This window comes from Quercus robur, chromosome 4 (genome assembly GCF_932294415.1).
Source record: "Quercus robur chromosome 4, dhQueRobu3.1, whole genome shotgun sequence".
Taxonomy (NCBI): Eukaryota; Viridiplantae; Streptophyta; class Magnoliopsida; order Fagales; family Fagaceae; genus Quercus; species Quercus robur.
Genome location: NC_065537.1, coordinates 61,004,718 through 61,076,806, shown reverse-complemented (window position 1 = coordinate 61,076,806; position 72,089 = coordinate 61,004,718). Strand labels below are relative to the sequence as shown.

Genomic DNA, 72,089 nt, shown 5'->3' with positions numbered 1-72,089 from the left:
AAGGGATTCTCAAGATTCAGACTCACCTGCACCTCTAAGAACATGGAGAGGAAAAACCTCTTTGCCTGAACGTGAAGAATTTATGCCCGATGTCATCACATTTAAGGGAAGTGGGGATTCATTTGAGGAAGGTGGTTCTAGTTCTTTTTCTGGGGCTAGTCATCCCCCTGAACCTGTTGATACAGATCTAATGAGAACGGTTTATGTTCCAATAGGTCAAAACAAATCTGAGGGAGGATGCTTAATGAAGAGCTTGTCCATGAAGGGTCCCTTTCTAGAAGATCTTTCAATTCGGGTTCCTGCTAAAAAACCAGGCCCAGCTGTTCTTTCCCCTGCAGAAAGTTTGGTTGAAGAACTAAATGATGTTGGTGCTTTGTGTTCACCATTTTCAGTTCCTCGTGGATCACAAAATACAGAAAACTCCCTCCACCCAGATTCTGATGACAAGGAATGTGTGTGGGATGCTTCTTTGCCTCCAAGTCCACATAGTAGCATTGACAGTACTGGTGTTGTTACAGCTATGAGTGTTGTCAATAGCTGTGCCAGTACATATCGGAGCGATGCAATCACAAGTGATGGAATGCTAAGTGTGGAGAGGAACTTTGAGTATATAAAAGGGAGTGTTAGAGGGGATTCACTTGAGAGTGCAAAAACTAGTGTTAGTCGAGCAAGTGATAGTAGTGGCCTTAGTGATGATAGTAATTGGAGCAACATTACTGGAAGTGCTAATAAGCCTCACAAAGGAAATGATCCTAGGTGGAAGGCTATTCTTGCCATCCGAGCTAGGGATGGAATTTTGGGAATGAGTCATTTTAGATTGCTCAAGCGGCTTGGTTGTGGTGACATTGGCAGTGTGTATCTCTCAGAGTTGAGTGGGACTCGTTGCTTTTTTGCAATGAAAGTAATGGACAAGGCATCCCTTGCTAGCAGGAAGAAATTGAGTAGGGCTCAGACAGAGAGGGAGATTTTGCAGCTGCTGGACCATCCATTTCTCCCAACTTTATATACACATTTTGAGACTGACAGATTCTCCTGCTTGGTCATGGAATATTGTCCAGGGGGTGATCTTCACACTTTAAGGCAACGGCAACCTGGGAAACATTTCTCTGAGTATGCTGCACGGTATGTTATATGGTGTAGAAGCATTCTCTTATCTGTCTAGATCATTTTTTTTCCCATTAAGCCTTCACTCTCATACTTAAATCAGTGTTCTTTCTTTAAGCAGTCATTTTTTTATCCATTTGAGTCATATGTCATTATGTGTGCTCATGATCTTGCCATCTCAAGAGTTTTTGAATACCATAAATGTTACAATCATAGATATATGCATTACAGATGCTTTATTTGCAATGCATTTATGGTTATCTTCTAGTTTCATGTGATTTGTCTATCCATGCAAACTTCCACTTATTCATGATATTATCTTACACACACACACACATGCTAGATGTACAGAGTTGCTTTCTGATTCTCCCGTAGCATCATTATAAAATGGCTCCTTCCTATAGGTAAAGCCTTAGCAATATATGAACTCAATAATGAATCTAAATCTTGGCTTTTAATATGCCTTTTGCTGCACTTTATTTGTGTAATACATAACATTTTAGCTTTGAACTATAAGATTGAACTGTTGAATATTTTTTAAAAGCTGACTCATAAAGTATTAAAGAACATATATGATGTAATTTAGGCATATAATATTCCAAGAGAATAACATACAGGGTTAGTGGTTAGTTCCAGTGTATTAAAAACCAGACTGGATGGTTCAACTTTCAATGGCTTCTATACCAGTTCATTTGGCACCCTATAACTGGTGATTTTAAAAAACTAGTGAAAATAGGACCCAGCTCTTCAACCATGAGATTTGGGATCTGGGACCGATTTTACCAGTTTTTGCGGGTCTTGAAGACTGCAATTCTGATTTTTATCAATTTATGATGGAGGTATAGGTATTGCCATCCCATTCATGACACAGTGGGATCATGGGGGTTTCCCTATGTTTCAATATAGTAGGATCAGTCTTTTCAGATTCCTTTATTCCATTGATATTGCTGCCTTTGATATAAAAGGATGCTCTGTTGAACTTGATGAACATCTCTGAGGCTTTATCTCAGTGATGTAACCAGAGTTGTTTTACAATTCTGGTGATCTTAGTCCACTTGAATACCTCTTCTGTGGTCTGTTTACTGTTCAAGCTCCTATGAAGAGATCAAAACAGAACTCTGAAATTGTTTTAGTGCCTTGTATTGATGATAAGAAGTAACAGTATCAACAAGATAAGCATATTAAATGCTTACATTGACCAGTTGCATCCACCTTAACCGTTTTAAATGCTCTACTTACTGTCTGAAATATTAAAATCTTGGGTGTTCAACTGTCACTGAATAACGTTTAGCATGTTTGAGAAGTTGTTTTTATCTGCTTTTGTCAATAGTAACATGGCAGTGCTGTGTTGTTATCATGCTGTCCATGCAGATGCTTTTCCACTTTGTTAGTATTTTCCAGCGGACAGAAATATAATTGCTCTTTTCCTTTATGCGTGCAGGTTTTATGCGGCAGAGGTTCTGTTGGCCCTTGAGTATCTTCACATGCTTGGAGTTGTGTATAGGGACTTAAAACCTGAAAATGTTTTGGTTCGTGATGATGGACACATAATGCTTTCAGACTTTGACCTTTCCCTCAGATGTACTGTTTCCCCGACCTTGATAAAAACCTCCTTGTTGGATTCTGACCCTTCAAAACGGGCAGCTGGTGGTGCATTCTGCGTCCAACCTGCCTGTATTGAGCCTTCTTCAGTATGCATCCAGCCTGCCTGTTTTATTCCCCGGATATTCCCTCAAAAAGGCAAGAAGAAGACCCGAAAAACTAGAGTTGAGCTTGGGTTGCCAGCCAGTACACTTCCAGAGCTTGTTGCAGAGCCTACTGCAGCCCGATCTATGTCATTTGTTGGAACCCATGAATACCTAGCCCCAGAAATTATCAAGGGAGAAGGCCATGGCAGTGCAGTTGATTGGTGGACATTTGGCATTTTCTTGCATGAGTTACTGTATGGTAAAACCCCATTCAAAGGCTCAGGAAACCGCGCAACACTATTCAATGTAGTAGGGCAGCAACTCAGATTCCCAGAGTCACCAGCAACTAATTATGCAAGTCGGGATCTGATCAAAGGCTTGCTGGTGAAGGAGCCACAGCACCGACTTGGGGTGAAGAGGGGTGCAACCGAGATCAAGCAGCACCCCTTCTTTGAGGGCGTAAATTGGGCTCTAATACGTTGCAGCACGCCACCAGAAGTGCCTAGACCAGTGGAGGCTGAGTTTCCCGGGAAGTTTGGGCCACCAGTTGACATGGTTGGGGTTGGTAGTGGCAGTAAAAGGATGGTAGGAGGAGGAATAGGAGGAGGAGGTGGAGGAGGAGGAGGAGTAGTAGGAGGAGGAGGGACAGACATGAGGCCTGGGGGTAAATATCTGGACTTTGAGTTCTTTTAGTTTTGGGAATACAGGATTGTTGTGCTATGTTGTATTAGTTTCATTAGTTGATCCTACAAAGAGTTTTTCCTTCATTACTGTCTACTAGTGGTGATCTTTACCTTTAAAAAAAAAAAAAAAAAAAAAAATTCCACTCCATTTGGAAAATTGGCACCTCAAGTTCACAGAGTATGTGAATTAAGCCTGTTGGGTTGTAAACATGGCCTGACATCAAAATCAGATTAGATAATCTCAAACGTAGTATTATATGTAGAAAACTCATTTTTCTTAATTACAGCTAATGTTTCATTTTAATTAAGTTATTGGAACAAATATTACCAGTTGCAATTCATAAAGATTTCTTGGGTCTGTATCCTCTTCGGCTGTTTTTCCATGCTGTTCATCATTTTATATTCTTGCAATGTAATTAGGTTTAATATGGTGCATGGTCGCCAAAAGCCTTGTTGCCTAATTGGCATTCCCCTATATTTCCAACAGGAACGGTTAGATTCAAATCACTTACCCCCAACTATGAAATTATATAACATTTTTCTGTTTGAGCAAATATTTTAATGAAACTCTAATTTTGTTAAAATGAATTTTGTTCATGAACTTATAAAATTATAATCACCATTCATCACATCAATCATATATTGTTAAAAACTATGTATATATTTGTCTGCAAATTATACTATTTACATCATCAATAATTTACAATTAATAATTTGATAACTTATGAACTTATTTATAAATTTACACAATCCAATTTTAAATCTACATAAGTGATTATCACTTATGTTCATATATATATATATATATATATATATATATATATTATTTTTTGAATTTGACTCAATTTAATACTGAAGCCTTAAACTTTGACACATTTCTTAAATAAATGAATATAAATAAGTTTTTTCTCGTAATGAATCCAACCTATTCATTACACATATTTTAATTCATCTTTCACTTTACTCCTTTCTCTTCAGAGAAAATTATACAATTTTGCATATAAATTCACATACAGAAAATTAAAGTATAGAATCTTGCATCTTTTTATATTTTCAAGAACCTCCAATTTTACTAAGAATCCCTATTCCCCAATTGGATCATCACAATTTTTTCAAGAATCAGGCAGTAACTCTTTCTTTATTTTATTCAAATTTATGAAATTCAAATTATAAGACAAAAACAAGATAAAACAAAATAATATAATGTAGATCAATAGTAATTTTCTTTTGTTAAGTAAATTTAGAAGGAGAAAATTGATGAAAACCATTGGCAGGGCTCATTTTTATCTTTTTGTTTCATACCTTTTTTTTTTCTCCGATTGCATTCAATAAAAAAAATGATATTGCATTTCATATGGGCTGGATCAGGAGACATGTTTAGGCTCGGTTTCAAATACAACTAAATTGGCTCTAACGCACAATCTTTGTTTAGACCTAGGCCCATCCATACACAATCCTACCCAGATGTTTTTAAATAAAATATTAGTTTGTACCTATGTTTAATATTACCAATTGTATCATTAAAAAATATTACCGACACTTTTTTTTTAACTTGTCAACTTTAAAAAAAAAAAAAAAAAATACAATAATTTCATTAGATAGAGTATGCAAAATTGTTATTTCTTGATACGTCTATAATAACAATATAAAATAAGGTACTTTGTTGCCTGATTTATATACTTAGTTTTTACTTCTTAATATAATTTTTTTTAATTGTTATATGTTGAATTTTGTTAGTATTTATTATATTCAAATATTATATAAAAATTCACTTATTATGAAAATTAATTGAAAAGACACAAGTTTTCGGAACATGGTTAATATTTTGTTGTTAAAGTTTATACTTGAGGGTTGAGGTAATGAATAAGTCTTTTGAGAAGAGAATTTGGGTTACTTTCAAATGGGTTGGCAACTTGGCAAAGTCCTAAATGGGCTTGAAGTTGTTTCTAATAGGTCTAAATGGGCTTGAAGTAGTTCCTTATAGGTCTAAACTTAAATAGGCTTTTTTCTTTTTCTTTTTTTTGTTGGGTGAAAAATGGGCTTTTTCCTGGGAGAATTTAAATGGGCTTAAAGTTGTTTTAAATAGTCCATAAGTTTTTCAATAGGCTTAAAGTAATTCTAGAACACTGGGCATATAATTATAGTTGATTTAAAATCCAATTTAAGAGACTAGGCACAAATTATAGTAGAATAGCTTAATCCTTGGTGAGCTTCCACCTAAATATATAGCATAGATATAGATCGGTTTTTAAACTTTGTAAAATTCAATTTTGTCCCCAAACTGTAAGATTACATCAATTTAGCTCTTAACATTTTGAAAATGATTCAATTGCATATAAATTACTCAATTTCGAAATAAGAAATGAAGATAGGAGTAAACACTGAATTGTATTCAAAACTTTAGGCTGGTAAAACCAGTAGTTCATGGGCAAATTGAACTCCAACGCACTAGATTTATGATTTTCCCTAAATTATTTTATATAAAATCACCTCTAATCTACAAACCCCAACCAAACGCTAGAACAGAAATGCCAAAATTTCGTAATGTGTCCAATGCAAAAAAGTACTAGACACAAGTCGTATCCATTATTATAAATAATAAACCAATAAATGATTTTAACATATTATGAATAAATGTCCTTTGTCTCATCTCAGGTGTTATATATATTATAGACCAAGTGATCAAAGTTCCAAACTAATTGTAGGCTCAAGTACTTGTAGAACAAACAAATTAATCCTAAATTAGTTTATAATTAGTCTAGTGAAATATAATATCAATATATGCAACCCCTCAAGGGCTTTCACATCGTAAATATAAGCTGTGAGACCGACCCATATAAACTTTCACGTACTCTGTTTTTCATATGTCGACTCATTATTTAATCATCATCCAAAATGGGGCAACAATTTTAACATTGAGTATTTCATTTTGTCTTCCACCAACCCTTACTATTTACTACGTAATGAAAATGCAATGAACCCGGGCGGGCCCAACCATATAATTACAAGTTGGACTGTTCTACAATTCTATTAGCTTTTGGCAGTCTTTCTTGGTACAAAGTTTCTTACATGTTTTCTTGTTCTCTTCAACGTAAAATATGATGGGTTTGGCTGAAAACTTTTTAATGGATTTGAAGATCCAATGCGTATTAGCAAATGAACGTAATAAGCCATTTGTGGGTTGCTCATTCAAGAGGTTATTGGATTCTCTGATTTTACATTTGAAGGTGTTCAAAAAGGATTTATTCAAACTTCAATGTATTTGTTGATAATATGAATATAAGATGGGTTTTACCGTCTGTTTTTGAAATTTAATTATTTGCATAGTGTTTATCAAAAAATTTGATGGCCTTTTATTTTAAATGTGTTACAAAAAATTTAAAACTAGTTTATTTATAAATAAAAAAAAATTTAAAAATTAAAAAAAAAAAACTAGAAGTTAGATTATTTGCTGAAAAACTAACGTAAAAAAGCAAATGAATACGTTGGTTGGCCTATTGGTAAGGGCTTGGGCTAACATGCCTTACGATATGGATTTGAGTCCCTCCACTAGCAGCATGTAGCGACTCTTTATACCCTACTTGCAGATTGTTTACCTAATTCATCAGTAACTATGATGTGGGGTCTTAGTGTAAAAGTGATTAAAAGTTCAAGTAAGAAAGCCACACTGATCGTCCTTTCTAAAAAAATTTTAATCTACCAAAAAAAAAAAAAAAAACAAGTATGATATCCCCATATTACAGCGTAAATTTGTGAATTAAATAAAAGTGACAAAACCTGTCACAATCTTTTTTTTTTTTTTTTTTTTTTGCAGGAGCACCAAACTCGTCACATTCACAATTTCACGAAAACGCGTAAAGCAACCACGAGTACAATGTGCACTATGTGCGTGACAGTGTGCGATGTCTAATTTTTTTTTGCCATTGACGGTAAATGGCATGCCCGGAAATTAAGGCTTCTTACTTTATATAAGGAAAAGACCAAACTCAAATTTCTTTAGTGCAATGATTTTATTAAATGGACTCGTCTACCAACTTCATCATTTTTCTTTAGATGCAATGAACAAATGCTTGAAATGTATTGTAGGGCACTTAAAAGTAGTGAGGAAGCCATAGGGTGCGAGTTGGAAGAACATAACAAAATCCATAGGGTCTACTCCAAATAAATATCATAATTAATAATGACTTTAAGAAAATGCATAAATTATTATCAATTTTATTACAAAAGGTTGATAAAGGAATGTGTTAAATGAAAGTAAAACATAATAAATAAATATTTGAATTACTTTTGTAATACAACAGTTTGTAAGGCTTTTATAATAAAATTTGTAATTTTTTAACATCACTTGTTTTGTTGATAAATATCGACTTTATTAACTGACAAAAGTAGCAAGATCATTCCTCAATTGATCAACAATAGGAGGAGAAAGTGAGTGCTTATTACAAGAACCAAAATTCTGAAGCAAATTTAGTAAGGGCATGAGTAGCTAGCACAATTAGCATCTCTCCTAACCAAGCTAAATACATACCAAAAACCACAACTATTTCTAGCACATTACTCTTCAATAGAGTGGATATACTCAACAAAAACAAACCTAAGTTTAGCCCATCAACACAAACTTTAACGGGTGAAGCTTGTGTCTAGTGTATATGTGCATTGGACACTATAAGATATGGACATGTGTTTGTATCATATCATGTTCGCATCATATCGTGTTCAATGCAGCATTGACGCACTGGACACAAGTTTCATAAGCCCTATCCTAATTTAGCATCACCCTTCACAATAATTTTTTGCATTGGACACAAGTCATATCCTAATTTAGCATCACTCTCCACAATAATTTTCTGCAGCACTTCAGCATGTGTGGCAAAGCTCAAAAGGAAATTTGCTGCCACCGTCCACAATGATGATCTTAGCATCACTTTAACTTAATCAATCATCTTCTATGTATTGACATTGGAAAGTACTGCCACAACAATATTGAGAGCCCAAGCCAAGGATAGTCCGTAGGGAAAGGATCTAGTGAAGTGACAAATCCTAAAATGATAACCCTTTAATTGGAATTCCAAACAAAAAAAGCTGTTAGCAATAGCATGATGAAAAAGAATTTATAGGCCCACAATAGTTATAGCTCTCTTTTGCTTTATTTTCATAGGCCCACAATAGTTCTTGGCCCCCTACCCTCTTCACCACCACTATACACAAAGATCATATATAGTTACATGCATGTGGAAGCTGCACCTTCTTGTGTAGTCTTTTCGGCCTCGTTGTTGTGCGTAACAGCTTATACTAGTCTTGACTCTTTGAGTCATGAACTATCTATATTCCAATTCTTTAGACATAAAATTGTACATGTGAAAACCACCATATGGTTATGACTCTGAAAGGCCAAATCACACCTGAAACTCGTGCGTTTGTCAGAATAGATAGCCTCTGAAACCCCCCAAAGAATCATACTATGCCTATGTACATTTTAAATAAAAAAGAAAATGTAACTTATTACTGTCTTTTTCTTTTTCATTTGTGGTCAGTTAAAGTAGGGTAGAAAGCTTTGGCAAGTACTTCAAGTTAACACGGTCAAAATATCCAGTTTCAATGCTGTTTTTTCATACAAAATGAGTTCATCTTGTAATCATAGAAATGGCAAAGCAGAAATGTAACTTAAAGTTTGTTAGCTGTATTAGAGATTGTAAAAAATATATATCTAATCTTGCAGAATTGGGAGCCTTGTGTACCGGGTACAATTTCCTTATTATTATTTTTTAACCCACCATGCTTTTTTTTTTTTTCTTTTTTCTAAAAACAGGAAAAAGTTCTATACAATGTACTCAATAAACTTGTGTTCAATGATAATGAATTAACAAAGTATACTCTTTTATGATTGTAATTCAAGCACTCAATCAAGTTGATATTGTAATTGGATTCAAAAAAAGAAGAAGAAGTTGATATTGTAATTAATAAACTATAAAGCAATGGTTTGTGTCATAATGTAAGTGTCAACTAATAAGGATTTGTTAGTACATTTTAAATTAAATATGTTAAAACTCAAAATAACTGAAGATGAATAAAAAGATGAGTTATAATAAAAGTTGTTAAAGAAAGAGTTACTTGTATGTAAGTTAGATTAAATAAATTAAGAGAAGTTTTCTAAATTAATAAATAACATGTAGGTTATGTGAAGGGTTGGAAGACTATATATACGGCTATGCTATGGACTAATTTCATATCAAGAGTGAATGAAGAAAATAATTAAAAGCAAAGTGTATTGTGTGAGAGAGTGAATTCTATAATATTCCTAAATACTTAAGAAATTTCGGGCCAAAGAAAGGTGTTCTTCTGGTGGAGCTTTGGGCTTGAACACTTTGTGCAGAAGTTGTTCTAGTCATACAACATTTGTTAGGCTATTGTATCCTGGGGAAGACAGGTCAGAGAAGGTCTGCACCGGTTACAAAGTTTAGCCAACCAAGGGCTTGAATCTCCTTAAAGAGAGCGAGTGTCACGCCTCAGTCCAAATAGTGTTGTGTAATTTTTCTCATTGAATTAATAATATTCAAAAGTACTATTCAGTTTCTCTTTGTGTGTTATTTCCATTATTATTGTGTTTGCACCAACAGGATTCAATCATTATCTTTACCTAACGTGAGAGGTGAGTACAAGAAGCTCAGGATGTCCCAACTCCAAACACCCCCGAATACCCTAAAAAAATTGTGAAGTGCAAAAGTTTTTTGATCCTGTTCAAATGATATTGTCAAAACACCCCTGCATAACTTTAAATATTAAATCTTCTCAAGTATTAGAATTAGATGAATGTGGCCCAATATTCTTCAACAACACATTAACTATATATATGGCAAATGTTAACAAGCACTGTAACCATAAGGTATTTTTTAAGAATGAGTTATTATGGGATTCAACTAATAAAAAATTAGTAGGAATTGATGAGACAGACTTAAAATATAGTTAAAGTGATAAATGAAACTCAAAAATTGAATCCGTTGGTTATAAATCCTGTAAAACCGGTCAAAATCTAACATAAAACAATTTCTTAACAAGTAACTAGTCTTGTTAAATAACCCAACACACACACACACACATATATATATATATATATACATACATATATATAAAGACTTGGGTCTACAATTTTAACCAATTATATTTTCATTACAAGTTTGACAAAAGAGACAAAGGGACAAACCTCCGTTACCCCTTTTTTCTTGGATAAAAGTATCTATGTTGATCCTTGTTTAAAGCATATTCCTCTCAGGATTCCTCTTATATTTTTTTCAAAATATAATACTTATCGATTGGCAGGATTTTATATAAGTGTGAACAATGCTATAATTTAAGAACGTGAGGCATCAGATCCAAGAAGACTCATAGACTAATAAGGTGAATCTTGGAAGATAACACTTTTTTTCTATTTTTTTTGGGGCAAAAGGTTGAATTTCATTTGAAATGATTAGTCACTTACATTGGCTTTTAGCACGCAATGTCAGTGCAACTGCAAATCCTAACTTGTAGCTGGTTAAGTCAGCTGTGAGGAAGGGTTACAGTCCGAATGTCTTGCCTAACCTTAGTTAGTTAATGTGAGCGTTTGGATTCAGTGTTTCGTCTCACGTTTTTTTTTTTTTTTTTTTTTTTTTTTGCTTTCACGCATTTAAGGGAGCAAAATTTATTGTTCATGAGACAAATTTTACTGTTTACATACTGTTCCGTCACTGTTTATCACTGTAGCAGCACTGTTTATACATTAAAAATAGGTCCCACGGCACTATTCACACATTTAAAAATTATTTTGTTACAGTGTTTTCAGTTTCAGTTTCAGCAACAATAAGGGTCTATTTGAATAGAACTTATTTTGCTAAAACTGAAAACTGAAAACTGAAAATACTGTAGCAAAATAATTTTTAAATGTGTGAATAGTGCTGTAGGACCCATTTTTAATGAAAAAGTTGATAAAAAGTGGAGTTTGTGGGACTCGTGAACAGTGCACAAGTACACTGTTCACAGCAAACCGTCAACAGTTGCGGCTGGGGAGAATAAAAAAAATAAAAAAATAAAAAACGCAGAAGAGGAAATGTAGACGGGCAAAACGCCCTATCCAAATTGCACCTAAGTTTAATCCAAACGGACCCATTAATATAATCAAATGTTGTCTTTGATTAATAATACAAATGTTTTTTGAGATTTTTGTTTTCTTTTATCAATAGTTGGGAGGGAATGAGTTAATTTGAATTTTCAACATAACATCACCTGTAAATTGAGTTATAAGGCTTTTGAAGATAATTAATAGTAGAATAATTAACAAACAAAATAAATAAATAATGTAGTGCAAATCATTGTTATTAAATCCTCAAAATCGTTGTTATTTAAGAAAATCAAAAATCAAAATCATTGTTATTTAAGGATGAATAGTGATTTAAAATGATAATATATAAGGTTCTAAGTTACATGATTTTATCTTACACTTACCATTTTCTTTTATTTTGGGGGGATTTTTTTGAGAAAAAATGGAAGAAGAAAAAATTCGGTTATTTGTATCAGTTCGTGCAAAAATTCATTTATATTTCAAAATAAGAAAGAGAATGGAGGCAGTTGTTGTGTGTAAAAAAAAAAAAAACCAATTTTAAAAAACAAGAAAAAATAATATTTTAATAAAATATAGTGTAAAACTATGAATAAATTGTTTTAAAAAGTAAGTATATAAAATAGAAAAAAATTGATTCTTACGCTAAAATAAACACAAATTTTTGTATGAACTAATGCAAATACTACAAAACACAAATTTTTGTATGAACTAATGCAAATACTACAAAGAAACATGAGAGATATTATCAATAAAATATGTTTTTTTTTTTAATTACGTTAAAGAAGTCATGTCATGCAATTTGAATGGAATAATTGTTCATAACGCAGGAGAGAGAGAGGATGAGGTTGAATGGTTGCTACTAAGCTATATAGAGACACTATAGAGTCAAGTTGCACGCATGCACATTATGCGCTGCATGTTTCCCAACGCTTTATCAATCATTCACGTGAAGCTACGTAATTGTCCTGATTAGCTGTCTGCCTTCTTTTCTTTTCTTTTTTTCATACCTCAACATAACCCATTTGCACCGAAAGAAAACAAAGGGACATTAGCATTGTTCTCAGTCACCACAGCTAAAAGCACTTAAAAAGATCAACAGGACATTTGAGCCCACATCAAATAATGGATTATATGGGTCCATAAATAATGTTAAGGTGTCCAATGTTAAATTACCGATCATCCTAAGAGTTTAAGTTATTAAAAAATAATAAATTTAGTTACTTAATCATAATTTTAACACTTCTACTCAAACTCCCTTTTAATAGAAAAGGCTCAAACTCAAAATCTCTTGTTTTAATACCATGTTAAATTACATATTCTCCTAAAAACTTAAGCTCTTAAGAAATTGTGAATTTAGTCACTTAAAAATAATTCTAACACCCAAATCCTCAACTCTAAATACTGATGGTTATGCCAAAAGCTTGGAGCTTAATTGGCATATTCCTATATACAAAGTGCTTGGAAGTCTAGAAAAAAAAAGGTTTTGAGTTGCTAGGTTTGAAGCATATTGTAACTATGTCCAAAAAAAAGAAATTAGTGATATTTATATATATTCATCTGCTGAATCTGGGTGTGTGAGAGAGAGAGAGAGTAGAAGGTGTATATTTATTCATCTCCTCAATTTGTGAACATCTGATACAACAATCCAAAGAAATTTCCTGTACAGATACATTTTTCCTTGCCATCAAAAGAGGAATGATAAAATCACAAAATTGAAAATTCCTCATATTTACATTGTCAAAAGAACCCCAAAACTAAAAACACTAATGCATAAAAAGAGCCTTCCGTCAAAAAATCCCAGCCCTTACCAATTCCATATTACCTCAGAAACCCAAGTAGAATAATTTTATGTAAATCTATTTGATAGCATAGGAACGGTTGCATACTGTCTCGAGAGCCTCTGTAAATAAGGCAGAGAAACTGGTTAATGCCCCAAAAACGCCTGGCAAGCCTGTCTGAAGATTATTTAGCGTCATTGCTCTTGTCACCTCTACAGCCTTTGAATGCCTCAGCATCTCGTCTTCCACCCGCCTTTGGCAGGCTGCAAGCTCTGATTTCTTCTCGGCAAGAGGGTCCCGGGCATCCAATGCCTGCCCATTGTCAGGCCCCGCATCAGGAAGCCCAATACCTACCATAGAGTATGAATGGTAGAACTTCTTTTCTATAGTTCTAAGAGATGAAGCCTTTTTCTCAAGCTCCTTTGATGCAGTTTCGGTACGTTTTCTGATCTTGAACTCTTCACTTTGTTTTATGGTTATTACATGGACAACATTGACAAAGCTCTTGATAGCTTCAGAAGCAACTGTGTCTGGAACACGATCAAGGGCAAGCTTCCACTCATCACAGAAGGCATATACATCAGAGGTTTCCCTGTTGGCATTGACGTTGTCATTGTCAACCGGTAGAAGGGTGAGCTTGAACCACCCATGGAGGGACCGGATGAAATCCCGTTGAAACCTTATAAGTCGGCAGAAACTGGAGTGCCAGGCAGAGACAGCTGATTCAAGGTCACGAGTTGCCTGCCGATGTAACTCAGAAGTTGAATCACCCTTGGTTGACCGATTCACAAGGCCCCGGACTTGCTGCACAATACCATTTTGAACTTCATGGTACTGGTGCATTGAATGCCACATGTACATGAACCTGCACACAGTATGACATAACACATGAATACATGGATTAATTCAGGAGTCCCAAACTCCTTCATGGTCGGCTCATTACCTACTCACAATATCAAGATATGGTCATTATTATAATGCAGATCCATGAATGCTGGTGAATATACCACATCTACTCACTTTCTACTCAATGTTAGCTGTGAACTTATCAAAACAGAGGGCAATGACTATGGTCACCTCAAGATCGGGGGAACTAATCAGCAAGGGCAGCAAACTATGCTCTCTCCAGTGAAATTCCATTCCAAAAAAAATAATATTTTCTTTATTTTCCCACCCCATTTGTTTTAGAACCAGGTCAGAAAGTTTAATTTCCTAAATCGTTCTTATTACAGCTTATGTCTACCAAGAAGTTCCCACTTGTACAGCATATATACATGTTAAGAGGATGAAATTACAAAATTACAGAGACCTTCAGAAGCTTTGAAGCAAACTTGTCAGGCAATGCATTCAAGCTCTGAAGGACTTTCTAGTAGCCAGAAGCTACCACACTGAATGGACGCACAGGTGACAAAAAAGGGACCTCATGATAAAGCATCAACCCACAATCATTATGCTGTTTACTTTGGTTTCTATGCTTTATTATAATGCCACCATGTCGGCCCTACTAAATGGTTTGGAGTAATTACAATAATGATCATGTTCGTGATCATGATGATAATAACAATAATGATAATTTCTTGAATTAGTTAATCAACATCTGAGCAACCAGTCCATTCACCTAGAAACAGACAAACTGTGGGTCATATTACAGTAAGTCTTATGTACTCACTTCTACCCATTAATTACCTTTGGCCCCAAAAGGCCCGCAGATCAAAGGAAACATACCATCAGAGAGGTGGAGTTATGGGCCCCTGTCAAATTTAAAGATGCAGCCAGCAATTGAATAGTCCAGTACAATAAAGCACATGTAGCTACAGAGGGTCTGAAGCAAGTGGCACAGCAGAGCAGTGGTTCACAATGCTTCAACCACCAATTCAAAATGCCAGTGATCAGAACTAGCATGTTTTACATGAATTTTTCAAGTCATGATTCATTACTTAAATATGAAAGGTGCTCATCCTGACACCATAGATTATGTACTATAATAAAGTGAGAAATGTACAACCATACTACATTAACATTGGAGAGGCATACAAGTGATATATTTTTAGATCACACAAACTAGTGATCAAACTGAAGATAGAGAATATACCTAAATTTGAAAAAATTGGTAAGAATCCAATTAAATTTGGTATCAATTATAAAAGTCAACTTTTCCATTAGGCTCAAAATTTGAAATACTTTAGGCATGTCAAAGTGGTTATTATTTTTAATAAATTCAGAAATTCAATCCAGCTATATTAACAAGTATTTAAAACGAGACAAATTTTGGTGAAGAGAAATATCCTTTTAGTTCAAAACTTAAACATCACTCTAAATTGATTTTAAGGATTTACCTTAATTATGTTTAAGGCAGCATTATGACTCATGACCATGGTTTTAAAAACCGGACCTTCAACCGGTCCAGTAAAAACTGTAAAATCTGGGAACTGGACACTTTTTCTGTTCTTTGACCGTTCCCGTTTTTAAAACCATGCTCATGAGTGATCTTATTGCCACATCCCAAGGATGTTTTAACTGTATTTGCATCATCCCATAATCTATGCACATCATTAGAAGATATAAAAAGAGAAGAGACATACCCATGACAAAGTTCAACAAGCTGAGGAACAAGATCAGAGTCTCTTAGACCGATGATAGCAGTTGAGGTGGTAGAGACAGCCTGGGATGTGACAATCCTTAGTGACTTCAGCTTATTTATTGAAGCCTTGGTCTTGTCTAACTTGGTTTCATCCTCTCCTTTGTACTCCTGACTCTGGAGAGCGGATAACTTCTTTTCACACTCAATCTTCACACCTTCTCTAGCCTAAAATTCATAAACAGATTGTTACCTGCATCAGCACTTAGCAATTTGAAACCATATAGTTTCAATATAAATTAAATGTGACAGCACAAATACATCTTAACCTCCACCTAGCACTTACAAAGGGAGGAGGTGTCAGTTACGTTAGAGCTCTTTGGCAAATATTTTTCATCTATATAAATATAGCCACTAACTGAAAGCTCTTTCACCCATCAAATAGAACCTATAATGCCAAGAACGTTGAAACATAGTGGCATGGCCTATTCTCCTTTATTAGGAGAACCAGACAACCAGGGTTTGAATCGCTCTCCCATTACTGTAATTATTGAATTATAAAAAAAAAGAATAACTTGTAATGGCCAAAAAATTATAAGACCATAGATGTGCTGAAAAATATTGTTCCAACTTCACAAAATTGTCCTAAAACAATTACATAGCCTCCTTCATGTTACATGCAAAAAAAAAAAAAAAAAACCTCTTCGAATACTAGCCCAAAAAATTATAATAATAAAAACTTATTTGCCACGAGCACAAGAGGATTGTCTTTCTGGGTAGTTAATTTAAGTACAATCCTTGAAAGATGTCAAGGTGTAGGAGAAAAGAGTGTGGCTTATGTGCAGTGTCCTGTAACACTAGACCCATTGCGATCATGACACCTATTCATTTACAGACACGTGTTTGCGATCATGACACCTATTCATTTACAGACACGTGTAATTATCGCAGCAAGTCCAGTGTACTGGAGGCACTGGACAGAAGCCACGCCTAGGAGAAAATCCATGGTATATAGGGCATATGCAAGTGTGGGACCCGCTTCCTATGTGAGAGGGTGGTTAAATACGTCAATATACTATCCACTATCTCGAGGTGTATAGGCTGAGCTTATTTTCATTAATTTATTTTGTTTAAAAAACCATAAACCGTGTAAATGTACTGTTGTACTCAGAAAAAAGACAGTTTTAAACTGTTAAACCCAATAAAATAAATACTAGAAAAATAAACTGAAACAAAGGTCCCTAAGTTAGTTAACTCAACCAACCCACAAGCATAGGTTGTCAATATCAACCTGACAGTTTGTCGAGGGCATTATTGTCATTATCCCAAATGCTTATTAAACCAAATATCAAGAGATTTACACCAAAAGATTCATATTATTAAGAAAGTAGTGCCTCAGTCATACTATTTCAGTATCACTCACGTCTAATTGATATATGAGTCATCGGTGTATGGTGTATAAAACCCATGTCTTAGTGAGACATAAGTCTCATGAGACCGGCGTATATAAGATTTTTTCCTACCCATGACACCTTGAAAACTCTATAGACCATAGCATGGTAGATTGAACTTAAGACATTTAGATTTATATTACGTCTCAAATCAATGAGCTCACGACTCCTGATTCCCCCACTCGGATAATTTTCTAATGTACCAACAAAAAAAGGTTTATTTTTTCCTATCATATGATCCCCCACCATCTAGTAGGGTCATTTTCGTCAATCTCACCCAAAAAAAAAAAAAAAAAAACACCATGACAATGTAATTACGTTACACTGCTAGTCAAATAGTCAAACTTTTAACTTCTTCAGTCAAAAAAAAAAAAAATACTAGTCAAACTTTGCGGTGGAGAGAATTGAGAATTTACCTTGACTTCTCCATAGAGCTTCTTCTCCCAAGCTAAGAGCCGGTCCAGAGTGCAGCAGAGGCTTTTTGAACCGCCCGGTTCATCTAGAGAACCGGCGTCGAGCCGGTACTTAACCGCCAGAGGCGGTTTTGAAGTCCAACTCGAGCTCAAGTTACTCAACATACTATTTGAATGATACACAGTCTCTGCAATAAAAATAATTATTTAAAAAATTAATTTAAAAACATTTTCCTACATTTTCGAGGTAAACAAACAAGTTTTTTCAAGTGGAAAGCAGAAAATGAAGGAACTCAGTGACTCACTCTTGAGCTGTCTGAAACTCCGATCGAGTTGAGCTCGACCGACCTCGAGCATCTCCGAGACCTGGTCTCCGGCGGCGGCTTCTTTATCGAAATACTCCTTGATCGCCTCCGCGATCTCCTTCAAGTCCTTGTGCCTCACCACCATCCTCCGGTCCGACATCTCTCCGGCCGTGTAGCTCATCCCCGCCGACGACGACGCCGCGGCGTCCTCCAAATTCTCCGATCTCGTCGGATACGTCCGCGGCAACTCCGACCTCACCGACTCCGCTCTCACCGACGAGCCGAAATTCGACCTCGCACCGATCTCCGATCTCAAATCCCTATCATCCTCATCACCGCGTCCACGCGCTCCTCCTTCTCCTTCTTCGTCCTCCTCTTCCTCTTCCTCATCAGACGAACTCGTCGTCGTGCTGTAATGGTCATCCCACTCGCTACACTCCACCTCTTCCCTCTGCTCCGTCGTCGTCGCTTCCGGAATTTTCCGATTATTCTCAACCTTCTTCTCAAAGAAATCGTACTCCGATTTCTCCGTTTCGTGTCCGTCGTGCACTTCACCTTCGTGTTCGTCGTCGTCGTAGTCAGGATCCAAGTGGTGGCTCCGGTGAGGAACGTCGAGAGACTGAGCTCGCTGGTGGAAGAATTCAGAGTCAGGCGGCGAAGGCGGGTAGAAATTCTCCCAGTTCCAAACCGACGAAGCTTGAGACTGCGAAGGCGTGCTCGAATACGTCGAGCCCGCCTGGTAAGCCGTCGGTCCATAATTACCGAAATGCCCAAAGCTCTCGCTCCTCGGCGTCGAGGAAGCCAAGCTCGATTCCGATAATATGTGAGGCAGCTTCGGCTGCCGTCGTTTCGCGACTTTCGGCGCCGTTTTGACGCGACGCGGAGTCGTTGAGGCGGAGAGTATGTGAGGGAGCTTGGAGGTTTGGATGGTAGGAGACGGCGAAGGAGAGAAACGAGGTTGAGGTTGTTGCTGCGGCTGTGATTGTTGCGGTTGCGGTGGAGGTGGAGATTGGGAAGGGACACGTGGCGGGATGTGATTGGAGGGGGAGTGGAGGAGGACGGCGGGGGTTTGGTGAGAGACGGAGAGGTGTTCGCCCTGGGCGAAGGTGAAGAGAGAGGAGCCGGTGAGGCGGAGGGACCTGATGTAATCGGCGTGCGCCGCCGCCAAGTGGTGGCGAGCGTGGACGGCTTGTTTCATTAGGCTGCGCCGCTCCTTGCACCGCCGGACCGTGTCCTCGTTGTCCAGCTTCGACGCCGTGCAACCCATTTTTAAAAATTTATAATTTTGGGTTTGAGGAGTGTTGGTTGGTTAGAAATGGAGAGTGAGATTGGAGTGAGAGGGAGGGGAGTGTGAGAAAGGGAAAGAGGGTTGTAGTCTGTAGTGTAAAAATAGAATAGGTGGACTTATAGGACTACTGTGTTGAACAAGTGTGGGTGTCTTTTCTTTCCTTTTTTTTTTTTCTCTTTCTTTTTCTTTTTGGTTGGCTTTTTTATATTTGAAAATTTTCCCTTTTTTTTGAACTTTCTCTTTCTAATTTCTATGTTTGAAAGTAACTTGAATAGGAATAAATTAGTTGAGGGGAGTTTGGCCATAATTTTTTTTTTTTTTTCTTTTAGAAATAGTTTCTCTATTATTTTTATAGTGTTTATAATTGTTGTTTATCATTAGATCAAGATACTAAATTTTTTTTAGTAAAGAATAATATTTATTAGAACACATTCGTGTATGTTCTAATAAGTATTATTATTTACTAAAAAAATAGGGATATTTATCTCATATTAGTTGTATATGTCTAGTGTCTGTTATTTATAACCTTAGTTTATAACTACAAAGGTTAAGCAATTTTGTAGTTGTACTCTGATTATATAATGTATTATAAACCTTGTTTAAAACACTAATATTACTATTTTTGTGCGTGTTCTAATAAGTATTATTATTTACTCAAAAAGAAAAAAAGATCAAGATACTAATTGAATTTTTGGTGTATGATAATTGCTATTTATCATCCATTCAAGACATCAATTGGTTTTTTGGTGTAAATGGGGACGACAAGAGACTTTAACAGTTGAGCTAAGGCATGGATTGAACCCTAAATCTCCATTCAACAATAAGAGACTTTATTAGTTAAGCTAATTAGAACCTAAAGTTTAGGCATAAATCTAGTGGATAATGATGTTTTTTTAAAGTGAGTGTTCTATAGTTTTCTTGATAGTGGGGGGAAGAGATTTGAATCTTAAGTATGTCATTTGGAACAACCGAAAGATGCTGACGAAGCTTTTGTCTTGGCATTCTATGTTTGATTAAGGATTAATAATGGCTGTCGATTTTGTTAGTTAAATATGATCATCAGATGTCTATCGAAAATTGACTACATGACTAATATGAAAACAACTTCAAGTTTAAAAGGTCCAAAATCTACTGTAATCTTGAAAAGTGACTAGATTGGGCAATAATCTTAATGGGAAATGATGTGGTTTTTAAGTGGGCTCTATATTTAACTATGTATGATCTTTTTTTTTTTTTTTTTTTTGAGAAATTCTATGTTTGATCAAATAGTTAATAATGTGTGTTGGTTTTGATTAATTAAATATGGGTTGCAAAGAGATTGCTTTTTGTTTTCGTTGGTGATGTCCTGGGATGGGGATAAGGGGAAAGGATCTTCACACAAATTGTGTAGGGCCTATTGGCTGTTGGGGTTTGATTATTGAGTTTATAAGATTAGACTACTCTAGTCTCTAGCTAGTGTACTACTGGATTTTGTTTTCTTTAGAATTAGGTCTAGCTGTATAGGGTTGATTTTCCCTTTTTTTTTTAATTATTTTTTCACGGCTGGAATTTGTTACATTTTAGTGTTGGGTGTTAATAAAATGAAGAAAGATAGAACGATGTTGATGTTTTAATTCTGTGCACAAGATGGAATCTCAGTTTGTCCTAACCTTCCTACATATTTTTTTATTAGTTAATCTGATTATTATGCTTAGAGCATCTACACAGTAGTAGAATTATATTTTTAATTATTTGGCATCATAAAAAGTTATTTTATCTATTTTACTTACTCAGTACTCACATGTTATAACAATAGATCTATTTTAGCTTTCAACACAATAAAATAATATATCTATTACAATAAAATAATACATTCTACTACCAAAAAAAAAAACACTACAAATATTCTAACCAGCAGTGTGAACACAAAATAAAATAATTTTTTTTTTTACCTTTGAGCTACATTGTACAGCTATTTTTAGCTGTGCACTGTAGCTAAGAAGCCAAATTTTTTGGCTATAGCTCCACTGCTATAGCTCCTAATAGCTTTATAGTTTTTTAGCACTATTGCTGCAAGTGCTTTTATTAGATCCTCAATTTCATTTGTTTTAATTCAATAATAAAATATTTGCACCTCGAGTTTTTGTAGAAAACATTAAAAACTACTAGTTAGATTATAAAGTTCTTGACTTCATTATCAATTTTTAATGGAGTATCTTTATACTAATTTTCCAAATTCTATCTACTTGTCTAAAAAGAATCCCAATTCTATGCTTAATTATATATGTTTTATATTTTTATACTTAATTACCATATAAATGTTACGTTTTCTTGTATAATAGATAACTAAATAAAAATTACAAATCAAAGCTTATAAATAACAAAAAGTATATATATGAACACACATTTTGCCACATACATTACCACAAGGTGAATATTATATATTGTAAAAAGGAATATGATATAATATTTATATTGTTAATAATAGATATTAGCTGTTCAAATAATAAATTTATAAAGCCTTCAGTATTTTTTTTTTAAAATAAAGCATGAAAGTAGACCATTCTTTTTTGGAACCAATAAACAAACACACAATTTATTACACATTTTATTCCAACCTGTACATATGTCAAACTTATGATTAGATTACATTATTTACACATGAGAGGATGTGACTACACCAGTACTTTGGTAAAAAGCAATCCAAACACAGTTTTACATATTTACAGGTTGTTGTAATGTGTGCCCATAGATTTTTTGTTATACCTCATGTCCTCACCTAAGTTTCCCACCTTCATTATTGGTACAATTGTATTGTGCAAAGGCTATATATTGTACAACTCTACGCTTCTTGCTCTAGTATCTGAAATTTGTTCATTGAAAGTATGAATGGCGTTCTCAAAGTGTACTTTGAAATTTGAACTCATGAATTAGCAAGAAACACTTGTGTAGTTTGAACATGGTTCTAAAGATAAGAAAGATTTTCTGACCGAGCATGTGAAAAATTGGACTACAGCTAGACCATCCTGTACCTGCATAACCTTTACCCTCTGTAAATCTAAGTAGGTGGGGTATATGTATATCTAGCTCCATCACTTTGTGACTTTGTCTATCATTACCATGCATATAATTATAAGAAATGTTAATTATGTTGCTCATATTAGTCATATTTAATACAAAAATATTCTCAGTATAAGATTGCTGACACACAAAGATGAGACATTGTGTGTTGTTTTACTTAATATTGTATTCATGTAATTATAAGTTTGAACATTTTGAAAGAATATATATATATATTTGGCAAAGGACATTTTGATCTTAAACAATAGAAATATTACATGTGAAATCAATTTTACCAATAGAAAGTAGAACATTTTATAATTCATGAAAAAGTATGACATTCTATAGTACCTTGTCAAAAGGGGATGGGCGACTAATGAAGGCACAATGAATGTTCCACAAGATTATATGATCTGAACAAGTGTCTGCTGTGGAATTACTATCTGCTTCTGCAACAATCATTTATAAGGATCTTTTTCATGTCCATTTGAGAAAAAGTCCAAGGAAGATAGCGGATCTCAAGAATTTGATGTTTTTAACTTTTTATAATGAAGCATTTGATGCCACTGGTATCTCAAGGATTCTTTTTCAAATCTTGAACTATCTATGTATAAAACTATAAATTGATACAAAATAAGAAAACAAGTTCACCAAAGGTCCAAGGATATACAAATTACTTGTTAAATTTTTAATTCAAGAGTTAATTACCTTAATGTTGATTTGATGCATTAGTAATTTGCTTTTGAGATAGTAATAAATACCCGCAAAATTAGGTTTTATTCATATCTCTCATAAATTTCACTTTAAAAAGCCTCAACTTAATTGAGAAATCAATTATCAGCACAAATTCAAGCTAAATAAGCAAGACAGAAAATTTATTGAAAGTGAGACATAGGTGAGCTGAAATCAAAGTTTCCTACCTTTGGTTCTTTATTGCTTGTGTCCAATGCACAAATGCAATGGACGCGGTCCCAACCCCTTATAAATGCAATAGAGTACTATACTACTACAATAGTCATTAAGTTATGATGATTTGAAATTATTTGGAATTGAAATTATACTATCAATTTTTTTTTTTTTTTTGATAATTAGATAATTACAACAAGGAGAGAAAATTTGAATACTAAATGTCTTTGTTGGAAATGTTATGAGGTTCTAGTTAAGGTAGAAGACTCTTGGTAATTATACTATCATTTATAAATTAAGAAAAACAAAGATATAAAAAAATTGCTTTTATCCTCCCTTTTAGTGTTGCAAGGGATAAAATTCCCTTCAATTGAATGCTCCAAGTCTCTCCAATTTTTATTTAGATGTAAGACATATGACACTTAAAAATCAAATAAATATTATATACATTCGACTAAAAAAGAGAGGAAATTAGAGGATTCAATTAGAGGGTGTCCTTTCTCTGGTCGGAAAAAAAGTTCTAATCTCATCAACCATCTTATATAAAGTTAAATTGCACCCAAGGCTATTATTCACTCCATCCATGCTATTGTAAATGTCTTGTAACCATTTTGGCAAACTGGTCAAATTCAAGAACCCTTTTCAAATGCAACCCATCAATATATTTTATATGGGTTATTCCTAAGGCCTAACAGCCTCAAAAATCTTCAAATGGAATCATTGTTTTTACTTTCCTTTCTGTAGTGTTTTTAAACTTTACTCTTCTTTATTCTTGATGTGTCTTACAAATGGTTTTGCACTTGCAAAAATGCAAGCAAGCAAGCAAGCATAAAAAGGCACATAAGCATAGACTAGATATTCCACAATAAGTGGATCCTTTAGAGAAAAAGCAAATGAAGAAAAAGAGGAAGAGGGGTGGTGAGTGAAAGGAGGAGATTGAAAATAGTGAAAGGCAATTATTTTTTCCTCCCAAGCTTTCCATTCCACAGTCACAGTCTCCCACTGGACCCAATTATCCATACAACCACATGCACACACAAACCCTTTTTCCCTCACACTACTTTTTCTCTTTATTTAATTTTTAACCAAAAGTTTAATTTTGGGCTTTCACCGTTAAAATGGACAGAAAACCTAACGGTGTTAAAGGACCATTCTTGTCTGGCCCTCTCCAAAAAAAAAATTTGACAAATTCTACCCTACCTTTTTATTTATTTATTTAATATTATTGGCCAAATTCTAGTGAGTATCTGATTCTTCAGGAATTTACAGAAATGTTCCTATCAATAAAAATTCTTCAACTTTTTCTTCTTCTTTTTTTTGTCCCTATAAAGCTAAAGCATATTGTACACATAATTATAGTACTATAAGCTCTTTTAAACATTTTAGATTAGGAGAAGAGGGAAAAGGTTAAAAAAAGAAGAAGAAGAAAACCACTGAGCAAAAAGTAATAAATTTATTTAGGCAAACTACCCTCTAAATTGACTTAAACCCTAAAAATAAAAAAAATAAAAAATAAAAACCCATAAAATTTCCTACTTTTCTTAAAGTTCCAATAAAATGACTACTAGTTTCTTCATTCTTGTATAATCCAAAATAGTAATGATCTTGACCAAGGGCCAATGATAAGGACAACTCTCTCTCTCTCAAATACTATCCCTATTTATTCCAATAAGAGATAATGTCTATCCCAAGAAAATTAAAATAATAAGTGTTTTTTTTTTATAAATGAATGTGAAATGACATTTGAGGTTTTTAGGTTTTAAAAACGTACTTTTAAACTCCCAAATCTTTAACCAAAAAAAATAATAATAAATAAAAAAATCCCAAATCATCAAACCAAATGGATTTTAATATAGAGTAACTCTAGGAACATAAGCACTGTTTGTTTGTATTTTTTTTTTTAAGTAGTAGTCATCACTAAATTAGGAGACTCAGTTCAAAACCGGTTTGGTTCCCACAAGTCACAAACAGTAACCCAGTTAATTAGTTCAAAACAATATTTTGAAGAAAACTTTGAGAATAACAATTTCATGGTGCTGGAACCAAAGGAAGACAGGTGATCTGCCTCAGAAGCTAGCTACATTGGCAGCTGAGTACGACCATTTGTACCTTCATGAACCCTTTTACAGTTTGAGTGCTTAAACAATAGAAAAATGTGACCCCAAAAAAAAAAGCCTCAAATAGAACCAAATAAAAGTACATTACTGAGATTTTCCTATGCTTTTAAAATAGTTTAAACTAGCCCAGCAGTATCCAAAATCTCCTTCTGTTCTGAGCAGTAAAACAAAAGCTTTCTGTTCACTTTATAGGCTGCTACAATTAATTAATTTCCCCTTAAATTAGGGCGTCATAACCATCCAAGCAGACAAATAAAAAGGTTGAGAGAGAAAAACAGAGAGGTGGGTATGGCAGCAATCCAAAGAAAAGTGATGAAAGAAACTGTGATCTTCTAAAAAGATAGACTGTGGGGTCCACAAATAGATGATCAAAATTGAAAATCCACCCAATTCCAATTTTTGGTGCCAAACATTTCCTAGCTGTGGGCCCATCAAAATTACTCATTTTTCGCATATCCCTCGATATTCATTGAAGGCAAAAGCTACGAGTTTGGATCGGGCATCTGCATTTACAAGCGCTTTTTTTTTTTTAATATTTTATTTTAACCGTAGTTATTGACTTTCAGGGATAAAATTTACTATTTATAAATATTATTCACATATTTAAAAATATTAAAAATGAGTCTTACAGTACTATTCACACATTTAAAAATTATTTTACTATGTTTTTAATTTTCAATTTTAGCAATAATAAGTTCAATCCGAACAAATCCTACGTATGTAAAAGATAATAAATTGTGAATAATGAGTAAATTAACATCCCTTTCCACACTGCTTATATGTGTGAAAATTCTTAATTAGATTTTTACTTTTTTAAGTAAATGGTGGACTAATGTGAAGGTACTAAAATTCAATAATAAAAAATTGACACGTAGACAGAGTAGATTTAGATAGATTTAGGTGCGAAAAGAAGTGTATCCCTAACCTTACTCAATCTGGTTTTAGATGGATTTCGGGTACATTTCTGTCTTACCCTAGAAATTAAAATGACATAACAGAAGAAGCTTCAAAAGAGGCCCGAAGGGACAACTATCTCTAACCAATTTCTCTATTCTATGATTTTGACATTAATTTTTCTTTTTAATTTTCACTACCTGTCCTTTGATTAAATAAAATAGTCATTTCTTTAGTTAGAAAACAAAAGAGTCATTTCCTCACAGAAGTGCCCCAAGGCCTCCAATGGAGTAAAAAAAGCATATTCCTTTAAACAGATTAAAAGGTAATATTTCATTTCTTATTGTTTGTTGCCTCAACCTTTGTGTACGTCTTTTACCCCAATTTGAACAGTCAAAATTTTTCTAACTCCTGGTACACGTACTTCTTACATACACTTGAACCAAAACATCTGAAAAATGAGGACATCTTTGCTCAGAATAGTACGACTTTTGGTCCCAATGCCACATTGATTTTGCACAATCCACTCATCTCATTGGCTATTAATGTCATACTAAGAAAAATACAAAATAGAAACAGAACAAGCAAATTGATAAGATGAAAAAAAGAAAAGGGGAACTCCATTATAAAGGAAAAGAAACACCATGCAAATTTATCTTTTTCTAGTTCTCCACATGGCCAAGACCCCACAAAGCCAATACCATGAGACATACATATTGGTGCCCAGCGGAACGCACCACGTTTTTTCTTTGCTAAACAGCTATATATCAGAGAAGAAGAAATAAAATAAAATAATAATAAACTAAGGGAAATAAAAAAGATCTGTTTTCTATGAAAAAAGAAACAAAAACACAGTTCCACACAAATCATCATCCTTTTGGAGACAACTAGTAGTTGAGGCTTTATAATAAGAGATCCTTCTTTACTTGACCAAAAACCCCCCACACACAGTTGCTGAATTGGCACGTGTCAGTCACGAGCTTCACTGTTTCTTCTACTCATGGCGATGCTGGTGAGGAGTTAGGCACGTGTTGCTGGTTGTTAGGAAAACCAAAATCCCCAAACAGACCCTGAAGCATAAAAAGGAAAACCCAAAATGAAAAGTGCTTTAAGCCTTAACCATATTGGTTTCAAAATGAGCAATTTAAAAGCAATCGCATCTCTAACCCACCTTCTAAAAAGAACAAGAAGAAAGGAAAAAAAGTGGCAATATATACCTTGCCATGATATCATGGCAAAGGAATCAAATTTCACCAAAATATTGATGCCTCTCTCTCTATATATCACCATCACAAAAGAATCAGGACCCATCTTTTTCCTTGGTGGGTGTTTGGCTGAAGGATTGAAACAAAAATAACCATAGCGTATGAATTCAGCCATTTGATTCTTGGTTGAACATTTCTGATAATATGTAAATTAGGAACCAACCCAGTTCTTGTACACCATTGAATGGGTAAAATACTAACATGAACGGCAACTTTTCCAAGGGTACAACAAGATTAGTTGAGTTACCTCATAACTAATGAAAGTATATATATCTCGTTTTGGAATGCATGACCACAAAAGCAATATCCAGAGAATTGAAGGAAAATCACATGGCAAAGGATGTAAAGACAAAATGGGAAAATGATAGACCAGGCTTTGGGGTTATGTGACATACCATGGCATCGTTGATTGCATAAGCCACGCAGTAGTGCTCCTGAAAAATCAGCAATTTGGGACAAAAATTAATGACAAGATAATAATAGAAAATAATAATACTAAAAATATTAGTCAGGTAGGCTGTAATGCATGGGTCAGGCGACCGACTCTGTTGAGAAGTGTGAGCTAGCATCCCAACAACCTAACTGTTGGTCAATACCAGTACACATCAGGACCACAGTGGCCTCACAAGACACACACACACTGGGAGAGGACCAAATCCATTTAGCCAAGACCCACCCAGTCCATTCAGCCGCTATAAATAAAAGAATGCTAGCGCTCATCTTTTTCTTTTCCAACAAAATAAGGTTGGCTTGCCTGCATCATGTGCCACTCTTCAAATTCATCGAACAATTCCAGCCGTTCAATCCTAATCAACAAACGGCAAAGATGAGAATCTTCACAAGATTATTACAGAAGCAATGGAGCATTCCAATGCAAAGTGCAGAAAAAAAGGCACCCTTTATACCTACTAAAAACAAAAACTTTAGAACCTTACAAAAAGACATGATTGCATTATCTCACAACTATAGGATCTTGGAACAGCTAAAATTATTATTAAATAAAGGGATCACTGAACAGCTAAAAATCAGGAAAAGGAGTTCCTAAAGGAAGGAAGCAGAGATTCTCCTTTTCAGTGGAGGAAGCATAAAAAAGAGCAGCAATGGCACACAAACACATACGTTGCTTGCTTGAACCAGACGTTTTAAGATGTTACTTCAAAGAATACTCTCAAATAAGAAATTAATTTCCATTCCCTCAAGAATAAAATTTAAAAGTCAACGAAAAATTTGATATTACAGGAACTCTTGCTAAAATTTAAACTTGCAAAGGTGGAGTGTATGGTGTACCAAACTGATTTAGGTTTAATCAGAAACTAGAACTCACATCTCAATTGATATCGTGAATAATGCAGGTGCACTATATACTGTGTATGTGCATGTTTTCACATAGTAAAGATGTTTGCAACTTCCAAATAATTTAAACAGTTTCTAAATTTTCTTTTACAAAATCAAAAAAAGAAACCAATAACATTTAAGATCAAATTTTATTTTTTTAATTTTAAAAATATAGATAGAAGAAACTTCAGCAGGAGAAGATCATTTGCAGAACCAAGGATCTGATTTATTTAATTAGGTAGCCATTTGGTTAGCAATTTAAGATGACGCAGTCCAATTAAGTTTCAACATACAATAAATTATGCCCTACTAAGTTTGCATGATTGGCATAGGGCTCTCACTTGTCTGAATGAGAGACTAGCACTATGAGATGTTGACTAATTACAACTGTCACAAGGAGGTACAGATTCCTACCTTATTTCAAACCAAAAAACACTCATCCATGTGGTGATGACTTTTAATTTACTAAACCATTCTGAAAGAGACAGTCAATTTTATTTATTCATACAAAAAGGTCAAATTAAATAATTGGTTTTAATAAAACTATTTCATAAGATATAAACATCAACCTCAGTGCTAAACTAGATAACTTTTAGTGACAGAAAGATCAAACACATAATTTGATGATATTACATGCATTGGTGGTTTTGAGATTTGGCATAAAATGGAGATTGTTTTGCATAAATTTTTTTTTTAAGAAGACACAGAATGAAAAAAAGCAAAACCAAGTTGGATTGCAACAGATCTTGAAAATACAAATTCAGAACAAAGGAGCATAACTGCTGTAAAACACACCACTTAGAGAACTCTATCATGTCAAAAACCAGTTAACAAACACCACATTGGAAAAAAAAAAAAGTTTCTTGAGGCAAAAAGAACAAAAACTTTACCAACCCAGCCCAACCTGAAGAATTGCAGGCAGTTTTGATCAATACAACTGTCAGATGACGGGTTTATAGTTTTAAAATTTTCAGGTGGTCAGGCTTGTGGGAGGGTTAAATGAAATTCCACCCGACCCAACCCAACTGATTAATATGCACTGCCTATTTTAACAGGTGGCTTCTTATAATTGGGTGTGTGGCTTTGTTATTTTCTTGTGGCAGCTTTCCCACCCTTTGTTCCTAATTTGCTCTCTCTCTCCCCTCATCACACATTTCTGAGCAATGAGGGAGAATCATATGGTTTTGGTGAGATAAATATAGGTGTGTTCGATTGGTTTCTGATCAGCCCACACCACCCCCCCAAAAAAAAAAAAAACCTGGACCTCAAGCTCCTGCGATGGCATGGCCATCAAATCCAGTGTGCCTTCAACTGCGGCCATCTGATCTGGACTTCCCAATACAAATTAGAAACTTATCAACTATCGCGCTCAAGATACAGTGAACTAACTCCCCCTCCCCCTCTCCATCCCCCCAAAACAAACAAACTTGAATCAGTATGCATTGTTTGGTTCCTAAGAAAAAGTAAAATAAATATTAAAACCAACAGAAAATGGGACATCCAAACCCAAAAGCCCTAACCCAAGGTCCAACCACCCCACCCGAGAGTACAGGCAGAATCACCTGACCCATTAGTCGGCAGCGGATAGAGGCATCCTTCACCTGACAACTTCAGTTCGGGTGATGGACATGAAACCCAAGCCGACCTGTGATCACCCCTTGCTTGCTATTCAAGGGAAATAAGATAGAATAGAAGCAGGATGTACAGGTTTTTAGATGACATACAAAGGCTAGACATCTAAGAAATTGGCAGTTCAAATCTTTAGACTTTTTGATAAGAGAACAGATTTTTAGCTGAGATCATATAAGATGGAGTAAATAAAGTATGCCTACTACCTATCAAATGTACCATAAAATGGGCCACTACCTATCAACCACATCATATAAGGGACCACTTACCCCCACCCCTGCATTCAATTGGGAAAATATACGAGAACGAACAACTTCATGATTTTACAAGATTTATAGAGCATTTACCTTCGCCTTTCCTGAGCTTCAATAAAATTACTATAAACTCTCAGCATGTCCCAAGCAACTGCCCTCTGATATTCACATAGAAAAGTATTGGAGTTAATGAAACAGAAAAAGAAGATTAATTCAGTACTCATAAAAAACTGAAAACGAGGATTGGTTCAGTGAACTTGAAAGAGAGGTTGGTGGGAGGAAAGTATTATTCCTTCAACAAAAACAACATAGCCTTAGTCCCAAATTTTTTGGGGTCAACTATGGATCCTTAACAACATTAGTCAGGGTAACCAATAAAATGAAAGTATCAAACCCAAATTACTTAGTAACATCTCAAATGTACTTATGTACATCTAGTGACTGCCTTCTGAGGCTTCAATCATGACTCACACTCACACTGCCAGTGAGCCTTGGCTCAAATGGCACTTCCTCCTCTCACAAGTGTGGGTAGAGGGTGAGGGCGTTGATTCAAAAGCCACTAAATGCATGTATACCTCACCAATAAAAAGAAAAACATAACTCATGAAGTGTAAATCTGACAGAAATTGAGTATCAAATCTGCCCCACCCCCTCCATCAACCCATCCATCCATAATCTGTCCATGAATCCATATTAAACATCTATACCTACATAAATGACTTTTCAGATCTAGGTAGTAAATTTTAACCTTTTTTTTTTTACAATTAGGTCAATTATTCAAATAAAATTACATAACCTGGTCATGTACGTTTCATATACACTAGCAGGATTGATATTCAAATAGTTCAGCATTTTCACTATGAGATAACTGTATCCTAATTGGGTCAGATTTGGTGCAATTGACAGATTTGTTGACTGGGTGACTTCTCTATCATCATTTAAAAGGATGGCCCACCTTTGAATGTAGAGTTTATTCATCTAAATTACATGCATATTAAACAAGAATAACAAACAGATTTTTTTTTTTGTAATTGGTAAGTTATACACATACATAGTGGATTTTGAACCTACAATCTCGCCCACCATGTACTCATGTGGAAAGAGGAAGTGCCATTTGAGCTAAAGCTCATTGGCATGTTAGAAGAATAAATTCTTACTTTCAAGAGAAGCAAATTATAAGATATACCTGCCATCCCTGGTCAAGAAAGAGTTTTTCCTTTGCAAGTAAAGTCGGTGTAGCATGAAGCCCCAGGAGCGCACAGCCTCGACTCTGATACAAACAGCAACAAGGATTATTACATACAGATGAAACGTTTTGCAGGAAAACAACTTAAATGAGATTGTGGCAAACATCATAATTTCAGTTGATGAAATAAAAAATTGAAATCAACCATAGATATCAAAATCGATAATGAAAATTTTCTATCTAGTAAAGGCGTTTTGGGAACACCTAAGCACTGGAGTAGACACTAAGGGTGTTTGTTTAAAGGTGAAATACGGTGGATGGAAAACTTGGAGAGAAAATAGGAAGAAAAATTTTTTTTGAGTATGTTTTTGGTTGGGTGGAGAGGAAGGAAAATAAATGCTGAGGCCCAAGTGTTTTCTCCCTGGGCCCACCAAAAAGTTTTCTCCCCAAAATGGGGAGAAAACTGAGAGGGGAAAGCTCATGAAATGAGCTTCCAAAAATACCCCTCACGTTGGACTTCACCTCCAATGTGTTGGCTTTTTTTTCTTTTCTTTTTTTTTTTTTTTTTTTTTTTCTCTGTTAATGTGTTGCCTTCTTCTTCTTTTTTTTCTTTGATTTTTTCTTTCTCTGTTAACGTGTTGCCTTTTTTTTTTCTTTTTCTTTTTTCTTTGATTTTGTCTAGTCATGTTGGCTTCTTTTTTTTTTTTTAATTTTTAGAAAATAGTTTTAGGTTAATTTCTTATGCTTTTTTTTTTTTTTTTTTTTACTTTAATGAAGTGTCCATCTATACACAAATATTTTTTTTTTTAAGTATAATGTGTTACTTTTTGTTTTATTTAAGAGGGACATGATAGTAAATTTATACAAACTTTATTTTCAACCAAACAAAAAATTTTTCCATCTCTCCACTTTTCCACCCTCCCAACCAAACACAAATGAGGGAAACTAAAATCTTTTCTATCCTCTCACTTTTCCATCCTCTCTTTATTTTCTATCCTCCCAACCAAACGGACCCTAAGCAAAATGAAGTGTAAGGTGCATCAAGCATTAAGCATGTAATTATTTAAGTTCCATAAAACCTGCATTCGTAAACTCAATACAAATATCTGTAATTGTTAAGAAAAATAGTACATCCCATTGATCCCAATTTTAAAATTCAGGAATCCTTGCATTTCTAGGGAATGTTTCTCACACACACACACAAGGGCTAATAAGCCTTTCAGAAATCTATTCATGTCAATTGTACAGAAATTTTAACATCTAGGGTTGAAAAAACCATAAAAATTCACAAGTCAAACCCATCTTTTGAAACCCCCTCTCTCTGTGCACACAACCCACTATAATCTCTCCCCCAATATCTCTTACACCTATTTCTACATTTCCTCAAACAGGATCTTTTTAATTAAAAATATTCAGACTTGTAATTAGGGTTTGAATCTGATAGAATGGCATGCACCATTAACTAGCCCATCAGAAGGAAACAAATGAAGAAAATAAAAATAAAAAATAAGTAAGAAAATGAATATGAAAAGGATAAAATAGTTTAAAGCTCTGTTTCCAAAAACTAGGACCCTGGTTCACTAGATATCAGAAGAATTCTACTATGTGGACCTCAATGAGAATCCAAATTGCTTAAACCAGCATGCTTTGGGGAAAGGAACATCAGATTACCCGAATGACTTCTTTTGTGAAAATATCTTTGCTTGTTCAACAGTAATATTGGAGAGAATTTTCACAATCTATCAACACGCAGAAAGTTCCGTGACTCTGTTATTATTTGTTCAGTGCTCTAGCAGAAAATTGCTAGTTTGCTACACTCTTTTACATAGTTAGTTTCAAATCAAGGAAACTTACACTCTACATGTGCTTCTCTGGTGTTCTGGTGAACTTATTTTAGGACTCTGCCTTCCTTGGTTCAAAGGTTGGTGAATGAAATTGTAAGTTTGCTCTTTGAAACTAAGTGTGCGTTTGGATACTGTTTATTTTGCTGAAAACTGAAAACGAAAAATAATAAAAAAATCATTTTTCGGTTACCGTTCACTTTTAAAATTACTGTTCACATGCCTATTGCACTGTTCATGGGAGGCGCTGGTTTTTTTTTAAAAAAAATGCCTGAAACGCCAGACACGCAAAACAAACGGACCTTAAGGAAGCTTAGGAAATGTTCTATGATCTCTCTCTCTCTCTTAATCTACTTTGTGCTTCTGTCTGGCACTCTTTTACTCATATTCTGTCCTCTAATTTCCCTATACATCTTTCATTCATACCAAATGGAATACATAAACATCTTTAGAGCTCAAATGAATCCACTTCCAAATGAAAGAAGAAAATAACCTAAATGGTTCAAAAAATGAAGCCTAATATGTTAAAGAAAATTTATCCATACCTCCAAATTTCTGATCATTTGCTGTCCAAAAGCATCATCTGGATGGATCTGATGGGAGAGGGAAAAAAAAGGTAAACTGTAAATAAACCATATTTTTTATACCATCTTATGCAACTGTGTAATAATAAAATATCAAAAATGGAAATCTAAAGAAGCTGGGAACTCGGAACGTCAAGAAAAGAAGCAATCAATACACAGAAAAAATGAATATTCTTAGATTTGAAAAGAGTATACCTGCTCATATAAGAAAAATACTGCCGTAGAAAATGATTTTGCAGCCCAGCCAACGATACCACGCGTTGAATCTGGGTCCAAGTATATTAAAACACACTCTGCAATGATAAATGTTGGCAGACTGATAACAAGATCAGAATTATCATCCCTCAGCATGAATACAAATAACCATATTTCATAAAGCCCTAAAGTGGGGACACCCCTCAAATACAAAACAGAGCATATTAATTTAGAATCCATCTGTAAACAGAATCAGCAGAAACCCTGGTAGTTATCACCATAGGTAAAACATGAGGGAGATTTAATGATTACATGTATAAAACACAAGAAATAAACAGAAAGTAGCTAGAGAATGGCATGGTTGATTACATAAGCCTTAAAAGGAGACATCAACTGTCTGAATTTCCCAAAGTATGTAAAAGACTATAAAATTTTAACTAGAAAAAAAGAGAATTGATTCTGTGCACATACCTGGGATCCATATCAGCCAAAGCTATGACATCATCTAATTTTTGCAAATCACGCAGATCAATGGGGAGTAACTTGTAGTGATCACTAAGCACTTCTCCTTTCTCTAAAAAGCAAGATATGAACAATTAGTTTAAGCAGAACAGATCAATATCCAATTACATACATGCAAGAAAACGCAATCATCTTGAGTTATATATGCATCTATATTTAACCATCAAAGAAAACCTTATAGGGAGTCTGCAAATCATTTCCAGCAAGTGTATCAGTGAAGTAAATGCCACTACATTTTGCACGCTTAGCATTAATACATAACAAACCAAATGGAAATCCCAACAGCCATACAAGTTTTGCACTTTTTCTGAGTAACTTTTTATATAAACGCAACTACAGCTCAAACATGTGATAGCCCTCCTAAAACTTATAACACCTTTGAGGTATTTAGTTTCAACTTATACTTAAACTTTAAAAAACCTTACACCTACACAGTAAAGATACCTTCAACTTCACATAAAGTATTGCTTCAACAAGACATCATAGAGTGACTATGGTAGAATACATGTCATTCCTGTAAAAAGGATATATACTTGCATGCTAAAGATTTAGTGCAGATGAGTATGTGAGAGGTTAGCTCAGTATGAGACAGGTGACCAAAGACAAACAGCACAAGCACTTTCAAAGTGTAAGGCCCAGTGACAAATTTATTCAAAAACCATCATGGATTTACAGCATCAACAAACCCAGGGGCTTACCTCGGGAGATTGATGCTGATGCACCAACTTTGTCCCTCAACTGACTGTAGCTTTCAATGAACGCCGCCTTTTTACTAGTTACCTAACAATCAAAGACCACAAAACTACTAATCAAAAAAAGGCCCTAACTTTCTTGCATAACATAATAATAGTAGTAAATACATTGAGTTGTACGCAATATATGTTTGCTATTGGACAGTTAACTAAAGATCTGGTGAAGTGAAAGCAGACTTTATCTGGCAGGAATTGCTGAATTGGATAGGTTCACATAAGTTTCTTCCACATAACATGCATTCTTAAAAACTAACCCACAAAAACAAGCTAGTGCATTGCTAATGAAACCCATGGGATAGTAATGATTGTGTCAAACTTGCACCTCCTTGAAATCCAGCTCCACATATAGATATGGTACTTTCCCCTCATCCTGCCAAAACAAAAATCCAATCACATTGCAGACGTGAACCTTTTTGTAAAAAAATCAATAATTAAACTAAAGTTTACAATAGTAACAACCATAGGCATATAGAGAGGAAAAAAGTATCACATTCTGAAACTACTTTACAAAGTAATTTTCATTTTGGTCCGTTAAGACTCACCCCTAGTGGGTATTGACCCACAACCTCACCTTCCACCTTGCTCTTACAAGTGGAGGAGGTGCCATTTGAGCTAGAACTCATTGGCCTTGTAGAGTGAAATTTTACAAATGTCATTAGATTTCACATCTATTAAAGCCCAAAACATACAAAACATAATACATAAACACGTAGGATGTGCTGAGAGACGAAAAGCAAGCCTTAGGTTCATCACACTTTCGTGTACAACAATTAACACAGCTCCCAAGAAAACTCACGCACCTGTAACTGAAAAAATGTTGTATCGAATCCAGCTCCAATTGATAATATTTGTTTCTTTGTGTTACCCTTGTTGTCTGTACCTCCTTCACAGTCAAGAAACTGAAAGAGCAGCTTCCGAAGAGCAGCCCAACGGGAAAAGTAACCTTAACAAAAGCAATGAAATTCACCCAGATTATTAACAAAGCAAAAGAATAACCAGTACGCCCAAATTTTATACTCAATACTTTTGCAGCGAATATATCATACCGCGGTTAATAATCGGAGATCTCCTCACGGGTCTTCTAACAAACAGGTGAATGTAGTCATCTTTCATGTACCCCTTTTTGACACAGGACCTTTTAACAATACAATAACAATTAGTATCATTCTCCAAAAACTACACATCATAGACTATTGAGACTTTGATTACAGGTTCTTTTGGTGCTTAATATGCAAAGCCAAATTCCATTTTTAATCGGATGTTATTCACTATCCGATTCTTAAAACCGTGCTTTATATGCAATTTTAAAAAGCAAAAAATTTGAAATTAAAATATAGTAATTCATCTCACTATCTCAGATCATCTTGATATTTTGCAATTACAAGGAGAAAATTTATTCAAACGGTAGGCACGCAAAATTTTTTGATGAGTGCATTGACAAAAAATTGTAATGGGTAAATCACCTATTCAGTCCCTAACTTTTACATTGTGTGTCAGTTAGGCCCTGACCTTTCATATGTGCTCACCCTTATTATTCAAGGCCGGATCATTTTGACACAATACCAAAAGGTCAGGACCAAATTGACACATTTGAAAGGTCGAGAACCAAATTGATACACAAACTAAAGGTTAGGGACCAAATAGGCAATTTAATGAGTACACTGAACAAAAAATTATAGCAGGTGAAATATACATACACACACACATATATAAGAATTGAAATGGATTTGAGTGTTGTTAGCTTGTAGATTTCAAGCCCAATCAAAGGTAGAAAATCAGAATTGGACAGAAAATATACAATAATGCGCCGTTTTGGTTTGTGAGAAAATTGAAAAATGGAGAAATATGTAATACATGCTTGTTTGTTTTTAGGTATTTCCTCGTTCTTTTTCTTCTTTTTTTTTTCGTTTTCTCGGGAACCAAACAGAAAGTAAAGAGAAATGAACAGTTTCGACAAGAGAATGTCAAAAAGTGAAACGCAAATTGAATTATAATTAGGCATTAAATAGGCTTAAATCTGAGAGAGAGAGAGAGAGAGAAAGCGCACAGTTTACTGGCCGAAGCGTCGTCGTTTGTCGCTTGAACTGCTACTGTGTTGCTGTGGGAATCAGACGCTGGCTCATGCTGCTTCGACATCTCTCTCTCTCTCTCTCTCTCTGTCTCTCTGTTTTTCTTCTCTTTTTTGGTTAGAGAGACTATACGGTCTATACGAAAACAAGTTGTGAGAATGAATGAAAGAAAATCTTCCCCTTTCTTTTTTTTTTTTAGTTTAAAATGATTTATTTATTTTTTAAATAATATTTTTGGGTGTTTAAAAACTTGAAAATGTTAAAAATATTACAATTTTAACTTTTTTTTTTTTTTTAGTTGATGTGTTAAATGTTAATGGTAATGAATCTAATTAGTACCCCTCAAAGATATATAAAATATAATAAATAAGTGTTTAAATTTTTCTTTTCTTTTTTAACTTGTGATAGATCATTTTGTACTTTGTAAATCCTACACAACAAAATTTGTAATTTCCTTTTTTCTAACATATTAGGAAGAATTTTTAGATTTTATGGCATCACTCTAAAAACATAAAATGTCATTTTTACTACAAATTTTAAATAGTAAATTGTTATTAACTGTTACTAGTGGACAAAAAAAAGTAATCAACTAGTAATAACCCATCACTTAAAACTTTGTTATAAAAATATTGCAAACTTAGCATTTCTCATTACGTGTAACCATTGCATGCAATACTTATCTCATATGGAAGTAAATCCGATACTTCTAGGGTCTACTCCAATATAAGAAAGATGTTTGATACTATTGTTACACAAAACAATAAGTCCTCATGGTGTCACGAATGAAAAATATTTATTAGAAACTTTTGAAGTACACTAGCTTGTTATCCCTTATCTTGCATAAATGGTAGATTCTATCATAATTTTGATTAATGAAACTCACTTTTTATGCAAGAAGTTGTTGGTATTCCCGAAATATTTAATAATTACTTGGCATACATTACTATAAATAATTACTATAAAGTTGCGGCATCTTTACACAATGGAGAGCAATCATGAGAGCATTCACATTAAAGCTCTCAAAAGCTAAAATTGCTATTTTTTAGCATCTTATTCCAAAAAAGCACACTACAACAAAGGTGTTAATGTTAAAAATTTTAGCATCTAAGCTACAATAGACTGCTATGTATGACAGTCAACTGCAGCTCAAATCTTATAAATATAATAATTTTTTAATACTACTTTAATTAAAATATATTTTCTCTCTCTCTCTCTCTCACTATTCCTCTGTTCTTCTCACCAAACTCTATCTCATTATCTTTTATTTTCTCTCACTATCTTTAATTAATGAAGTGATCAAAAATATAAAACTGTTAATGTTAGGTGTATTATAAAGTGAGTTATTAAAATAAACTAGCCTCTGAGCACGCACTCACATGCGTGTTCAGAGGCTCTTCTATTTTTTGGATAAAGATTAATAATTTGTATTTATTATAATTTGAGATTTCTACTTTTTCTAATCACCAAAAAAAAAAAAAACGTGAGGTGAGTTTTGTAGATTGGAGGAATTTTAAAACTAATAAAAAAGTGATCATATTTTGTAGAGAGTTAGAGAGTAGAAGTAGAAATTTAAATTAATGTAAAAGTAGGAGTTTATTAGAAACAGGAAGGCGTTTCAACGTAGAAGTATGAATTTATTATTTTTATCAATTTACTATTTTAACTCTATTTTTAAATTTTAGGCAGGGGTATTTTTGACAGTAAAAAAAGTAATAACTAACTTTCTTTTATCAATTTACTATTTTAACCTCATTTTTAAGTTGTTGGTTAATTAATTTAAGGGTATTTTTGACAAGAAAAAAAGTAATAACTAACGACTGCTATGTATGATAGTCAACTGCAGCTCAAATCTTATAAATATAATAATTTTTTAATACTACTTTAATTAAAATATATTTTCCCTCTCTCTCACTATTCCTCTGTTCTTCTCATCAGACTCTATCTCATTATCTTTTATTTTATCTCACTATCTTTAATTAATGAAGTGATAAAAAATATAAAACTTTTGATGTTGGGTATATTATAAAGTGAGTTATTAAAATAAACCAGCCTCTGAGCACGCGTTCACGTGCATGCTCAGAGGCTCTTCTATTTTTTAGGTAAAGATTAATAATTTGTATTTATTATAATTTGAGATTTCTACTTTTTCTAATCACAAAAAAAAAAAAAAAAAATGAATACGTGAGGTGAGTTTTGTAGATTGGAGGAATTTTAAAACTAACAAAAAAGTGATCCTATTTTGTAGAGAGTTAGAGAGTAGAAGTGAAAATTTAAATTAATGTAAAAGTAGGAGTTTATTAGGAGTAGGAAGACGTTTTAACGTAGAAGTATAAATTTATTATTTTTGTCAATTTACTATTTTAACCCTGTGGATACCTAAGGCATGCTTGGCAACGTTCTAGGCATGCTTGCAACGTCCTCGGTATGCTTGGCAACGTCCTTAGCCGACCTCGGCATGCTTTGCAACCTAGGCATCTCACATCGAAGAAAAACCCCCCCACTTTTTGCCTTATAAGCTGTGAAGCAAAGAGAGTAGTGTACCACCAAACCTCTGATCAACGCCTAGGTTGCAAAGCATGCTGAGGTCGGCTAAGGACGTTGCCAAGCATGCCGAGGACATTGCAAAGCATGCTGAGGACGGCCGAGGGCGTTGCAAGCATGTCTAGGACGTTGCCCAGCATGCCCAAGCATGCCTTAGGTACCCACAAACCCCATTTTTAAATTTTAGGTAGGGGTATTTTTGACAGTTAAAAAAATAATAACTAACTTTTTTTTGTCAATTTACTATTTTAATCCAATTTTTAAGTCGTTGGTTAATTAATTTAGGAGTATTTTTTACAGGGAAAAAAATAATAACTAACTTTCTAAATTCTCTTAATATATACAGATAAAGTAAGTTTTTGAGATACTAAATGCTAAATTTTTTGAGATCCTTAATGAAAATGCTCTTACGGACAATCCCCCCTTAAAAAAATGGTATTAGAACCCTCTCTCTCTCTCTCCTAGTAAACGGAAGGTGTGGAAGGGTGCTTCTAGGGAGATAGTTGCTATTGTGTGACATTTGATGCATCTCTAAATTTATAATATTTAAAATTAATTATTTTTATTATATGTAGTGTGTGTTTGGCATGGCTTAAAAAGTCAAAGTCTCATATTTTTTGATACTATTCATAAGTTTTAATGTACTATTTTGTATCTAAATAAGTTGTCCAAAATTATATTCGGCTTTTCAATTATTAAAAAAAAAAAAAAATTCTATTTGAGAAAGAGGGAGAGAGAAAAGCTCCTACAGCTTACCACGACCATCGGGTATTAAGCCGTAAGCAGGCAGAGAGTACTATGTAGTGTAGTGAGACAAAATTAAAAAGCGCAAAGCAGGGACAAACCGCTTTCGGCTTCGTGGGGGCGTCCCTTAAAAACTCACCACTCTTACCATAACTAACACAAAATAAAAAACACACACACCTGTAAAAGCTGAAGCAGTAGTAGTATCTATCTGTAGCGCCATTACAGATTTTACACACACATCCCTCAAACCCTAAAAAACCCCCCAAAATCCCAATCCCTAAATTGAAGTAAAATGGATATAGAGCAAAAGCAAGCGGACCTGATCGAGCAGTTCGTGAAGCAAGCTTCGTCTCTCCATGGCTCCGCACTCGCTTCACTCGTCGCCGACGCCACCTCTCACCCTTCCCTCTTCGCCTTCTCCGAGATTCTCTCCGTCCCTTCCGTCCTACAGGTTCGCCTTATGTACTCAGAATTTGATTGAATTGGCACTGGAAAAATTAAAAAATAAAATTTGTAAGATATGTGAAAACTAATGGTTTTTCTTTTATATTATTAATATCTGACATTGCTATATGAAATTGAAAAGTTCATCATTTGGTTAAGGAAATAGGGGATTCTAAAATGTTTTTATGTTGGTAAATTATATATGAGTAAAAAAAAAATATATACAATACCTTATGTCAGTATATTAGGTTCTCGAATTAACTAGAATTAACTAGGAAGCATGGACAATTCATTTGCTGTGCCGTACTGATGTCGTAACCGCTGTGTCATGTTATAATTTTTCAGAAATTGCTCGTGTCGTTGTGTTGTACTTGTACCCATGTCCGGGTTCGTGCTTCTTAGCGAATTAAAGTCAAACATATGGATGCGTTGAATTTTAATTGTACTTGGAAAAGAAAACACCATTTGTGTTTCAATTGTCAATACCTTAGGTGCAGTATCTTAGGCTATCTTAGGCTAAGAAGCACAGATGCAATTTCTGGAAAATTATGACATAAAAAAGCTGGTACAACATCCTAAATGAAGTGTCCGTGCTTCTTAGATATTAGGTTCTCCAATTAAAGTCAAACATATGGATATGTTGAATTTTAGTTGTCCTTGGAAAAGAAAACACCATTTGTGTTTCAATTGTCAATACATCCATGTGTTTGAATTTTACTGGGGAACCTTATGTACTAACTTTTGCCTATTATATTTATGCTTTATCTTTTAGCTACATCAGTTGAACAATTGTCGAGATGTTTGTAAATGTATCCTATAGACGAATAAGAGGATTATTGATTCGTTGTTAGTGGGTTGTGTTTCACTATGTTGTTTTCATTATGTGTATCAGTTATTTTTCTTATTTTTTAGATGTTTCACTTGATTTTCATTTTCCATTTTTTGTGAAGGGTTTTCCTCTTTATTGTTGCTTGTGATTTTAGCTGCCCCTTTTGTTGGTATTGTTGGGTTTGAGGGCATTGAGGCATTTGGCTATTTAGTATCAAGTAAAATCAACTCAAAGTTATTCCCCTGTTGGGTTTTTAACTATAAAATTGTGCAGCTTGGAGGAACAGAAAATTCTGTATACCTTGATGTGCTTCGTTTATTCGCACACGGCACTTGGAGTGATTACAAAAGTAAGCAAATGAAATCTTGTTTAATTCTTTTTATCTGCATTCCTTTTTTGTACGTACAACTTGTTCATTTTTGAGGCATTGTTTTATGTGTCACTCAACAACTTGTTCATGTTTTGATAGATATTAATTGGAATATTTTGCTTATATACTTGGAAATTTGGTAAATTTTTAATTTTCTATACGGGGGAATACAATGTTGAAAATAGAAAGTTGTAATATTAGCAAGGCTAGTTGTCGTAGAGCTCACTATATGCTTTTCCTGATTTGATTTGGGTTTAAATCTTGGTGCCTTGAATATGATGGGATATTCTTTTATTATCCTTCTTTGTTTTCATTTATTTTGAGTGCCAAATGTTTTACCATTTTATTTTCATCTTCTAAATACATTCAGTGTAAGGTAAGGGTGATTATTTGATAGCAAGGAAAGATGCATTAAGGCTCTTCTTGAAAATAGCTTGGGCGTGAAAATTCTGAAATAACTCCATAATTTGCGGTTTAAAATATGCCAACATGATTGAAAGAAGGCCATAGAGAAGCCATCCAGGCCTGGAGCCATATCTCCATTAAAGCCTTGGATCACCCCAAACACCTCATCCTCCTCAAATGGTCTAACCAATCAAGCCTCTTCCTCCTCTGATATCCTAGAGAACTCTAAATCATTCAACAATCTTTGGCGAGAACGGAATGCTAGAAGTTTTGAGAGATTTGAATGGTCTATCCTTGAATTTAAAGCCTTTATCTTTTGTACTTTGTTAGATTGAATTGTTGCTTTTCATTCTTCTCCTTGTTTTCTCTTTTAGATATGTTTGAGCATTGTAATTTGAGAGTTTGATTGTACTTCCCGGGTTCCCCTGAGTACACCCCCGAGGTACTTGGTATATGTTTTTTTAATAAAATATTACGTTACTTGTATAAAAAAAATGTATATATATCTTCATCGTAAAAGCATAAAGTAGATATTTGCATGTATGTACTAAATTTCTTGTTATATCAAAGGTTAAATTACTCATTTGGTCCCTCAACTATTAGTTGTGTAAATGTCATCCCTCAAGTTTCAAAATCAAATCTTTGGTGGGGGTGGGGGGGGGGGTTGTGCATCCGTGGTTTACTCATTGGGGGTGGGTCCAAAGGGCCCTATCTTGGTGAGGTTCCAAATAATAAAAAAAAAAAAAAAAAAAAAAAAAATCAAGTCAATTTCATCCTTGGGCGCCCTCTCTTTGAAAATCTTAATGGAATTATTTGATAATGATGTTGATGAAAGAAGTTATGAAGTGTGCATTTGTTTGTGAGGTCAAGTAATCTTGCTAAGAATTTTAATGAAGAGGAGGCTCAATGGTGAAATTGGCTTGATTTTGAAAGTTGAGGGACGAAATTGATGCAATTAATAGTTGAGGGGCCAAATTGAACTTGGCCCAATAGTTGGAGTGCCAAATTGATAATTTAACCTGTGGAGGATCAATGTATATTTGTTACTTGGTTGTGTGAGATACGGGATAAGCTTCATGTGATTTATCTTTTTTGCTAAACATGTAGTGTGAATACCTCATGAAATTACCAATCTATTAATCGGCCATCAACAAACTTATTGAATAATGTGGCAATAAACTAACAGAAACTTGTATTGAACTATCCTGTTATCCTTTTCTGTATGATTTCTGTAATTTTTTAAACACTGTGTTCATCATCGTGAGTGTGAAGTGATTTACATATTTAATAAAATTTTATTTATAAAAAAAATTGTTATTTTAACAATTTCATTTCATTGAGCCTGACTTTTGAGTTTTGTTTCTGCAAGGCATAATGTGATGGAGTTTTGGAAATTTAAATACATATGTTTGTAGGTAATGCTGGCCGTCTTCCACAATTGGTTCCTGAACAAGTCCTCAAGCTGAAACAACTTACTGTGCTTACACTGGCTGAGACGAACAAGGTATCCTTCCTTGAGTTTCAACCCTTTTCTTTTCAGATTTATACATTTGACACTTGACAGGTTGATTTACCTGCCTGATTGAATGATAGTGGTTACAGCTCTAGGGTTTTGATTTTCAAGGAACTTTGTCATTTTAAAAATATTGTAACAGTGAAGTCAATTTGTGGCCTAATTCAGACAAGTTGCTTCTCTAGTATTCCTGCTCTTTATAGAGATAGTGAGTGATTCAAGGATCTATTTGGAAGCAAATGAATTCTGGTTGTAGTAAGTTATTATCAATTCTGTTGAGACACAGGAAGTATATTAAGTCAAGTTGAATTAAGTTATAAGTTTGGAATGTCTTGGGTGCATCCTTTCTCATCAATACAAGTTTTATAAAAAAAGGTTTAGAATATCTTCACTTCCCTGAAGTATATCCAAGCGAAAGACTTAGCAATGTGTGAGTGTCAGTGATCGATTATAGCTTGGGATTCGCTTACTGAAGTTAATGTGGTAAAAGTGGCTACCTTTTTAAACAGTTATTGTGTACATTCTTTACTATCAGATTAGATACTGAAGAGTGGAATCATAACTTTTTCAACTAACCTCTCCCTCTGAACCTGCTCTTGATGGATTTTGCAAGTTCTGTGTGTCTCTTGACCAATTATATTTTATGGGGAGTCATCTAGGTCATGGGTATTCAGTAGGCTTTTGCTTCTGTTTATATTCAGTGTCTTCTTTCTGATATTTCTTTTTATCTTTCTGAGTCTAATTGTTGTCCTTTCCCAGGTTCTACCTTATGATCAACTAATGCAGGAGTTAGATGTTATGAATGTACGTGAACTTGAAGATTTCCTAATCAATGAATGCATGTATGCGGTAGGTATTCCCCATTCAAAGTCTATATTGTTGCTCCAATCCTAATGACCTACGAAATTGGGATTTTACTCTTAACTGCTGAACAAACACTTTGATGGGGTGAGGAAGCAGGAATGCTATTACTAGAGATTTGTATTCACCACATTAAATGTGAAAGGAATCATTCCATTAGTTGTGCTTGTGCTGCATTTCTAAATTTTAATTATTTTTTCAGGGGTTAAATTATGTTTTGAGTGATGTTTGGAGTAAAACCATTCTCTCTCTTGCATAACACCATACTTTGATGTGAGAAAATGGTGCTTCAAATGCTATAATGACTTGATGGCGTAACTCTTTTTTGTTATTTCTTTCATAATATTACATATGATATGCATGCACTTGGTGGTCTTGAACCTATGATCCCACTTTCCACCCTATAGTCATAGGGGGAAGAGGCGCCATTTGAGCTAGCATCCATTGGTAATAATGTTATGAATTATATAGATGGCAGATTGAAGTTCTCTTTACACTGTCTCTCTCTGGCTTTGCCTTTTAGTGACATCTCTAAAATGGGCCTTTATTTAGAAATAAAAGCTGGGTGGGGGTGGTGTGGTGGAAAGTTGTACTATTATAATTGTTAAGATAGGGAAATGACATAAACAGAATGTGCTGATTGTTGTGGTGGAATTTGTTGCATTCTATTAGGGCATAGTCAGAGGGAAGCTGGATCAGCTGCGAAGATGCTTTGAGGTTTGAGCTCATTACCCTCACCTCTCTTTAAGTAGTTACTTATCCTTTTAGTGACTTATTTATGATTTTGTACTACAGGTTCAATTTGCAGCGGGGAGGGATCTGAGACCTGGTCAACTTGGGAGCATGATACAAACATTGTCAAACTGGTAACATCCCTTGTTCAAATAGCATTTGAGTAACTTCTATGCTCATGTTTGGTTGCTAAATCACTCTCCATTTCTTGAACAATTTATTTTCTATACTTATCAAGTGAAAATGCTATTTGAAAATACAAGAATAGGGTTGCATAGGTTGACGATCAGTGTAAAATTTAGTCACTCTATTATGAAAAAAAGAATAGGTGCAATGTGTCGTGTATATCATCCTGTCAAGCGCTTACAACTAAAAGTTTAATTGATCAGTAAAATCCAAGAAAGCATTGCATTGGATGCTACCCAAATCACATGAAAAATAGAGTAGGTGGAAAGATGGTTTTAACTTTTAAGAGAATTTCTATTCAGCTCTACATCATTAAAAGTTGGGTTATTTCTCTTCCTCTGAACTGTTCTCCTAATATAAAAGGGACCGTCCGCAGATCACTCCACTCTCTTGCCTCTTGCCTGTCAAGTTTCCCTCTTCAACTTGTAAATACCTCTACATTGATGTTTGGAAACTAGTGCCTCATTACTTGATTTGGTGCATTTGGCGTGAAAGGAATGTTAGAAGCTTTGAGGGTTGTGAACGTTCTTTGCTGGAGATTAAGTCTTTTTTCTTACACACTCTCTTTGAATGGAGTGTGGTTTTTTTCTCATTTTTCTTGTTCTTCATTTTCTACTTTTCTTGACCGTTGTTCTTTTGTTTCTTGATTTGTGCCCCCATACTACATCCCCAATGCACTCGGCTTGGCAATCTTTCTATTATTAATAATATTCTTATGTTATTTATTAAAAAAAAAAAAATTACCTCTACATTTTGAGGAATCACCCAATGGACCCTAAACAAAGTTTTAGGCTAATGACTACAAAGCAACTGTGCACTCCAACAATGCTGTTGTCCGTTGAACCTTTTCACTCTTATCTAAGGACCTACAGCCATGCATGATACAACCTTTGAGAGCTTCATAGAAAGGACAACCCTCAATCTTACCATTCATAAACAGTCTTCAAATGTCCTATACCCCCCTGCAACTGATCGACAATTGTCTTTCCATGTGGTAGTCCTGTGTGGTGCTGCATTTGCACGTATAAACCCTGGTGTCTTGATTTTTAATAAATGAAATATGTTACTAGCCATGAGTAAGCTGTGATTATCTCATGTTACATGGGTCCGTAGTATACTCCCTATGTACTTGGGAGTCAGCCCAGGTTCTATTTTCAATTAATTTTGTATTAATCTGGTAAAAAAAAAAAAACTCATCTTAAGTGACTTTTAATCTGTCCTTTTTAGTGAATAATATTATATGTGACTATATTAGCCTTTGTTATTGCCTCAAAGAGTAGCCATATGAACTTGGATTTCATACCTGGCTTAGTTAGGAGGCAGATATCAAACTAAAAGGCCTTTTCAAATTTAAGGGGACTCTTTTGTATCTCTCTCATCTGTTTTCCCCCAAACAGCCTTTCACATTTTTCTCTCTTTACTTTTCAAAAAAAAAAAAAATTAGCCTTCGTTTAATCTAGCTGGAAAAATTCAACAAAATTAGTGTTCCAATTCTTGATCTAGCTTGCCATATGCCACCATAGATATGGCTACTAGTTTACAATAAAAATTGCTTAGTCTAGTTGCTCCTTTACCTCTCTTCCCCACACTTCATGATCTATGAATCTTCTTCTAAAGATAATTGGATATTTTAGTTCTTGGTATTCTGTCTAATATTTATCTACAAATGTTGAGATAGGTTGGCTACGTCAGACAATCTACTTATCTCAATTCAAGAAAAGATTAAATGGGCTGATTCTATGAGCGAGTTGGATAAGAAACACCGAAAGGAGGTTGAAGATAGGGTGGAAGATGTAAAGAAGTCCATTTCACTCAAGGTCAGTTGAATCTGGTTTTATTTTTTGAATTGCTAATCCATATTGTCCTTATCCTCTGTAATAAAAAAATAGTAATCTAAATACGGAAGATAGGACATCACCTGGAAATGACATTGTCTTGTTTATTTTTTAAAACTTTGAAAAGGTTTCTGCATGTGCCTTTGGAAAGGGTACAATTGATTTTTGGTTGAAGCAGTTATTAAGCAAATGGGTTGTTGCAAGTTTGGAGGGTTTTTCTTTTTAAATAACAGAATAGTCAATATTTGTATATTAAAAAAAAAACAGAATGGTCAATATTTGAACGGAACCCAATTATGGTGTTATTAGATGATTTAACACAAACCAGTTAGTTGATCATACTCTAGCTCTAATGATACTTATCATCTTGTAGAGTAAGGTGGAGGGTGAGGTTGTGGGTTCAAGACCCCTTGGGTGTGTAATTTACCAATAAAAAAAAAAGTTGTTTGATTATGCAGACTAGTAAGTTTGTTTGGAATGGCCACTGCTCCCCAGAGAAGCAGCCCATGATGATCCTATGTTTATTCCAAAGGTTTTCAAGCTGAAGCTAACTTAGGGATTGGATTTGAAGTCATTCTGATGCGGTGAGGATGACATAGGTCTAGTGTAGTAGAAGGGTTCAAGAAAAAATTCCAGCAACAAACAAGATTAAAGCTAAGAAAAACATAATAGGATTGAAGTTGGAACAATCAAATATCAATTTATAAGTGCAAAGAAGAAATATTTAAATATGAAATTTCATAAGGTAGATAAAAAAAAAAAAAAAAAAAATCTGCCTAAAATGACTCAAAAGAGGCTATTTATAATAATAAGGGGCTTTGGTAGCCTTAGATCTAGCCCTTCACTTTACATATAACAATTAAATCCTAACCATCCAACTTTATTAAAAGTCACATGTTGGTCACATGACCATTTAAAATACTAAAGACATAATAATAAATAAAACAACATAGAGAAATAAAAGACTAGTCTTATAGTAACAGTTGGCCAGAAAAGATAAACTACTTGGTCTTTTTAGCTTTGGGCTTAGATGCTCCTGCATCACATTCAAACTTGGACATAAAATTGCAAGACTATAATTCATATGTACTAGAGTTTGGCTGGACTCATTTATATTTGTATTTTTGGGTGTAGCATGACCAGCTCACTTTAGATATAGCAGAAACTACACTTACACCCAGTGTTAACTTAAAACATGGGGCTCACTTGTGTGTTTTTTTTTTTTTTGAATTTACCCCTTGTATTTGTCTCTGTTACACTTAATACCTGTTTGGTATAGTTCTTTTTGTGCATTTGCTAAAACAAGGTTGTTTGAAAAAGCTGTACCTGTCAAAGTTTTAAAAAGCTGTACTCTGAAAATTTTGATAACATGTTACCAAATGGGCGACTAAGATAAAGATAGATACTTAAAACACGTTGGACAGAATATGCAATCAGTCTGGAGGCATTTAAAATATGAATGGGCAATTAAGATAAAGATAGACAGATACTTGAAACTTGTTGGACACAATATGCAACCATGCTGGAGGCATTTAAAAAAAATGAATGGCAGCCACAATATCCATCCATCTCAGCCACTACTCACATACTCATCAATTGAACGGACCTAAGTATAGGTTTTATGTAATGGAATCTTCTCAAAAGAAATGGAATCTTCTCAAAAGAAAGACATTGCAAAACACATTAGAGAACTCAATACAGATTCTGTAGAAATATGGACTTTCAATGATAGAGTAGATAACTCAATGCTGTTGAAGGTATGGTTGTTTCTTTCTGGCCAAACTGTCCACATGAGGCAAAGTGGGCAGCGCTCCAAATATCAGGCATTTTTATGTCTTCCAACCATTCCCTGCCAATAGAAAAACACAAACTCTATGATTCTATACATGATCCACTCCTTTTTAATCACCTGTAGCTATAATGTTATTATAAGAAAGCCTTTTCAAATGTTTGGGACATGTTGGTCGATGTGTCTTACTTACATTGTGGCAGAAGTTACAAACTGTAAGCAGGCCGACATTGACTTCCGAGGGCATGAGGAGATCTACTCTGAACCTGGTGGAGTGATGGACTATGAGGAAGACCGAAGTCGTCCGAAGAGGTAATTTAGTAGACCTTGGGATTTTAGTGATTTTGCATATGTGTTTTCATTGCCAAAGTTTTGATATGATTGTGTTTATGCTATTTTTGGTTTCAACTCTTGATTTGAAGCCAATATTTTCGTTTTTCATTTTATCTATGACATCCTATGCAACAATACTCTGAAATATGAACACCTAAAATTTTATTTTGGAGTACAAGCTCTCCTCTCTCTCTGTGTGATACATTAGTTATTTTTTTCTTTTTCTAAGTGAAGGCACTGGGGATTGAACCCGGAACTGAACCCACCACAAGGGTGGAAAAAATGCATTTGAATTCCTTATTTAGCTATATTTATTTTTAAATATCTAGATATGAAGTATGACTTAAAATCATTGGGGAAGTTAGCCAGCAGAATGGATTGTTGAGGGAGAGTTCTAATTATGATTGCATTCCATGCATTAACCTGGAATTGTCAATGAGCTTTAGCTCAAATGGTGCAACTTTGAATTAAGAACTAGTTGGAGGGTGAGGTTGTGTTTGGTTGCTTGTGTAACTTTGAATTAACCAAAAAAAGAAGTATTAGTTGGGATTTGGATTGTCATTTTGAATTGCCACAATTCTTTTCTTTGACTAAACTTGGAAAAATGCAGGAGGCGGCATCCAATAGGTTGAAGACATGCAGGGAGTGTAGCTCATTGGATTGGTGTTTAGGTTACTTGCCCGATCTTTTTTGTTCATTGCATTCCAGCAACAGATGATTCTGCCTTTGGGGACAGTCCTTTGATGGTGAAAATGTCTCTGTTGCTTCAGATATATATTTTGAAAATCATTAGCTTGTATTCCCGAGTTGGTGAGAACAGGATTGGATTTGATGGTGCGGCTAAAAACTATTTATGTAGTTAGATAATTGTAATTTGCTTTGTGTTATTTGATGTTGCTATTGAATCTCGTCTTGTGAAGAAAACATCTGCCTATATTAGATTCAGATGTATCAAAAAAGATGTCACTGGCTTCATGGTCCCGTCTTTGTTTTTTTTTGGGTCAGATAAGATATCACTAAGAAAGACCATGACATGGGAAAAACACGAGGTAGCCACAAAATTACAAAAGAGACATAAAGCTATGTACAAGAAGAAAGGGAATCTAAAAACATTGGGAGGGACTTGCAACAAACCCGTGACCAATCAAACAAAGTCCCTATAAATGACTCACACCAAAGCCAGATTGCTTTCCAAGGGAAGATAAAAAATGACAATGCCCTCAACCCACAATAAAAAGACTAGAGTCTCAAACTCTTCATTCGGCCTCAACTTCCACCTCATCCGGTCTCCAAAATCAGAAGGAATATGGGTCTGCAAGATGTGAATAAAAGCTGCCACTACATTTAATTCTCAATCATTCATTCAAAGCTCGATGGAACTGCACATCCCAACTCCTCTTCTCCTCCCCATGATGCAGCACCAATAAAGATTTGAAGTACCAAAGCCTCCTAATCTGTAGCAATTTCATACAAGACTGGGAAAGCCTCCTTTAGAGATTGATCTCCATACCAATAATAGCACCCTATTTCCGGTACCCACCTCATACCAAATATATCTACGAAAATCTTCCCAATCCATCCTAATAATTCTCCACAAACCACAACCATAAGGACCCCTTTTTAACTTAGAAGTCCATACCCCACTTGGTAGCGGAGAATCTTGTGTCGGTGGTGGGTCTTGCACCGGTGGGTATTTGTTTGTATTTGTTGCATGGGTCTAACCGTCCAGGTCTTGGTCCATTTGTGACTAACCTTGGTAACGAGTATAACCACTTTTGCCATTTCTCAACAAACCACATCAAATAACCTTTATGTTAAATCATTCAGATTTTTGCCCAGCTTTATATAGGTTGTAGAGCCAAAGCTACCTTTTAGAGTTTCGAATTGTTCTCAACTTACCAATTTTTTATGGGTTTTATTAGGTTATGTAGGTGTAGCTTACCATTTATATAATAAATAGTTTCTACATCAGGCATAAAACGCTTCAAAGACAGTCTATAGATCCTCAAAAAATAAAAATGGAAAGGACACCATTTATATAATAAAAAGTTGTATACATCAAGCATAGAAGACTTTAAATTGATCTTCCTTTCCAAACCACCATAACAATTTACCCAACAAGATTTTGTTGAAAGAAGTGATCTTCCTTATACCCAAACCACCATTTGTCATAAGAGTACAAACTATTTTCCACCTCACCAAGTGCAACCTGGGTTTTTTCACCCTTACCTCCCCATAAGAAGTCCCTTTGCAGCTTCTTAATCCTATTAGCCACACTTGTAGGAATAATGAACAAGGACATATTATAATTTGGAAGGCTTCATGGTCCTTGTCTTGCCTAGCAGTAGCAGTATCTCAGGTTCCGAGATATCTTTAAAGGAAAATGTTCAGCTCCAAAACATTTTGGAGAAAAATTCTTTCAACCTACTATGTGGCAGTTGATAAATAATATATGTGGATGGTTTTATGAGCAATTTAGAGAAGATTCCCTCAAACCGATTAGGAGGAAAACTGTGTCCATCTTTAAATATCTTGTTTTGCAGTTATTCCCATTTGACTTGCTGCATCTGCACTTGTGGTACTCATTTAGAGGGGTGCAATATCCATGTTGGAGTATGATAATGCTTTTTTGTCAGTTTGCATCTATTTGAAGAAGCCTTCTCAACAAGTAAGATCAAATGTGCAAAATTAATTACCCTATGCATGAAACGGATAGTGGATATTTTGAATAATTAAAGCCATGCACTGGGTATTCCAAAACATTTGTGTTGGCTGCCTGAATAGAATTCATCATGCAGATCGAGAAAGGACTGAAATGAATAGATTTCCACCTCTAAAATCTGAAATCTACTTGCTTCTTCAGTGTAGTTCTATACCTCGCTGAGCTTCATGCGTCTCCTCTTAGTTACTTGGAATGCTCATATATATGTATATAAATGCACATATACCAGAACTCTTCACATCATGCACTTCCCTCCCTAATTTAATCTACGTCTTGTTTTGCCATTATCCTTGAATCCTTCTATTTGTTTTCGGAATATCCTGGTGCTTTATTCATGCTCCACATATTTTATCCATGGAGGCAATACTTGGGTCTTGATTTGGATTATGTTGTGAAAGATGTATTACTGACTGTTGTTGGAGCTCTACGAACATTGCTCTTACCAATGAGGCCTAATTCATGGGATATGGTATTTTTTTATTATCTTATTTTGGTTATATCTCATGGGATATATCAAAGACAACATAGAAGGAGATGAGCACCAACACGCTTACTATTGAATGAGGCCTAATTCAAATCTTATTTTGATTATATCTCATTAGATATGTTTAAGATAACACAGAAGGAGATAGGTATCAACGCGCTCACTATTGGAGATAAAAGAGACATGAACCCAATATAGAAGTCTTGTTGGCCCAAGCTTGGCCACTAGACCATATACCGGGTTGGTATGAGTTTATACTTCAATTGTTTCATATTTATTACCTTGGTAACTAAAATTGTTGCACCTTTATTTTTGAATTTCCAATACAACTGTTCTACACGTTAATTGTCTAACTTCTTTTATACCTACATCATTGTCTTATCATGCCACTTTCTACTTACTGAAGCTAATTATTTATTATTTTAAACATTTGTATACCAATTGGCCGGGTTATATTCTTATGAAATTGTTTATAACGTGCTTGTTATTGCCTCTATATGTGTGTATATATATAAAAATTTTTTTGGGGGTAAAAAGAGAGGAAGTTTCATTTATTTAACCAGCAAATACATACGATTATCAATATTTATTATGGGTTGCAAACGTTATTCTTAGGCAGACCAGTATTTTGGGCCGTAACATAGGAACTTGGGCTTGCCTTTTGTAATGAGGTGGGTTGGACCATTTATTAGGAAGCGGATATATATATATATATATATATTAATTAAGTTATTAATCACATGTTGAAAGTTATTTATCTTATTCATTCATTAATTTATTCACCAATTTTTTTTTATCATCAATATTTATTTATTCTTGTTTCTGAGAGATGTGGCTTTTGGACAAAGAGGTTGATATTAATTAAGTTATTAATCACATGTTGAAAGTTATTTATCTTATTCGTTCATTAATTTATCCACCAATTTTTTTTTTTAAAATTTTTATCATCAATATTTATTTATTCTTGTTTCTGAGAGATGTGGCTTTTGGACAATGAGGTAGCTTTTATATTTATTTATTAAAATAATGATTAATTTCACGATGAGGTTGTGTTGTTACTTGTTAAGCAATCAACTTCAGCCTTTCTTTTAATTCATTTACTCTTTTATAATAATAATATGTTGAGAGGGACAAAAACCTAGTCATTCTGAATTCTATATAAGAGACACACATGATTTCGTCAGCCATTATATAGGTAATAATGGTTATAACTTTGGTTCTATTTTCTTAATATGTAGCAATCATGCAAAAAAACAAAATAATATGATAGAGAGGTGAGTGGGATTTTACAATTTGCTCTGTCTAAAACCAAAACCTGCTATTCTCGACATCTAAAGTGGACTCTTCCTACATGACACACCAAGAATATCTATCCATTGTGTGATTCATTAAAAAAAAAAACGTGAAGATTTCATATGTGTTAATCATTAAACTACATGGACAACGAACTAATAATTAATTTCTGTGTGGAATGGGTTGGATAAGCCATAATTGCACAAATTTGGATTGCTTGCCACTAGTTATAAACAATTAACAACCCATAATTTCCTATCAAAAAAATAAAAATAAAAAAACACCATCACTATCATGTTAAGAAGTAGTCCTGAGGAGGTAATGGCCCAAGGGCCCCCAAGGACTTTAAAAAGGAACCAATCCATTGTTGTAAATGAGACGTAAATGCTCAAGCTCGAATAAAGTTTACCAATAATGTTTAAAGTTGAGGAGCTCGTTAAAAAGTCCAACAACTTGATCTTAACTTGATTCTTTAGTGAAGCCAAGTTCGAGCTTATTATCAAGCTCTTGAGCTCAAGATCCAACACATACATTATTAAATCCATATCAAGCCCATTTGATTTGAACAAGTGGTCCTAACACGTAATTAATTTTAAACTTGGTAAGATATGGGTTTATTTGTCATATCAAGCTTATCACTAAGCTTACAAGCAAGCATAAACTCAACTTATTTTTATCTAGCCTTATTTTTCACAAGCCCGTTAATGAACAATTTGTTTTTTGGGCACAACTCGTTTGTTAAACAAGCCTAAAACTAAAACTCAAAATAAGCAAATATAAATAAGTTTTTTATTAAGTCAAGTCAGAATAGTTTATAAATGACGTAGTTCATTTATAGCCCTATGAAAAAAGTAATAATTCTTGAATAAATAATTATTTTACTAAAAAGAGAGAAGTACAACTTCGGTGGCGGACGATTGGATTACTACACCAGTGTTCTAGACTCTCCATTTTGTAAAGTTTCCGAGTAGTTTGGATCTGCAAGCAAAATTATCATAACGTATTAAAATGAGAAAAAAAAGAAGATTATTTATGAATTTGGATCTAGTGTAGTAGTTAAAACTGTTGCATCGTGTAATTGCCCTTTACGAGTAAAATTTATTACCTAAAACGAAATGTAAAAAGGTTAAAAAAAAAAAAAAAAAATCTGATCCAATGATTGAAATTAAAAACGATCATTTTAACTTTCAATCTCAAGATTTACAATTGCACAGTGTAATTACTTGTACCGGATCTAAATCCCATTCTTTTACGTATTTCCTTTAATCAATTATAAATGTTGTTGTTGCAATTCTACGTGGCGTGGTGGAAAGAATAGTACATGCTATTATTATGGAGAGAGAGAGAGAGAGAGAGAGAGAGAGCTTATACTAATTGCTTTGTCAATTATACTTTTTTTTTTTTTTTTTTTTTTTTTTTGAGAATCCTGTCCATTATACTATTTGTAAATAAAGAAATTAACTTAAAAGTATCTATAATTGAATGTTGGGGATCACCAATCAAATGTTATAAGATTAAGCTTTAAAAAAAAAAGAAAAAGTAATGTTAAAACTTAAAAAGATTGCTATTTTTTTCTCCTCCTCATCAAGTTCTGAAACTTTGGTTAGATCTCTTATAATATACGGTTTCTCTTGGCCTTGCTTGATGACATGATCAAATAATGAAGGCCTTAAAATTATGCGGGTCAAAGACTTCTAATTAAAATTATTGAAAATGTTCTAGTTATTTTATTCTCTCCCTCTTTTTATTTTATTTTATTTTATTATTATTTTATTTTATTTTTTGGGGGTTGGGACCAGGTGGGGATTGGACTTTCAAAGGTGCAATAATAGCTTTTTGTTCCCTGCGAGCAATAATTATAATTAATCAACAGGTGATTGATTTATTTTGTCAGACAAATAAAAAATGTATATTTTGATTCCAGTCATGTTGGATTCAATATTTTTCTTATAAATAACTAGTGAGGATTTTTTCAATTAATCAGAATAACATGTGGAATTCATGGTATAATTGAAAGGTCATACGTACACACTGTTTCTTTTTATTCCAACTTGTTCCTTGGAAAATATTGACAGATCTACTATGTATACTAAAGTTGAAAAGAAAAATGATAGTTTTTCGGACCTCTATGAAAGAATGAAAGCTTTAAATTCACATTTTGAAAAAGATATAGAATTTGGACCCCATCATAGATCATCTTTTACAGAAACTATGACAGATAATTGGTTTATAAATAGTAATTCAAAAGAAGTTGTAGATAATAATTTACAGACATTAAAAGCAACTGACAGATTAGTTGATAAAGATATTGGCCCTATTAAGGAAAGAGTAACACGTATAAAAGATAGAAGTGTAACACGTATAAAAGATAGAAGTACTATAGAAAATGACAGACTAAAAGAAATGGTGGAAAAGCAAAATAATAGAGAAATTTCTAGTTCAATACAAATTATATGTAAAGAGCTAGACACAGATAGACAGAAGAGCCTAATAAAGACAGACAAGAAAGAATCTCTACATGAGAAGTTGATAGATAAAGAGATGAAAGAAATGTTTGAAAGACAGAATAGTGAAGATGTAGGGAAAGTAATAAAAGGACAAAGAAGCCTAATAGAGACAAATGATAGAAGAAGAATTGAAAGACATAAAGATGAAGATGTTATACGTAGAAAGCTAGAAAAGCTAGAAGAAGAAATAGGAAAAGATGATAGTCCTAGATATAATAATGATAGCTTGAAAGAATTGTATGAAAGACAAAATAGTGAAATGGTACGTAGGATGTTAGATACAAAAGCAAAAGAAGGAATAGTGAAAGAAGTAGTTAATAGAAAAGACAAAAAGTGTAATAGTTTTAAAGAAGAAATTGACGAGAGACTTAAAACAATTGACAGAACTGAAAACCACAGTTTAATAGAACTAGCTAAAAAGATAGAACTTTTAAGATTACCAATGGAGACAGACAGAAAAAGAGACATAACAGTTTTAAATACTACAGAGTCATCAGATAATGAGAAAGCTGACAGACATGTTAATAGTACTATTTGTCATAAATGCAAAGGATATGGACATACTAAAAAACAATGTGACAGACATAATAGAATTATTAAACAAATTAGTAAATTAGAATTTGAGAAAGATATAATAAATGAATTAATGGAAATATTTAATGTTAGTAAAAAAGAAGTAGATCAAGTTAAGAAAGAGTTAAAATCAACCAACCCACTTAAAATTAATAAAAGAAAAAGAAAACAAAGAGACATAATAATAAAACTGATAGAAAATCTACCGAATCACTATAAAGACAAGAAAGAATATTTATTAACATTGAAAGACACTATAGAAATACCTATTGCTTGCATTAGGTGCAGGAAATATGGTCACCATGTTACGGATTGTAGAAAGGAAGAAAAAGCCAAGAAAGAAAAAGACAAGAAAGAAAAAGATGGTGTAGAGATAAAACCAATAGCTCTACTAACAGAAGAAGAAGTGGTAAAAAAGGAAATTAAAGAAATTAAAGAAGAAAATCGGACAGATATAAATGAACATAATATTGTAGAAATAATAAAAGAATTTTCTAATCCCATGATAGACCCCCTTGATCCTCCTACAGATAAAAAAGTTACAGATATTAATGTTTCAAACAATAGTAATAAATTTGATAAATAGAATTTCTTAAGTTTAATTGACAGAGTAATTTTCAAAAAATGGCATACAAAAATTACTTTAGAGTTTTCTTTGACAGAAATTGCTTCGACAGATTTAGGTGCTGATATGAAAAGATTAATACCCTTAAAGTATTATGAAAAATCATCTGAAAGATTAATTCAGGCCAATAGAGAAAAACTAATAATTAATTATAATATACCTATTGTTCATATATGCCATGATAGAATATATTTTGAGACAGCCTTTGTTTTAATTAAAGACTTTCCTTCTAAAATTATTTTAGGAACTCCTTTTATGGCTTTAATTTATCCTTTTTTAATGACAGATAAAGGAATTAAAACTAATGTGCTAGGAAAAGATATATTCTTTAAATTCATTGTGCCACTTGTCCTGAAAGAAATACACTCTTCCAAAGAGGTTACTATTTTAACAGATATCAATGAAAGAAGAATCTATAGAACTGAAAGAAGTTTATCATCTTTAAAGACAGAAATGCTACTTGTTAATCAATTGACAAAAAATGACAAAAAGAAAGATAAACAAGACAAAGAGACAGAGATATGTTCTTATTCTTTTATTGCTTTCTTACATAAAGTCCAATCTACAGAAGAATCCCTGAAAGACGGAAATATGAATACATGGACTAATAATATATGGACTGACAGATGGCAATTTGAGACTATTGCCCCCACACAAAATATAGATGGTACAATTATTTTTTCTTTTAATGACAGACATACTGATAGACTGATAGAAGCACTAAATGACAAATGTACACCCTTTATAGCATTTTTTATTCATATAACAGATATTTTAATAAAAGAATCTTTGACAGACTCTTCTTTATTAATCATTAAAGAAAATATTAATTGTGGTAATCTCTTGAGTAATGACAGATTTAATCTCACTATAGACAGAATTAATCCCCTGATAGATTGTCCTATTAATGAAAGACTTTACGAAGAGATATATAGTAGTACATGCATGGATAGAATCATACTAGATTTAAGGAATATTATTTACCTTGACAGATCCCACCATGACTACTCTAATATTATTGCTACTCAGCAAGAGCACAAAAGTGTGCAAAGAAAAGTTTGTTTTATAAATGTTGTTTGCTTTCTAAATGCTTTTATTATTTTTTTTGTAAAAAATTTCAAAAAAGTTTCACAAAAAGACAGAGGCAAAAGAATTTCAAAAGAAGTTTTGACAGAAAATATTTGTTCCAAATATAATCCTTTTCCCAAAACCCAATTGCAGACTACCATGAGTAAAAGATTCTCTCAGAAAGACAAGGGCAAGGCACCAGCGGTGCAACCCAAAGGTACCCGAAAACCTTCAGTAAAAATTTTGGAAATGCATGAAGGCGTCTCGAAAGAGACAATATCCCTTCAGGATACACTGCTAACAGAGGCAATGTATTCATGTGGTGATAAAAGTGTAATTCTGCAAAAAATACCCGACAGTGATTTTATGTTTCAAGACGGAGAATTTACAGACCTTCCTTTTCATATTAAACTACTTCTTGATAATTTACAGGCAGCCTTTACCCTCAGACAGAAACCCTTATTCCAAATGACCCTTCAGGCTTTGGAATTACATCTTGTTAACACTGGTGCAATTATTGAAGCACTTAGTTGTCAACTCCCTGGCAAGGAGGATGGAGATTCAAGCTCCACAATGACAGAATCACAGTCTCTAAAAAGCTATCTTATGGGAACAAGCTTTTCAAAGCTCCACCCTAAGATTCAGCAAAATACGAGACTTGCCATCACAGCTTTACTTCTTGAAATTCAACAGAAAATATTGACTCATAAAGCTCTAACAAGTTCTTATGACAGATGGATTCATCTTTTCACAGTATTAGTTTCTATAGCAATTATCAGGACAGAAGATATGACAGACGATACATGGCTATCTCATAAAGCTACATGGTATGAAAGTTTTGGAAACGCAGACAGAGTTTATGAAGGATTAGGAGACAGATACAATCCTTACCCGGGATTACTTATCAATACAGAGACAGAAGATCCAGTAATTTGTGATCCTTTTTGGCTATCTGAAATGCTAGAAGCTGGGTTTATCAGCAAATTAACCATAACTTCTGCAGATCAGATCAGTTTATTTCCTAATGTCATCCGAGAAGCAGCCATACAGATTGGAGGACTTAATTATATGAAATTACTAATCTGGAGTACTCTTCCAGCCTGGAATAATAGCTATTATATGGAAGTTCAACCAGCCCACATTTTAGTTCTTATCCATGATTGGGGTTGTATCCCTGAACATAATTGGTATACAGGAGATACTTATTTATCACTTGATGATCCAGGTACTCTGGCTCAAGAATGGTCTAATTTCATGAGTAACAAGATTAATGATGTACAAAAAGAATTAGACAGAGAAGGCTTCCACTTATATGACTACACCAACAGGATAGCTGTATATGGTCCAAGACCTTCAGCAAGAAAGCTTATTGGGCAAAGAAAGATTGTTAAGGATCCCAGATTAATGACAGCAAAGGATCGTGGCCCTATTTACCGTCTTATTTCATATTATGCCCTATGTAATAGTTATGGAATGTACCACGAGCATGATGAGGACAACTCTGATCTGCTAGATTATGATAACTACGCAAATACAGATTGATAGACAAAAGGCACAGACAGACAGAATACTCTTCCGACAGACAGCGACGACAGATTACTATTCATCGACGATAGATCACTATTCATCGACGACAGATCACTATTCACTAGAGACAGATCACTATTCACCGACATACATGGATAGCTTCCAGACAGATCCATTACAGTCCAGACAAATACAGACAGATCCAAAAAGATATTTTGACAGAATATTATTCACATGCAGATAGACTATTCAAGATAGACTTTTGACTTTTACTGTTCAAGATTCCACCGACAGATTAACTTGAGTTCACTTCACTTAACTCAGGTTACTTTTGAAGACTTACCATGGTTCACTTTATCTATAAATAGACAGACTTCGAAGACAGAAGATAGGTCCAGAACAGAGGTCCATTTCCAAGGTCCAGTTTTAAGGTCCAAGTTTCCATTTCAATTCCAAGGTCCAATCCTCAGAAAGACTTTTAGCTTTCCTTTTCCCTCTCTGAAAGACTTTTGTACTTTACTTTATCTTTTTGTAATCTTGTAACCTTTCCTTCAGACAGATTATCTTGTAGCCTTACCTTTCCAGACAAACAATCTTGTAACCCTTTACAGATTTTACTTTGTAATCTTGTAACTCTTCAGACAGCTTTTATTTTCAAAGCTTGTAAGAAAGACAGTTTGTTTTCAAGTATAATCAAAGACAGAAGTATTTTCAAGTAAGATTTTATTTGTTTCAGTTTCCATATTCCATACCCTGTTTTAATCTATTTTGACTATATCTATTTTGCTATTTTCTTCCTTATCAACTATTTTATCATTGTTTATGCTTCTATATTACTGCTGTGCTCACTCCTGGGTAGTCAATGGTATCAGAGCCATGGATGGTAGGTGTATGAGTTTTATTTCTTTGCAATTAAGAAGTTACTAGGAACTTATATTACTACATAGCCACTACTTGCTCCTTGTTAGCGTTGGTCAGCCTAGAGACTCGTTGGCAAACCATAGTTTCGCGTTGGTCAGCCCCTTTGTTGTAGCCGACGGACAGGCGTTGTTTGGGTGGTCCCGCAATGGAGTTTCCCGAGGAGGTGGTCCCGATAGCAAGGATACCAGTGGTTAGTAATAGTTCCGCCAGTAATTATTAATTGCTTAGAAAGAGAATAAATACATTTATCAGCTCATCATCTGTTTGCTTGTTCACACTTAGGCTAGGCACACACTAATTGAAACATGGACTATGATGATATAGTTTATGATGAAGGTTATAGCATGAAAGATATAGATGATAATTGGTCAAATAGTGATATGGAATATGAAACAGATTCTGATTCTGACAGTGAAATTGATAATTATAATTATAATGGTAACACAAATAATTGGAGTAATTTAACAGAAGATAAAATCAACCGACAGACTAATAAACACAATGATAGTTTTTTGGATAGAATTAATAGAAAATTGGAATCCTTGGAAAATATTGACAGATTTGCTATATACACTAAAGTTGAAAAGAAAAATGATAGCTTTTTGGACCTCTATGAAAGAATGAAAGCTTTAAATTCACATTTTGAAAAAGATATAGAATTTGGACCCCATCATAGATCATCTTTTACAGAAACTATGACAGATAATTGGTATATAAATAGTAATTCAAAAGATATAGATAAGAATTTACAGATGTTAAAAGCAACTGACAGAAGTGTTGATAAAAGAATTGACCCAATTATGGAAAGGGTAACACGTATAAAAGATAAAAGTACTATAGAAAATGACAGACTAAAAGAAATTTCTAGTTCGGTACTAGACACAGATAGACAAAAGAGCCTAATAGAGATAGACAAGAAAGAATATTTACATGAGAAGTTGATAGATAATGAGAAAGAAATAATAAAAAAAGGAATGGTAAAAAAGATGAAAGAAATGTTTGAACGACAGAATAGAGAAGATGTAGGAAAAGTGAAAGACATAGTAAAACAAAGAAACATGACAATGAAAGAGAGAAAAGATGATAGTTTTAGAAATAATGATGATAACTTGAAAGAATTGTATGAAAGACAAAACAAAAGACAAAACAATGAAATGGTACGTAGGAATTTAGATACAAAAGAGATAGAAGTAGAAGAAAAGATAAGACATGAAAGAGAAAAAGTCAACAATGGTGGGAAAAATAATTATGGTAATTTAAAAGAAAAGGCAAATAGTGATAGTGTAGTAAAAGTAAAAATGGAAGTAAAAGACAAAAAGTGTAATAGTTTTAAAGAAGAAATTGATGAGAGACTTAAAACAATTGACAGAACTGAAAACCACAGTTTAATAGAATTGGCTAAAAAGATAGAAATTTTAAGTTTACCAATGGAGACAGACAGATTAAGAGACATAACAGTTTTAAATACTACAGAATTATCAGATAATGAGAAAACTGATAGACATGTTAATAGTACTATTTGTCATAAATGCAAAGGATATGGACATACTAAAAAACAATGTGATAGACATAATAGAATTACTAAACAAATTAGTAAATTAGAATTTGAAAAAGATATTATAAAAGAATTGATGGAAATATTTAATGTTAAACAAAAAGAGATAGATCAAGTAAAGAAAGAGTTAAAATCAACCAACCCACTTAAAATTAATAAGAGAAAAAGAAAACAAAAAGACATAATAATAAAACTGATAGAAAATCTACCAAATCATTATAAAGACAAGAAAGAATATTTATTAAAATTGAAAGACACTATAGAAATACCTATTGCTTGCATTAAGTGCAGGAAATATGGTCACCATGTTACGGATTGTAGAAAGAAAGAAAAAGACAAGAAAGAAAAGGTAAAAATGAAATTAAAACAAGATGGTGTAGAGATAAAACCAATAGCTCTACTGACAGAAGAAGAAACGGTAAAAAAGGAAATTAAAGAAATTAAAGAAGAAAATTTGACAGACATAAATGAACATAATATTGTAGAAATAATAAAAGAATTTTCTAATCCCATGATAGACCCCCTTGTTCCTCCTACAGATAAAAAAGTTATAGATATTAATGTTTCAAACAATAGTAATAAATTTGATAGACAGAATTTCTTAAGTATAATTGACAGAGTAATTTTCAAAAAATGGCATACAGAAATTACCTTAGAGTTTTCCTTGACAGAAATTGCTTTGACAGATTCAGGTGCTGATATGAATTATATACAAGAAAGATTAATACCCTTAAAGTATTATGAAAAATCATCTGAAAGATTAATTCAGGCCAATGGAGAAAGACTAATAATTAATTGTAAAATACCCAATGTTCATATATGCCATGATAGAATATATTTTGAGACAGCCTTTGTTTTAATTAAAGACTTTCCTTCTAAAATTATTTTAGGAACTCCTTTTATGGCTTTAATTTATCCTTTTTTAATGACAGATAAAAGAATTAAAACTAATATATTGGAAAAAGATATATTCTCTAAATTCATTGTACCACTTGTCTTGAAAGAAATACACTCTCCCAAAAAGGTTACTATTTTAACAGATATCAACGAAAGAGGAATCTATAGAACTGAAAGAAGTTTGTCATCTTTAAAGACAGAAATGCTACTTGTTAATCAATTAATAGAAAATGACAAAAAAGAATATAAACAAGACAGAAAGACAGAGATATGTTTTTATTCTCCTTGTTTTTGTTCTCCTTTCTTACATAAAGTCCAATCTACAGAAGAATTCATAGAAGACAGAAATATGAATACAATCTTTTGTAATCAATATGCATGGACTAATAGTATATGGACTGACAGATGGCAATTTGAGACTATTGCCCCCACACAAAATATAGATGGAACAATTATTATTTCTTTTAATAATAATGACAGACATATTGATAGACTGATAGAAGTACTAAATGACAAATGTACACCCTTTATAGCATTTTTAAATATTCATATAACAGATATTTTAATAAAAGAATCTTTGACAGAATCTTCTTTATTAATCATTAAAGAAAATATTAATTGTGGTAATCTCTTGAATAATGACAGATTTAATCTCCCTATAGACAGAATTAATCCCCTGATAGATTGTCCTATTAATGAAAGACTTTACGAAGAGATATATAGTAGTACATGCATGGAAAGAATCGTACTAGATTTAAGGAATATTTTGAATCTCATTTACCTTGACAGATCCCATCATGACTACTCTAATATTATTGCTACTCAGCAAGAGCACAAAAGTGTGCAAAGAAAAGTTTGTTTTATAAATGTTGTTTGCTTTCTAAATGCTTTTATTACTTTTTTTGTAAAAAATTTCAAAAAAGTTTCACAAAAAGACAGAGGCAAAAGAATTTCAAAAGAAGTTTTGACAGAAAATATTTGTTCCAAATATAATCCTTTTCCCAAAACCCAATTGCAGACTACCATGAGTAAAAGATTCTCTCAGAAAGACAAGGGCAAGGCACCAGCGGTGCAACCCAAAGGTACCCGAAAACCTTCAGTAAAAATTTCAGAAATGCATGAAGGCGTCTCGAAAGAGACAATATCCCTTCAGGATACACTGCTAACAGAGGCAATGTATTCATGTGGTGATAAAAGTGTAATTCTGCAAAAAGTACCCGACAGTGATTTTATGTTTCAAGACGGAGAATTTACAGACCTTCCTTTTCATATTAAACTACTTCTTGATAATTTACAGGCAGCCTTTACCCTCAGACAGAAACCCTTATTCCAAATGACCCTTCAGGCTTTGGAATTACATCTTGTTAACACTGGTGCAGTTATTGAAGCACTTAGTTGTCAACTCCCTGGCAAGGAGGATGGAGATTCAAGCTCCACAATGACAGAATCACAGTCTCTAAAAAACTATCTTATGGGAACAAGCTTTTCAAAGCTCCATCCTAAGATTCAGCAAAATACGAGACTTGCCATCACAACTTTACTTCCTAAAATTCAACAGAAAATATTGACTCATAAAGCTCTAACAAGTTCTTATGACAGATGGATTCATCTTTTCACAGTATTAGTTTCTACAGCAATTATCAGGACAGAAGATATGACAGACGATACATGGCTATCTCATAAAGCTACATGGTATGAAAGTTTTGGAAACACAGACAGAGTTTATGAAGGACTAGGAGACAGATACAATCCTTACCCGGGATTACTTATCAATACAGAGACAAAAGATCCAGTAATTTGTGATCCTTTTTGGCTATCTGAAATGCTAGAAGCTGGGTTTATCAGCAAATTAACCATAACTTCTGCAGATCAGATCAGTTTATTTCCTAATGTCATCCGAGAAGCAGCCATACAGATTGGAGGACTTAGTTATATGAAATTAATAATCTGGAGTACTCTTCCAACCTGGAATAATAGCTATTATATGGAAGTTCAACCAGCCCACATTTTAGTTCTTATCCATGATTGGGGTTGTATCCCTGAACATAATTGGTATACAGGAGATACTTATTTATCACTTGATGATCCAGGTACTCTGGCTCAAGAATGGTCTAATTTCATGAGTAACAAGATTAATGATGTACAGAAAGAATTAGACAGAGAAGGCTTCCACTTATATGGCTACACCAACAGGATAGCTGTATATGGTCCAAGACCTTCAGCAAGAAAGCTTATTGGGCAAAGAAAGATTGTTAAGGATCCCAGATTAATGACAGCAAAGGATCGTGGTCCTATTTACCGTCTTATTTCATATTGTGCCCTATGTAATAGTTGTGGAGTGTACCACGAGCATGATGAGGACAACTCTGATCTGCTAGATTATGATAACTACGCAGATACAAATTGATAGAAAAAAGGCACAGACAGACAGAATACTCTTCCGACAGACAGCGACGACAGATTACTATTCATCGACGATAGATCACTATTCATCGACGACAGATCACTATTCACTGGAGACAGATCTACATGGATAGCTTCCAGACAGATCCATTACAGTCCAGACAAATACAGACAGATCCAGAAAGATATTTTGACAGAATATTATTCACATGCAGATAGACTATTCAAGATAGACTTTTGACTTTTACTGTTCAAGATTCCACCGACAGATTAACTTGAGTTCACTTCACTTAACTCAGGTTACTTTTGAAGACTTACCATGGTTCACTTTATCTATAAATAGACAGACTTCGAAGACAGAAGACAGGTCCAAGTTTTAGGTCCAGAACAGAGGTTCAAATTTTAGGTCCATTTCCAAGGTCCAGTTTTAAGGTCCAAGTTTCCATTTCAATTCCAAGGTCCAATCCTCAGAAAGACTTTTAGCTTTCCTTTTCCCTCTCCGAAAGACTTTTGTACTTTACTTTATCTTTTTGTAATCTTGTAACCTTTCTTCAGACAGATAATCTTGTAGCCTTACCTTTCCAGACAGACAATCTTGTAACCCTTTACAGATTTTACTTTGTAATCTTGTAACTCTTCAGACAGCTTTTATTTTCAAAGCTTGTAAGAAAGACAGTTTGTTTTCAAGTATAATCAAAGACAGAAGTATTTTCAAGTAAGATTTTATTTGTTTCAGTTTCCATATTCCATACCCTGTTTTAATCTATTTTGACTATATCTATTTTGCTATTTTCTTCCTTATCAACTATTTTATCATTGTTTATGCTTCTATATTACTGCTGTGCTCACTCCTGGGTGGTCAGAAAGGTCATACGTACAGACTGTTTCTTTTTATTCCAACTTTGCTTTAGATCTTCCTTATGCAGATTAAAAATTGGATATTGTCCAAGGTACGAGTACACTTACAAAAAATTAAAAAAGTTTATCGTGCATGTCGGTAGTAAACAACTTACATAGAATCAGTACAAACAGAATTTATAACTGATATTTCCTTTTGTTTAACAAAAAGGAAAATATTGAAAATATAATAAAATTTACTATGTAATTTTTAAAAATTTACTTGACAATAAATATAAATGGAGAATTATTGTTTTCAAAAAATTCTAAATTACTTTTTTTTTGGTAATTGGTGACATATTAACATGTAAGGATTATATAGTAAAATCTGTAATATTTCTAGCATCACTCTTAATAAAATCACATGTCAATAGCCATTTTTCATAATGACACTGCTCATTTTGTTGGGTTTAGGTTTAATGTTTAATCCCTTTGACTCTAACTTAAAAAAGTTTAATCACCATTTTTGTCCCTAATCATTGTCTTATATTTTAAAATGATCCCTAATCTTTCCAATATAATCATTAAGCTATTGTTAGGATGTCAAAAAAGTCTTTGCGATTAAGTGGGTGGATGGGAAAATTTTAGGTGGCAAATAGGAGTAAAATAATGTAGTGATGGTTATTGTGAAGTGGCATTTGTTTATTTATTTATTTTTAAGGAAAACCTATTAAAGAATATCATTAAATCAGCTGTCAAAAAAGGATGCTAGATTTCTAGGTGGAAGATAAAATGAAGAGATTTCTCTATGTCCTTTTCAAGGAGTGTGCAACATATATAGCAAAATCTCATACTACTATATGTAATTTGATATTCTTACTTTTATAATGACATACATAGATTTTTAAGTAAAATTTGAGGGAATTAAGTTCCCAAATTAAATAATGGTAGAATTCCATTCAACTGGATGGCCATTGGCAATGTGTTACATTTTCTTGAGAAATTGTAAGATAAAAAATTTATTTATTTACTTTGGATAAAATGTACAATTTATTTCACGAATAATTTTCTAGGGTAACAATGCCTTATTGAAATTCACTCTTCTTATTCCTTTTGGCTTCTGCCATTGAGCTACTTTCACTCTCTTTTCATGTTTTAGTTTTGGAGAGTTACTCTGGTTTGACATAGATACTATGTGTGCATTTAGATATCGCTTATTTTGCTGAAAATTAAAAATAAAAAAAAAAATTTTCGGATTAAAATTCACTGCTGGGTTACTGTAGCTTTGCCTTAATGCACTGTTCATGTCCCATGAACAGTACAAGAGGCGCTGGTAAAAAAAAAAAAAAAAACGCAGAAACGTGCAGACGTAGACGTGATCCAAACGGGCCTTATATATAACATTTTATTTTTTAATAATTCAATTGTTATAATAAATAAGTGAGATTTCAACCTTATTCTCTTTATAAAAGAAACTTGATAATGTCATTAAGTTATTAGACTTATCAAAGGGAAATTATTTTGTAGTCCCGAAGTATAAGATTATCTTGCTAACCTTGTACTCCAGCCAATAAATATAAGACACCTCATTAAAAAATACACACGTCAACCTACCTGCCAGTGCATCATAATAATTGATGCCTTTTAACATCTATTAGCGTGAAGCCAAATTCAAAATTTTCACGCATGCCTCATGAAGCTCAGTTAAAAAGTTTGGGCCCACACATCAATAAAATAAGTGCTAATGGTAATATAGGGTTCTCAACATAAAGGCTTAAAAGCCATAAAAAATATTGACAGCAAAACAAAATTCTCAGTAGAAGACAAGCGGCGGATACAAAGGAACAAACAAGTTACTATTGTTTTTTCTTGGTTTCAATTAAAAGCTTGGTAGAAATAATGGACTTGGAGAGTGATAAAGGTATATTTTGTTTTGTCTTGTTTTGATTTAATTTATGTTTTGAAAGAAAGTTTAATTATTTGTGGTGATATATTTGCTCTCAAATAAAATTATATAAAAATGTATTGCTGTATTTTTTATTATTTTTTTGTTGTTGTTGCTCTTTAAAATATTTATTGATAATTTTTATTATTATAATATTTTTTTCAATGAGTATCCATAATCAACCAAAAAAAATTTAAGACTAAAATTTTGTTGTTACTGTTGTTGTTATCCATAGTCAATCCCAAAAAATTAATTAAATAAATATTAAAAAATTTGGTATTAAAACTTTGTTGTTACATTGTTGTGCCCAAACATAAGAGTTTTGTGATCAAATGTACCATAGGCATTTAAGAAGGCATACAAAATTGTAAACATGGTGCATATGGACCAAAAAAAAAAAAAAATTATAAACACGATATAATTATTGTATTGTAATTTCCTTAGTATTTTGTTTCTAATATTTATATTTGTCATACACATTGTTGTAGTTATTTGTAAACCAAGTGATTTTGAAGAAATTGAAGGGGATTGCATGTTTGTAGCAAGGCTAGAAAATAGTGATGAGAATTTGTTAAATAAGGTGGTCCATAATGCAAATGAAGCATATGTTTTATATAATGATTATGTATTGCGAATGGGTTTTAGTATTCGAAAAGGAAAGTCTAGATATTATAATGGGACAAAGAACATAAAGCAACGTGAATTTATATGTTCTAAGGAGGGCTTTAAACTAGATGAAGATTTTTGTAAAGAGAAATATTCGAAGAGACTAGAGACTAGAATTGGATGTAAAGCATTTGTTCGTTTCATAGTTGAAAATGGTGTTCGGAGGGTTAGTGCATTTAATCTAGAGCATAATCATGAACTTGCACTACAATCAGAGAGGAATTTGTTAAGATTTGGTTGTCGTATTTCAAGACCTAAGACAGATGTAATTGACACCATGGTGAATACAAGTATAAGTACAAAGAATGCTTATTCATATCTAACAAAAAAAGTTGGAGGGAGTGAAAATGTGGGTTTTATCGAAAGAGATTGTTATAATCATGTGAATGTGCAAAAGATGACAAATGGCCACAATGAACTAAGTAAGAGAGTTCATAAGGTATTTCTTATTATAGTTGAAGACAAACAAAACTTCTTATTACAATTGTTCTCTATTTTGAAACTAGAATTGCAATGGTGCCAGTAATGACATAGGATTTTTTCTTATTGTTTAAATAGTTGACTGAAAAGTTGAATATTGAGGAGCTTGTAATTTGGGCGATATTGGCTAGGGCAATTTGGAATGATAGAAATAAATTATACTTTGAGAAGGCCCAAATTCAGCCGAGAAATATTCTGGATGGAGCAACTAGTTTTTTGGGGGAATACCAGAGACTCATGACTTCCCACAAACATTCATATGCTGCTTCCTGGATGTAGTTTTCTAGTTATTAGTTCTTTTGGTTGTATTTCCAAAGTTGTATCTTTTTCTAATTCTCCCTGGCTAAGTGTTTGCTATGCCAAGGGGTCATACTTTGTTTGTGTTTTCTTCGTTTGATATTGAAAAAAATTCTATCTTTTCTTTCAAAAAAAAAAACAATGAGATTTGAATTCTTGTAATTTCAAATACACATGTAATGTGAGTTTGTGTTTTCATTGCTCACTATTATTGAATTCATTGGATGTGGTTGTCAATTTAAATTACATAGTAATTCCCTTGGTCATGACTATGAAACAAGACCATTAACCATTAAAAAAAAAAAGTTGAGGTAGGTTAACTTTAAGATTCATTTTGCTACAATGCAATTCTCACATTTGCTTTCTATACCATTATTCTTTTTGAAAATGCTTTATATACCATTGTTGAAAAGAAAAAAAATCATGGAATTCAACAAATCTTGTATATGTATTTGAAGTTTATCACACTAACCATTTTACATCAAGTGTTACCATAATATGCACTTCCACTAAATGCTTTCAAATTCCAAGAAACTAAATCAAGATAAGGCATCTTTCTTTTAGTTCAAAAAACCTATACATTACAAGAACATTAAAGCTTTTCTTTTGAATGTAAGCAACTAAGCATATAAAATTAGTACATAACTTTCCATCAGCTCCAAGTCAAATTTGAGTAAATTTGTAAGTACAAAAAGTAGTTTCTTTCAAACTAAAGCAATCTAAAAACAAATTC

At 33.6% G+C, this 72,089-nt stretch overlaps 4 protein-coding genes and 1 non-coding gene across 9 annotated transcripts in view; 3 read left to right on the top strand and 2 right to left on the bottom strand.

The window, feature by feature from the left end:
• Positions 1–3,833, top strand: part of LOC126723223 (serine/threonine-protein kinase D6PKL1) — a 5,576-nt gene extending 1,743 nt beyond the window's left edge. For both annotated transcript variants that reach the window (XM_050426543.1, XM_050426544.1), the window contains exons 2-3: positions 1–1,122; positions 2,546–3,833. The exon at positions 1–1,122 is cut by the window's left edge and continues 375 nt beyond it. In XM_050426543.1, the coding sequence (XP_050282500.1) occupies positions 1–1,122; positions 2,546–3,485 (2,062 nt within the window). In that variant the 3' untranslated portion in view covers positions 3,486–3,833. The remainder of the gene's footprint in view (positions 1,123–2,545) is intronic.
• A 9,325-nt stretch (positions 3,834–13,158) lies between these two features.
• On the bottom strand, positions 13,159–19,479 carry LOC126723222 (nitrate regulatory gene2 protein). The gene is made up of 4 exons (XM_050426542.1): positions 18,096–19,479; positions 17,794–17,978; positions 15,931–16,154; positions 13,159–14,213 (listed from the first exon to the last, which is right to left on the bottom strand). Exons 1-4 carry the CDS (start codon positions 19,360–19,362, stop codon positions 13,427–13,429), a joined length of 2,463 nt encoding a protein of 820 aa, XP_050282499.1. The 5' UTR covers positions 19,363–19,479; the 3' UTR covers positions 13,159–13,426.
• Positions 19,480–26,937: 7,458 nt separating this feature from the next.
• LOC126723221 (leucine carboxyl methyltransferase 1 homolog) lies at positions 26,938–38,129 on the bottom strand. 2 transcript variants are annotated; one of them, XM_050426541.1, is made up of 13 exons: positions 37,950–38,128; positions 36,949–37,037; positions 36,703–36,845; positions 36,225–36,272; positions 35,849–35,930; positions 35,100–35,202; positions 34,629–34,749; positions 34,395–34,442; positions 32,009–32,092; positions 30,916–30,980; positions 28,359–28,410; positions 28,000–28,038; positions 26,938–27,409 (listed from the first exon to the last, which is right to left on the bottom strand). In XM_050426541.1, the coding sequence occupies exons 1-13, from the start codon at positions 38,036–38,038 to the stop codon at positions 27,338–27,340; spliced, it is 1,035 nt and encodes a 344-aa protein (XP_050282498.1). In that variant the 5' UTR covers positions 38,039–38,128; the 3' UTR covers positions 26,938–27,337. The 2 variants fall into 2 exon arrangements, 1 of the variants encoding a protein (XP_050282498.1); XR_007654195.1 differs by having other exon boundaries at positions 27,302–27,409; positions 28,281–28,410; positions 37,950–38,129.
• Positions 38,130–41,310: 3,181 nt separating this feature from the next.
• Positions 41,311–51,537, top strand: LOC126723220 (COP9 signalosome complex subunit 7). 3 transcript variants are annotated; one of them, XM_050426540.1, is made up of 9 exons: positions 41,311–41,710; positions 42,806–42,881; positions 44,723–44,811; positions 45,580–45,669; positions 46,354–46,398; positions 46,477–46,547; positions 48,278–48,416; positions 50,430–50,535; positions 51,167–51,537. In XM_050426540.1, exons 1-8 carry the CDS (start codon positions 41,552–41,554, stop codon positions 50,499–50,501), a joined length of 741 nt encoding a protein of 246 aa, XP_050282497.1. In that variant the 5' UTR covers positions 41,311–41,551; the 3' UTR covers positions 50,502–50,535; positions 51,167–51,537. The 3 variants fall into 3 exon arrangements, with proteins under 3 accessions (XP_050282497.1, XP_050282495.1, XP_050282496.1); XM_050426538.1 differs by having other exon boundaries at positions 41,312–41,710; positions 50,447–50,535; XM_050426539.1 differs by having other exon boundaries at positions 41,313–41,710; positions 50,427–50,535.
• LOC126724607 (small nucleolar RNA U19) lies at positions 47,901–48,008 on the top strand. Its single transcript, XR_007655050.1, has one exon. It is a non-coding gene; the product is annotated as a small nucleolar RNA U19 (small nucleolar RNA).
• Positions 51,538–72,089: the final 20,552 nt, after the last annotated feature.

Excerpts from the sequence above, each read along its gene's own strand:
- LOC126723220 (XM_050426538.1), top strand. The coding sequence starts at position 41,552 with ATGGATATAGAGCAAAAGCAAGCGGACCTGATCGAGCAGTTCGTGAAG. Across the intron at positions 45,670-46,353 it reads TCAATGAATGCATGTATGCG|GGCATAGTCAGAGGGAAGCT; the intron begins GTAGGTATTCCC and ends GCATTCTATTAG. Across the intron at positions 46,399-46,476 it reads AGCTGCGAAGATGCTTTGAG|GTTCAATTTGCAGCGGGGAG; the intron begins GTTTGAGCTCAT and ends TTTGTACTACAG.
- LOC126723221 (XM_050426541.1), bottom strand. The coding sequence starts at position 38,038 with ATGTCGAAGCAGCATGAGCCAGCGTCTGATTCCCACAGCAACACAGTA. Across the intron at positions 28,039-28,358 it reads AAGAGTGGCACATGATGCAG|GAGCACTACTGCGTGGCTTA; the intron begins GCAAGCCAACCT and ends CTGATTTTTCAG. Across the intron at positions 27,410-27,999 it reads ATGCAATCAACGATGCCATG|GGTCTGTTTGGGGATTTTGG; the intron begins GTATGTCACATA and ends TTTATGCTTCAG.
- LOC126723222 (XM_050426542.1), bottom strand. The coding sequence starts at position 19,362 with ATGGGTTGCACGGCGTCGAAGCTGGACAACGAGGACACGGTCCGGCGG. Across the intron at positions 16,155-17,793 it reads AGCTCTATGGAGAAGTCAAG|GCTAGAGAAGGTGTGAAGAT; the intron begins GTAAATTCTCAA and ends TATGAATTTTAG. Across the intron at positions 14,214-15,930 it reads CTTGTTGAACTTTGTCATGG|GTTCATGTACATGTGGCATT; the intron begins GTATGTCTCTTC and ends TACTGTGTGCAG.